The sequence below is a fragment of the Monodon monoceros genome, unplaced genomic scaffold (genome assembly GCF_005190385.1).
Source record: "Monodon monoceros isolate NGI ecotype Baffin Bay Population unplaced genomic scaffold, NGI_Narwhal_1 Super_Scaffold_20, whole genome shotgun sequence".
In the NCBI taxonomy this organism is placed as follows: Eukaryota; Metazoa; Chordata; class Mammalia; order Artiodactyla; family Monodontidae; genus Monodon; species Monodon monoceros.
Genome location: NW_021703777.1, coordinates 12949098 through 13021186, shown reverse-complemented (window position 1 = coordinate 13021186; position 72089 = coordinate 12949098). Strand labels below are relative to the sequence as shown.

Here is a 72089-nt window from a genome sequence, read left to right as displayed (position 1 = left end):
TAAAAACCACTTCCCTAGAAATATCCCTATATCCCCAGTTTACTGTGTCCTGTGCTTCAGTGAAAACCATGCATCCCAGATAGCAGCAACTTATCTCAGTTTCCTCATCTTAAAAGAAATAACTGTAAATTACCTTTTGAGGTTATCATGAGGAGTAGAGATAATATATATATAAAGCACGCTTGGCACTAAGTAGGCGTTAAATAAATTGTAGCCTCAAATGCAAAATAGATAGCTAGTGGGAAGCAGCCGCATAGCACAGGGAGATCAGCTCGGTGCTTTGTGTCCACCTAGAGGGGTGGGATAGGGAGGGCGGGAGGGAGACACAAGAGGGAGGAGGTATGGGGTTATATGTATATGTATAGCTGGTTCACTTTGTTATACAGCAGAAACTAATGCACCATTGTAAAGCAATTATACTCCAATAAAGATGTTAAAAAAAAAAAAAGGTAGCCGTATGAAACTTTCCTAACCAATTAGATTTATTTATGTATCACAAAAGACAAATAGAGAACTTTAGCATTTATTATGCAGGTACTATTTCTTGACTTATGTATATTATTTTATTCTTACAACCATATAAAGTAGGTATTTTTTTCCAAGGAAGAATCAGAAAGTTGGAGATTAAGAAATTTAACCAAGGGCACACAACTAAATAGTGATAGAAGTAGAGCCGAGGGTCTGACTCCAAAAACCATGCCCTTTTCATCTCAACACACTGCATCTCAGTAAATTCAGTAAGCCATCCAGCTTAAAGACGAGAGAAAGAAGGTGGAAAGCTATAGCAACTAACATTGTTGAGGGCCATAGAGGTGCAATCTGTAGCAAATTATAGAAATTAAATAAATGCTGAGTTACTTCTAAACAAGAGAAGACAAAACTCCTAAACCACTTTTGGTAGGGCATCTGCCTTAACTTGCTTTAGAATGAATTGACACTGAGCCATTCTGACTCCCCTACTCTGTCTCCCTCGTGACTAATATTTATGAAATGGTTGACCATGGTTTGAAGGTCAGTCTGTGACTACAGACTTGCAGGAAGATAACTGAACCATTGGGAAATCAGACCAATGTCCTTAACCTTATTAACACTATGTCCTAAGCAATGAGGCACTCACCACAAAGAAAACCATATTAGCATCACTTTATCAAAACAAGTGCACAAAAAGCTAAATTAGAGAAGAAAAGTAGATCAAAAGATTAACTAATTTAGCAGGAAGAGTTTTTAAGAATATTCTACCTAAACAGTATTTGCCTCCATGTATAACTGTTTGCTCCAACATTTTATTATCCAATGTATGACTCAGAATCCTCTTGCAGTACTTCAAAAATAACAGAAACTTTAAATTATAGGATGGCATGGCTGTGAGGAGCTTTTACAGTTGCACCCAATAAACTATAAAGTGCCAATCTTTAAGGAGTTCCTACATTACTCTAAGTCAATTTATCTTTTAAGTCCTAATCCTGAAAGATAAATAAACCACTCATAGTTGTGAGTATTTAACGTTTAATATCTGGAATGGAGAGGAAGTATTAACTATTTTAATACCTAAAGAAACATTTGGTAACCTAGGGAGAAAGGCATACTGTCATTCTAAAGCTTACTACCGACTCGTGGGAGAAGGGCCAGAGCTAAAACAGGCCCAGAGAGTGGAAAGAAATAAATGGATGAGAAAGAGTCTAAGAACAGATCCATGAAGCTTCGGTAACTGAGTAAATGTGTGCTTGAGGAAGAAGTTAAAAAGAAGTTTAAACTTGTTAAAACTAGCTTTCAAGTTTCAAGTCTGGGTTTGAGGGATGGCATTAATAACTGACTGATACTGAAGAAAGAGTGGCAAGTATTAAAATGAATATGCATTTCACTGGCAATTTCCAGTAAGCAAAAAAATCCAATTGGTAAGTGAGGGGTATCAATAAGAAGGGTAGATAGTAAAGACCCTGAAAAAAGTCCTTAGGAGCTCCAAGTTTGAGATTGCAGAAGGGGAGGAATGTTCCTCATGATAAGATCCAGGTTTAGCCAGTCTGATGTTTTGCTCAGATAAAATCATTTCTTTCAGGAGTCTGGGGGAGTTTGAAAGGATAGACCAATATATGATTTTGGAGATGAGATAGAAACAAAACATGTAGGTCAATCATTGAAAAAGCTGAAGAAAAATGTTATTTGAAGAAAGTCAAGAAAGTAAGAAATGGGCCTGGAGCATAACTTCCCTATTAGTTGGTACTACCAAGAAATCAATCTCCCTGGCCTGGGAGGCAAGACAGGCTGGAAAGAAACCTTATTCATTTTCCTATTTCCAATTTACCTTCACGTAAAAAGTTAAGAAGAAGTGTGTTAAGAAACCAAAAAGAGATAAATTTGAAAATTGTCAGCTTTCCATATATAACATCTTGCACATTTGTACTAAATGAGTTAAGGAAAATGTGAAGAAAGAAGGTTTAGAATGCACACTGTGAGAGTGCTCACTTAGAAAGATTTTACTTATAAAAGGTATTAGGTCATTTTTGGAGAATATACTGTGCCTACACCTCTATACAGTGTCCCTTTGTTAAGTCATTTTCAATTAAATACCTTTGAGGGTACCCTCTGTTCCCTCTCAGGATTCTGACTGGTAACGTTGCTGGTGATTCTTTTTATCATCACCACCCTGGATAAATCATTAAAATGCTATGCATGCTTACTTATTGAGCATTTACCATGTCCCATATTCTGTTCATATAAGTGATTTTAAAAGCAAACTCATTTGGGGGAAAATATTAGATTTTGCTTTTTGGGTTTTTTTAATGGATGACTTTATAGTAAGCATTTTCAGTTTTTTAGAAGTATTCCCATTATTAAAATGTTGTGTGATGACTCACTGTCACTTAAAATCTGGAAATAAATATTTTCTTTCTATATTGTCAATTTTCTAACTAAAAGAGCTAGTAAAAATTGCAATTATTTATCACAAATAAAATACTTCTTAAATCAAGATCTTGTCTATGTATATATAATAAAGTATATAGAGTGGTCATTTTTGGGAGATGGGATTATGAGGCTGTTACTTTTTTCCTTTATAATTTTCTAAATTTCAGATTTTTATAGAATATTTAATATATCTATAATGAGAATAAAGCAACACGTACTTGTTTTTTTAAAACTACATGAATTGACTAAATTCATCATAATAATATAAACTTATATTAGCCCCAAATTAATTTTAATTTAATTGGTGTTTAAATTTCTTTAAGTATGGTTTTGTCCCAAACCCACTGTTGTAATCTTTACTGATCCATTAGGTAGTTTTTCACATTGTCTGGGTTTAGAATTTCTCATGCTTTTCCATGTGTCTCTCCCATCAATGGTGGAGCTATGAGGACATAATTATTAACAAGACTAGTGTACAAATAAGGTCATTTAAGCAAGTGGTATTTTGGATTGGAAAGATCCTTGATGAAATCTAATCATAGCAATCTTTATTTACAGTAAAATCTCTCCACCCAAAAAATAGTACCTCTACTAAGTATTTTTAAAATCCATTTACATACTCTGGGAAAAGCAAAGAAACTAATATTTTCATTGGAAGGTGTCCACATGTGTAGTCATAGTGGAATGCATTAAAGCATGTCATTCCTAGCCAAAATGTAAGGGCTGCTGTACAAAGAATGATGAATCAATTCATCAAAAATCTGATTAAAGCATAGAATTTTTTTTTTTTTTTTTTGCGGTACTCGGGCCTCTCACTCCTGTGGCCTCTCCCGTTGCGGAGCACAGGCTCCGGACGCGCAGGCCCAGCGGCCATGGCTCACGGGCCCAGCCGCTCCGCGGCATGTGGGATCTTCCCGGACCGGGGCACGAACCCACGTACCCTGCATCGGCAGGCGGACCCTCAACCACTGCGCCACCAGGGAAACCCACATAGAATTATTTTTAAAATAAGGAATGATATGAAGGAATAAATATGGATCAATAACATAAACCAAAATTATACTTAATTCCACTGAAAATGGATTATACATCACATCAAATTCTGCCAGTATGTAATATGCACATAGTTATTGGCATTTAACTTCATAAAACTAATTCTAGGAAATTACTCAAAGCCATTTTCTGCCAGCTGTGAGAAGATTAACTAATGTAGAAAGTAAACAAGACATTTTTTAAAATCTATGAGATATGAAACTGGAATCTTTAACTATCTTCATAATCTGATTATTTCATACAACAATATATCTTTAAACTATTCTTTAGCCAAAGTTCGATGTCTGCTTTGTCTCAGAATTAAAAGCTTTAACAAAATAACTGTAGTTTTTGATATATAAATAGCAAAATTCATCCATTTTTGACTTAAATATTATTACTTTAGACATTTAGTCTTATGTTTTAAAAATTATAGGAAAGGTCTAGATATAAATGCTATCAGTGGTTGCCTCTGGGTAGTGAAACTTGGTGTAATTATATTTTACTTCTATTTGCTTTTTGTGCTTTTCAAATTTCCGCTGAAAACATTTTACTTTTCTAATAAACTGAAAATTAAGAGTAACATTTTTTGTATATATTAATACACATAACATTGTTATATACATTGGTATATACACATAACAAATATATTTGGAACAAATTAAAATTATGAACAATAACTCTTACTTATTAAATTCTAGTAGCTAGATACTCTTTTGAATCCTTTATATGTATTTCATCCTGATAGCAACCACAGGAGTTAGGTACTATTATTTTCAGATAAGGAAATGAAAGTACAGAGTTAATATAACTTACAGTCATACAGCTGGCTCGTATAGGCAGAGCTAGATTTTGAGACCAAAATATTTGACTATAGAGCACATGTAAAATAAGTGGGTGCTTTTACAGAGTATATTATGAACGTTTGTATCTCTGAAAATTTCTTTTCAAGCAAGTCTGATTCAGCCCAGTGTGGGTCTAATTCAGTTTGTAAACTTGATGATTTTTATGTCTTCGCATAACTATTAGGTGAATAAGTTACAATAAGATAAAAAGATTGATCATAATAAAAGTCATTTCAGCATTAAGAGAAAACTCTAAACTTGATCATAAGGAAATTTTTCTTCAAATATTTTAATCTGAAACCATTATTTCTATGAAGATTTATAGCTTTCCCTACAGAAAAAGGCCTCGAAATAATAACGTATCTTTCAATATGTGAAAAAGAGTTTTAAAAAAGCCAAATTAAAATCTCCACAGAACCTAAATGAATTTCTTCTAGGTGAGACAGGCTGGGACCCAGGACCCTTTGCTGCAGTGCTTGCACCTGGACACACCTCTTCTCGAGCTACAAAATACAAGGAAACTATATGGGAGTAAAAATAACTGCATGCATGCACAGTTAGGATAAATTCTGGACAAAAGACACAAAGAGGCCAAAAAACCCAACTGCCACTTTCGAAGAGCCTGGAGCAAAACAGGGTACTGTGCACGCCCCCTGCACACAACACGACCTAAGGGGTGGGCAAAACACCTAAGCTACTCCTCCCCGGGGAGAGCAAGCAAGGGAACCTGTTGTTTGTTGTCACTCCCAGCTGCTGCAGCAGGGGCCCCAGTAAAGCCTTGCCTGAATTTCTTATCTGGCCTCTGATCAATTTCTATTGATTGAGGAAGCCAAGAACCCTGGTCAGTAACATACTTTGTGGCGCCCAACATGGGACACTTGTCCCATTCTGGGGAGAGGATCCGGGCACCTCCGGGACCACCGAACGCAGCTTCCCTGTGGGTGACAAGCAGTGGCCTGAACCTCTTGTTTCAGCATCACCCCTTTTCGTTAAGTCCACCTTCCTAGCCCCTGCGGGGCCTCAGTACCCTCATTCAGGCAACACTTCCCCTCTCCCCTTTGTCCTTTTCCCCTCACCATTTTCCCTTTCCCCTTTGTCCCTTTCCCTCTCCTGAAATCTCTCTACTTCTCTGTTCTTTCCTCTCTCTGTCCTCTCTTACTTCTGTCTTGTCCTTCCGAGAGAGTGGACATCGGGCAGCTACAGCATCACTCCTCTCAGCTTGTGAGATCTGCTTCCTCTGGCCGGCAGCGGCTCACCTTGACAGGTGACAAGCAGAGGCGGGAGAGGCTTGCCTCACATGGTGCAGACCTTGGTCCAGTGGGCTCTTCCTGAGAGATTCATGAGAGCGATAGAGGTTCAAACCTCATGTCACGTAGTAGCTGGAAGGCCGATCATCCCAGTATTCTCACCTTTATTTTCCTGCCACCAAGAGAAGTCCCGTTGGGAACGGGCTGAAACAGCAGATTTCTGTATGCTGGTGTACCCGTGGGTGAGGGTCCCACCTGTTGCTTGGGGACCCACAGACAACGTACAACTGGCTGGTTTCTGGGCTTGATCACCCCGGTGGGCAGTGGACAGGGTGCCTTATCCTTCACTGGCCCTTTCTGGAAGCACGCAGGTTGGTGCCTGAGTAGACACCTGTAGGGGAGGGGTTGAAAAGGCAATCTCTCTCTTTCTGTCTCTTTCACTTTTTCAGTCTTTTCTGTCCCGCCTCCCTTTACCTCTCCCTTGGTCCTCGCACCTGCACTCCCATTCCCTTTATCCTGAAAATTTCTTGCGTGTGTCTTTAAGTTTTGTGATTAGCGTCTTTGTTTGTGTTGTAGTTCCGTCTGTCCCACTGCTCGTGCAAGCCTCTGCTGACATTTTGGTCATGGTGGAGCACTTCAGCCTTGAAATACAAATACAGCCCGCATTGCCTGAGACTCCAGCCTTGGGTTACTTAGTGGGATTTTAAAGAACAAAAAGAAAAGGCAGGAGCTTGCATTCTTCCTGCCTCTGCTCTTGCAATATAACTATTCTGCCTGAGCTGGAGGGGCTTGCATCTCTCTCCTCCACCTTTGCAATGTCACTATTCTGCCTGGGCTCTCAGGAACTACCTGATTCATCTGCAGTCCCCAGACTGAGGAAAAAACAAAACAAGAGGACCATTTTAAATTCAAGCGAGGGTGGGTGGGGGGAGGGCTTCCCTGGTGGCTCAGTGGTTAAGAATACGCCTGCCAATGCAAGGGACACGGGTTTGAGCCCTGGTCTGGGAAGATCCCACATGCTGTGGAGCAACTAAGCCTGTGCACCACAACTACTGAGCCTGCACTCTAGAGCCCGTGTGCCACAACTACTGAGCCCACGTGCCACAACTACTGAACCTGAGCTCTAGAGCCTGCAAGCCGTAACTACTGAGCCCGTGTGCCACAGCTACTGAAGCCCGTGCGCCTAGAGCCTGTGCTCCACAACAAGAGAAGCCACCGCAATGAGAAGCCCGTGCACCGCAACAAAGAGTAGACCCTGCTCACCACAACTAGAGAAAGCCCGCGCACAGTAATGAAGACCCAACGCAGCCAAAAATAAATTAATTAATTTAAAAAAGATTTTTAAATAAATAAATAAATTCAAGCGGGAAAACTATGAGATCTCTGGTTGTATAGAAATTAACTTGTCTAGCTTAAACTTGTGGATTTAATTAATACGGACCTGTCTTTAGGGTCATCAACATAAAGTACAATACTTTCATTGTACCTAGGGTTCCTGGAAGTCAATAAGTGCATATTGTTTCTGTTATAAGATCTGTCAACAGGGAAAAAAATCTGATATGATTACATTTTTAAGTAAATGTAACTGGGATAAGAACATTTTGGTAAACTCTATAGGAATAATTATGTTTTGGAAACATTCATCTAAACCAGTCTCTCCAAATTTTGGTAATTTGAAGCTAAATTAAGTCAAATGATAGGAATTAATTGAATATCCAGGCCATGTCAAATAAGGTAAAATGTTGGAACCTTAATTGCTAAACAGGTCAAAATTTACCTACTTTTGTCTTCTTGTGAGAGAGAAACTAAAACCGTTTGATGCTGCCTTGAGATGTTCTCTACCAGTTTACGGAACGCTAATGTAAAAGACAGTTCATGGTTGCTTAAGGAAAGTAGGACGTGTGTTTTCAAAAAAGAACGTATGAGGAACGGAAATACATTTTGTTAAGAGAAAAAGGGTGATTTTGTCCTAGAGCTGGCTGTTTCTGAGTGGGAAAAGAATAAGGGACAAAGTATGGCTACAGAAAGTTGTAGAAGGTGTGTGGAGGAGGAACATTGAGAAAAGAATTTTGTATGTGGTCAGGATTTTCTAGGGTTGGATTAAATTTAATTAGGTAAATGGATTTTATTACAAGTAGGCTGATGCAAGACTGGATTCGGTTTCTCTCTCGCATAAGAGAACAAAGTTGTCCTGGAATGCTGCTTTTGATAACAGATTGTGTGAGTTTCCGTGCCTTTTAGTGATCTCTTAACCTGGCAGGACATCATGGTTATTCTGGCCCACTGTTGCACCCTGGATGACAAGGAGCACATACTGAGAAAGGCCAGGGAACACCCAGATGACCTACTGGCTGCCAATCCACACCAGCAAATTTATCAGGTGGGTGGGGATGCTATCCCAGAACATGACCCACGCTGGGACTGTGAAAATATGTAGGCCAGGCTAGGATGAGACATTATATTACTTGTCTATCAGAAGGAATGAAAAGGTGTATAGTGAAGCCTGTAAATGATGATAAGGTCTGAGAGGTTACGCAGGGAAAAGATGAAAACCCAGCAGTCTTCCTGAGCCGGGTGACAGAGGCATTCAGGAACTACACCAATACAGACCCTGAGCCCACAGAAGGGAGGGCACAATTGGCCATGCATTTTATCACCCAGGCCACTCCTGATATCAGGAGAAAATCACAAAAGCTTGAGGTTGGGCCCCAGACTCCGTTGTCAACGTTGGTAGAGGAGGCCTTCAAGGTCGATAACGACCTGGACTTAACAGAGGCCAATAAGGATAAGAGACTAATAAAGAAAACAGTTTTTGGCTGCTTGGATTCACCCACCATCTTGAGGGCACCCTGGAGGGCCAAGAAGCCCGGACAGACCACCAAGAAGCCGCCTGAGCCCGAACCAGCCCGAACCTTTTGTCAGAAGGAGGGCCGCTGGAAGGGGGTATGTCCTGAGCGCCCTCCTGTGGGATGCCCAAGGCGCAGCCCCAACTGGCCCCAGTTCCTTGACAATCTCTCGGATGAGAGATTCCCCTACACTGACTGATGGGGCCCGATCGCCTGTTGGGCTTCAGATTCCACTCGATCCATCCTCATTACTCCAGTGGAGCCTTGGGGCACCCTCAATGTTGGAGGTAAGAGAACTGAATTTCTGATAGACACTGGAGCCGCCTGCTCTGCTCTGACTTGGCCAGCTGGCCCCCTCTCCAACCGGGACTGTGCTGTGACAGGAGTTGATGGACAGCCAAAGGTAAGGAGATTTACGTCTCCCCTTGCCTGCAGAATCAGGCCCCTTATTATTACTCCTTTTTGTATATGCCAGAACGCCCTGTCCCTCTCCTTAGGAGAGATTTGCTAAATAAGTTATGAGCTAGTATCTTCTTAGGACCGGGTGAAGTCCAAGGAGGTAAAGAATTGAAACAGAGAACGCCTCTCTTAGTAGCCCCAGATGACCCACCTGTTGGGCATCAGAATATTCCCCAAGACATCCCTCAAGAAATTAGAGAACAAGTAGATCCTGCAGTTTGGGATACCTCAGTGCTAGGAAGGGCAAAACGTGTTCCCCCAATAAAAACAAGGTTAAGGCCTGGGGAAAATACCCCTGGAAGAGACAATATCCTTTAAAGCCTGAGGCCCTAAGGGGAATCCAACCGCTGCTCAGCAAATTCCTAAAACACTGACTCATTAAGCCCTGCCAATCCCCTTGCACCACCCCGATCCTCTACATTCAGAAGCCTGATGGGGAGTATCGGTTTGTGCAAGCCTTATGAGCAGTGAATGAGACAGTCATCCCTATTCACCCACTGGTGCGAAACCCACACACGTCCTCGCCCAAGTGCCAGGGAGCACCCAGTAGTTCTCTGTTTTGACCCTCAGAGATGCATTTTTCTGTATTCCCCTATATCCAGGCTCTCAATACCTTTTTGCATTTGAATGGAGGGACCCTGACACCTTGGAGGCTACACAATATGCATGGACAGTGCTTCCGCAGGGTTTTCAGGACAGCACCCATCTTTTTGGAAGTGCATTAGCAAGGGAACTGAGGGAACTGAGCCTTGAGAACGGAACTCTGCTACAGTATGTTGATGATTTATTGATAATTAGTGAGACCACACAAGATTCAGATCAAAATACTTTAGGGTCCTAAATTTTCTGGCTAAAAGGAGATATAAAGCCTCTACTTCCAAGGCTCAGATCTCACAACAATGGGTTCAATATTTAGGATTTGTTTTGACCCCAGGGGCACGGGCCCTGGCCGTAGATAGGAAAACAGCAATTAGTGCATTACTATCTCCAACCACAAAGAGGCAACTCCAAGGCTTTCTTGGCATGGCTGCGTTCTGTCGTATCTGAATTCCAAATTATGGCCTTAGGGCAAACCCCTATATGAGGCTCTAAAGGGAGGAGAAAGGGAACCCCTTCAATGGAATAAGGACCGCCAGCAGGGCTTTGAGACTCTAAAGCTTGAGTTGAGTAGAGCACCAGTGCTGGGGCTTCCAAACTGGGACAAGCCCTTTACACTCTACGTTCACGAGAGGTGAGGGATAGAACAAGGGGTCCTGACCCAAAAGCTGGGACCGAATCAGAGATCAGTGGCTTACTTTTCAAAACAACTGGACTCAGTGGCCCTGGGATGGCCAAGCTGCCTGTGGGGAGTAGCAGCCACAGCCCTGTTTGTTAATGAGTCTTCTAAGCTCATTCTGGGACACTTAGATGTGTTAACCCTTCATCAGGTACAATCTGTGCTGGAGGTCAAAGGACATCTTTGGTTGACTGGAGGAAGGTTAACAAGATATCAGGCCCTCCTAATGGACAGTCCCGACATTACGTTAAAGGTATGCCAAACCCTGAACCCAGCGACTCTGCTTCTGGCGTTCGAGAGTGGAGACTTACTGCATCAGTGTATAGAGACCATAGAACAAACTTACTCCAGCAGGACTGATCTAGATGAGCCTCTGGACAGCCCTGAGGTCAAATGATTTACTGATGGGAGCAGTTTTGTAGAAATGGGAACCCAAAAGGCGGGGTATGCCAACAGTTAGTCTAGATGAAGTCATATAAGCCAAGGACCTGCCACCCCAGACATCAGCCCAGGAGGCTGAACTAGTTGCATTAATGAGAGCTTTGTAATTAGCAAAGGATGAGAAATTCAGTATTTTTACTGACTCTCAATATGGGTTCCATGTGCTACATGCTCATGCTGCCATTTGGAAAGAAAGAGGAATGTTAACCGCTAGAAATTCCCCCATAAAACATGAAGATTTGATTCTGACTCTTTTAGAAGCAGTGCAGCTTCTGACCCAGGTGGCAGCAATCCACTGTAGAGGCCATCAGAGGGATGGATCCTTTGTGAGCCAAGGGAACAGCAAAGCTGATCAAATTGCAAAACAGGCAGTTCGACTGCAGGAACCTGAACAAATTATGGCTCTAGTGAGTGGCCCCCCTGAACTCCCTAGCCTTTCCCAGTATTCCCCACAGGAATAAGAAAATGCTGAGAAATGGGGCTATGAGAAGGGAAGCACAGGCTGGTATAAAAAGGAGGATAAAGTTCTAATCCCTGAAGCCCAACAATGGAAACTCACTGAGAGTTACATGATGCCACCCACTATGGGAGGGATGCACTGCGGGACTTGATGCAAAAGGCTTTTTCAGGGAAGGGGATTAAAAGAACAGTAAAACAAGAAACGCTTGCCAGTGATTTATGTGCCCTTAATAACCCACAGACCCATCCAATCCCTCCTTCATTTCTCAGGCCAGTTCAACACCGACGGACATATCTGGGAGAAGACTGGCAGTTAGATTTCACCCAAATTCCCCCACAATCAGGTTATAAATATCTTCTGGTGTTTGTTGATTCTTTCACAGGATGGGTTGAAGCCTACCCGACCCAATCTGAAAAGGCTATGGAAGTCTGTAAGTCCCTCTTAAAAGAAATAATTCCTTGGTTTGGACTTGCAAAATCCCTGCAGAACCATAATGGGCCTTCTTTTATAGCCAAAATCACACAGGGGTTCACAGTGGCCCTAGGGATAGACTACAAGCTACACACCTCTTGGCCCGCCGAGTTTTCAGGGAAGGTAGAGAAAATGAACCATACTTTAAAGAAAACCTTAGCAAAGCTCTGCCAAGAAACTCATGCACCCTGGACCAACTTGCTTCCTATCACACCCTTCAGGGTCCGTGTAGCCCCCAGAAGTGGTCTGAGGCTTAGCCCATCTGAAATGACCTAAGGGAGCCTTTTCTTACTACGGACATTCTACTGGATGAGGAAGTGAACCAGGCCCTGAGATATATTCTTAATCTAGGACAAGTTCAGAAGGCCATCCAGGACTGTGCCCACAAGGCACTGCCAGCTCCCACTAAAAATACAGAGGAAGGAGTAGTTCCTTCACAAAGAAACCCCAGGGACCAAGTTCTTCTTAAAACCTGGAAAGAGCCCCCCTCCCGCCCAAGACCAACTATTGCCAAAATGGAAGGGCCCCTATAAAGTTATTTTAACCACCCCTACTGCCGTCAAAGTGCAAGGGGTATCTAGTTGGGTACATTTGTCCAGACTAAAGCTTTTACCTCCAGAAACCCCGCAGGTCACAACAGAAGAACAATACACCTCTGAGCCAGTGGAAGATCTGAGATACGTATTCAAAAGACAGGCACCATCAACAGATAAGTAATATGATGTAGTGGGTTGGTCCCTATTTGAAGCCCTAACGGGACTTGGGACTTCTCTTATTTTCTTGGCTGATGTGGTTCTTGACAATTGTCTGGCCCTTGAGTACCTTCCGGCAGAACAAGGTAGAGTTTGTGCGATAATTGATACTTCCTGCTGCACTTGGATCAATGGGACAGGACAGGTAAAAGTTAATATGAAGGAAATATATGCCTAGGCAGAGTGGTTTCTCAATTTTGGTGGGGCGATATCGCCTCCCCTGTCTGGTCAACAGTTAAGGAAGCCCAAAGTTAACCTGGTTCCTTCCCTTTCTGGCCCTTTAATGGCTATTGTTGTTCTCCTTCTTAGCCCTTGTTTGTTTAACCTTTTGGTTAAGTTTGTGTCTTTTAAGCTCCAACAGTTTGAAGGCTCACGATAGCCCAAGGAGTTCAGCCCATTCCAGTGGAAAGTGGCCCAGGTCCCTACAGGTCCTTGGAACAGTCAGCGAGGGACTTCTACAGCTCTAGGGTAGGCTAGGGTCTGCAGCCCCTGTCCAGTAGGAAGAAGTTTCAGAAGAGACCTTCGGCCCCTTACCCCTTAAGAATAAGTGTGTAGGGTCTCTTATAGGGTGATGAGACAGGCTGGGACCCGGGACCCTTTGCTGCAGTGCTGCAGTGCTTGTACCTGGACACACCTCTCCTCGAGCTACAAATACAAGGAAACTATATGGGACTAAAAATAACTGCATGCATGTGCGGTTAGGGCAAATTCTGGACAAAAGATACAAAGAGGCCAAAAAACCTAATGGCCACTTTGGAAGAGCCTGGAGCAAAGCAGGGTACTGCGCATGCCCCCTGCACACAACACGACCTCAGGGGTGGGCAAAACACCTAAGCCACTCCTCCAGCCGACTCCTGGACACACTATGTGGCTTCTTTTTTTTTCTTTTTTTTAATCTTTCAAATTTTGTTCTTTTATATTTATTTATTTATTTTGACTGTGCTGGGTCTTAGTTGCAGCACGTGGCATCTACGTTGTGGCATGCAGGCTTCTTTTGTTGCGGCATGTGGGCTTCTTAGTTGCAGCATGCATGCGGGATCTAGTTCCCTGACCAGGGATCAAACCCAGGCGCCCTGCACTGGGAGCGTGGAGTCTTACCCACTGGACCACCAGGGAAGTCCCTTGTCTGGCTTCTGATTAATTTCTATTGATTAAGGAGGCCAAGAACCCTGGTCGGTAACATAGGAAGAAAAATTTGAGAACGTGTATATGGTTGTTCCATCAATACAAAGTCAAACATCCAAATTAAATCTGAAAAATAAAATATTCACAAATTTGGTTTAGATAAAACCAAACTTTTAGATATTTTTAATATCTAATTTTATTTTATTTTTTAATTTAACCAAGGCACTTGGTATAGGTACACCTTAATCAATTTTAATAGAGCCATCTTAATCAAAGCTACATACAACATTAAAAGAAAATGTTGATAATTTTTTAAACAAACACATTCAACATACCACAGTATTAAAGTAATATGACAAAAAATACTGTGAAAAGCATAGGCAAAATGAATACCACAGTGAGATAAATGAGGCACATTTTCCAAATTAACATCTGTTGAACGTCTCCTTTAATGAAATTTATTAGGCTGATAAGTCGTTCTACGTAGGATTTAATCTTTAGGGGGAAAAAACAAGGCACCTCTAGTTTTCTGTCTGGTCAGATTTCTTGAAAACTGCTTGGAGCCTCGTTGTTATATTTAATATAATTTTATATTACTCATAAAGTATATTATTTATACTATTTATTCAATTTATACTATTTTGAATTTTATACTGAAATTATACAATATTATATAGTATAATATAATATGTGAATTGTACGTATAATAATTAAATTAGGGTCGTCATTTCCGAACTTAGCCTCTGAAACACTTAAGCGTTTCTGACCTAAAGACAAGAGCATATTTCAGTTTTGAATAAGAGATCCTGTTGGTGTACAAAGGGACAGAGACCTTAGAGTACAAGGAGAACATCTAGTTATTTTAAGAGAAAGCAGAAACACCCCTAGGAAAATCAAAATCCTATCTATTTCACAGATAGTTTATCTGTTTCACAGATAGCTCAATGTGATCCACAGGAGCAAACAAGTATGAACCCCTCCCGGAAGAGAAATGAGTTGGTTCATTCCACCTTGAGCCAAAGTATCACCTGTTACACACAAATCCAAATATAGTACCTCCTGGCAAAGAAAGAGCAGAGGCAAAGCTGGTGGACACCTGAGAGCACTGCCCCAGCAACTTGAGCTCAAGTTTTGCTTGTTATGGAGACGGATGCACTGAAAATCCAGGCAGTGAACAAATCATGTTACCTCAATTTTAGAGAGCTCTTTGAAGATGAATTTTAAATCTCCTGATATGTCTTTTTGTTTGTTTTTGTTTTACTTTTTATTGTAGAATATTCAAACATGCACAAAATAGAAAGAATAATATAAAAAACTCCCAGTGTATCCATTACCCGGCCTCAGTGGTTACCAACAATAATATAATTTTAAAGTTTTACATATAGTTTTAAACAAAAATAAGTTTCATACATGACAAGATTCCCCAAACTATTTTTCAGGTTCAGTGAAAGAATGTGAATTTTAGTTCCTCCATGTTACTCTTAAAGAGTTAGTATAAAAAAAAAAAGAAAACAATTGGCAGGTTTTTTCAGATTGCAACTCTCAGGGTAAATAAATCTTTGTGAGGCGGCCAACGATGAAACTGAGCATGTTCAGAACTCACATTTATTAGTCCACCTATGGAACGGACAGACTTTCAGGGACACATTAGTGCTAAAAGTAATCTCACTAGAAGCCGATGAAAAACCCAGAAGTTCAGTTTATTAATTTATAATAAAGGATACTTGTGAAGCAATCCGGAAGGTTCTGGTCATTTCACTTCTAGGAAAGTGTAATTGAGAAATAAAATTTAGGTTCGAAGTTTGCTCAACAAGAATAGAATCAGAGTAAAATGAGGTGAATGAAGTTAAGGAGAGCCTCACCCTATTGGGGCGATCAGACGGACTTTTCCCTGCTGGGGGCTACTTCAGTAGTCACTTACAATGCTCAGAACACACCTTCCCCAGTCCAGGGCGGGAGAACGCTAACAAGGGCTTTCTTTCAAACTTTTCCTAAAGCGGAAAGTTACTAATTTCCCCTTTTTTCCCATTACTAAAGCACTTCACTATGAAGATATCCAGTTTCTAAGTTTGTAGCTTACCTACCTGAGTAGCATTTGAAATGAATGTCTTCCAGTGGAAGGAAACTCCTAGCCCCGTTGCTGACGTTTAGGAAGCAATCTACTTAGAAACTATTGATTCCTGGGTGCGCCATCTACCATCCCTCAGGTCATTTAGACTGGACTACAGGCAAAACACATACAGATTTTTCCTGTTTTTCCAGCTTTCAGAGAAAGGACTCTGGCGGCTTTTTTCTGGGATTGTTAAAGAAAGACTAGCCTACAACTCAATCTCTATGGGATGGCTTCCCGAATAATCAAAGTTCTCACTTAGATTTTCAACTTGAACACCAAAAAAAATTTTTTTCTCATCTTTTTACAAGCTTATTGATTCTATTAATATTTGTTTCTCTATAACATTAATAAAACATACTCTTTGTTTCTCCTTTGTGCATGCACTTGCTACCAATTTGTTATTCCTATCTTAGCTTTTCCTTATCAAAGGCTTGAGAATTTAAACAATTTCAAAGAGCTCTCAGATAATAGGTTTAGAATTTCTGTTTCATTAGCTCTCTGTCTCTCACAGTAAGTAACAAATGAGACACTTTAGTTAACAGAGCCAGAGGTTTTGGACTTCTTTCATTTGTTCTAAGTGACTTCCTTTTTAACCCAACCCTAGCCAATCAATAAGAATTTGACTAGATCAAACAGCCTGTCCACTGACTTTTATTTATTTATTTTTTTGGCTGCGCCCCATGGCATGTGGGATTGTAGTTCCCCGACCAGAGAGTGAACCCGTGCCCCCTGCATTGGAAGCACTGAACCGCCAGGGAAGTTCCTGACATGAATTCTTAAAAATCAATTCCAACCCAAAGAATAATATTGGCGAGCACTCCATTGTACCCTTAAGGGTTGCCAACACATTCTGACTCTGGCATTTATAAAGAGCAGTTTCCTTCTCTGCTAGTCTGTTCCAAGATGGTTGGCTAGTAGACCATGTAGTAACAAATGGTAGAGATGCTGAGGAATTTCTTGGGCTATAGCATTATCAGTAAGAGCTCCAAAATAATGACATTTGGTTATCTTTATGCAAATATAATGTTGGATGTAAATAATTTCACCAAAAATAATTCACTTCTTAGTTTTGAAGATAAAAAATACCCTGGTGAGTTCCACAAAATCTAAGGCAATCTATTCTTTTTTTTCCTTCAGGTTTATTTACCTGTGTTTATTTTCTTATCTATATAACTATAACCACTATTTGGATTGGATTGACAAATAATTTCTTTGAAGACCCCACCTGCAAAATAACAATAACATTATCTGACAATACCAGAGCATAATATGTTTAGCTCAGACTGGCCTACACATTGAGCGTAAATGTAGTGCTTACTCTTCACATTTTTACCCCTTAAAAAACATTAAGTGCCACCTTGTGAGTAGGAGGATACTATCTTGCAAATGAAACCTTGCAAGTAGTACTGGGCAACATGAGGAATGACCTTTCAATGTTATTTGTTTGACAAGTTTGCTATTGTTCTATGTAGTTATAACAACTGATTATAACTGTTAAGGTTTTAATTGAAATGCATTTTTGCTTCAGGGAATTTTAATTAACGATTGTGTTTTTGTGGGATGAAGCAATAGAAAGCGGACAGTAGAAGGAACAGGGAAAAGAGTACGAGAGAGAAAGCAAAGAAAAAGGAGAAGAGACAAGGAAACTGGAAAAGAAAGTGTGGAATGGGGGAAAGCAGAAATTTGCTTAGGAAAAAGAGCAAGATGGAGAAAAAAACATTCTGAGAGAATAGGAGTAGTTTGGTTGGTTCTCATGGTAGTAAGATTATTTCTGGCAACAGGACCCCAAGCACGCTCAGAAGATAAAAGGCTGCCATGTAGCTGCAGTGATACATTTTCAATTCCCATCATATCCTCTTTACACTTGTTAACTTTTGCTCGTATTAATTTTTTCCATTGCTGCTACCCAAAGCTGCTGGTCTTTTCTTCTCTCTCACTTTCCTTTCAGTCTTAAGATAATGAGACACCTGATCCTGTACTGTCATAAAGCCAGAAAAGAGGAGAAAACAGATGTTTAGGTGAAAGAACAAGGTTTCAGGAACCTTCTGACCCTAATCTGGACCATCAGGTCATCTCCTAAGCTAACAGTACTGCTCTGCTAGGCTTCTGTCATGCAAGGCCTTTGTAAGTAATATCTCCAAGGAAGCAGTAGTTTAAATGCCTTGCCTATGGCTCCCCAGTGAGCAAATAAGTCAGAAATAGAACCCAGACCTCCTGACGTCAGATTCAATGTTCTTTCCACTTCACGATGCCTAAAAATACAAACAAATAAAAAACTTCCCAAAGCAAATAAAACCTTATCCACTTGCAAGTTGCACCTTAGGAGCCTGGCAAATAAAACCTTATCCACTTGCAAGTTGCACCTTAGAAGCCCGAAGTTTAGTAAGATTGATTTTCAAAATTCTAGCTTTTTAAATATAAGACACCTGACTTTGTAACAAACCAATCCATTTAAATGTATTTTCCTAAATAAAATGTTCTTAATATTCATGTTTAGTCTAATATGCTAGTAATACCCTATAATAATAGTTTCCAACTGTAAGGACCCTGAGGAAATTTTCTTCTATCACTTTTAAATAAAAATCTCTTCAGCTGAAATGAGATCTTTCTTGTGGCTTTATTTATACATTTGAATGACTTCACTATATTCTGTCAGTGCCACCCCTCCAAATCTGTCTTGTTGACTCTAGATCTCATTTTAAATCTCACTTTCCTGGGGCAGCATTCTCTGACTCTTCCGAGCAAGTTATCCACCTCCACACGCTGCATTTATTACTTCTAAAGCACCTGCACTTTCCATTCACAGCCCTTGTTATGATAGTAGTTACACAACGAGTAATTATTGTTTAATGTCACCCTTGCCTTCCAGACCATAAGCACCATGAGGGCAGAATTTGTCTTGTTCACCAATATATCCCTAGCGCCTATCAGAGTGATTGACACATAGTAGGTGTTCAATAAATATTTATATAATAAGTGAATTTCTCTTGTGGGATGGAGCAATAGAAAAGGGTAAGTGTGTTTCTCGGTATAACTGCATGAAGTTTTTGCCTACCTAGTTTAAGAAGAATAATAAATAATAGTCCTCTTTCTTCTGTGCCTACTGTTTACAATGCACTAGGTTAGATGTTTTGTGTGCATATTCTCACAACAACCCTAAGAGGCAGCAACAATTTTAAATCATACTTCTGATGAGGCCACAGATGTTCAGAAAGATTAAGTAACTTGTCCAAGGTTACCTAGCTAATGGTTGAAGTTTGGCTGATATACGAACTTAGGAAATAAAAATGCAAAGAAAACATTATGCCTTTTTTTTTTAAAGAGTAATCTCTTCTTCTGTTTTTGTTTTGTTTTGTTTTTTATTGAAGTATAGTTGATTTCTCTCCTGTATTTTCATTAACGTTATACCAACACTGGGGAGGTGGTGGGAAAAGGAAATGCCTACCTCCATTAATAATCATTCAATGTCAGATTTTTGCCCTTTGCTTCCTGTTTAACAGATTCCAAATTTGTCATTCCTACCTGCATGTATTACCTATATAACTATTCAAAATGGTATCTGAGGGAATTCCCTGGAAGTCCAGTGGTTAGGACTCAGCACTTTCACTGTCATGGCCTGGGTTCAATCCCTGGTCGGGGAGCTAAGATCCCGCAGGCCACTCAGGGCGGCCAAAAAAAGAAAAAAAGAAATGGTATCTGAAAGAAGATGTGGTACATATATACAATGGAATACTACTCAGCCATAAAGAAGAATGAAATAATGCCATTTGCAGCAACATGGACGGACCTAGAGATTATTATACTAAGTGAAGTAAGTCAGAAAGAGAAAGACAAATACCGTATGATATCACTTATATGTGGAATCTAAAATATGATACAAATAAACTTGTTTATGAAACAGAAAGAGACTCACAGACATAGAGGACAGATTTGTGGTTGCCCCAGGGGCTGGGGGAGGGAGGGATTGGAAGTTTGGGATGAGCAGATGCAAACTATTATATATAGGATGGATAAAGAACAAGGTCCTACTGCAGAGCATGGGGATCTACATTCAATATCCTGTAATAAACCATAATGGAAAAGAATATGAAAAATAATATATCTATGTATCTATATTTATATCTATATCTAAATCTATCAACCCCCAGACATGGGAGTGAAGGGGCTTCCAGATGATTCCAGTGTGCAGCCAACAAGCTTTCCCAGCTGAGGCAACAGACATGGTAGAGAAATGACAAGCCAACCCCACTGTGCCCTGTCTGAATTCCTAACTCACAGAATCTATGAGCATTACAAAATAGCTCTATGGTAAGTCACTAAGTTTTGAAGAGCTTGTTACACAACAATAACTAAAACAGATGGATTGCTAGATGGATAGAGGACTGGAGAAATGACCAGATATGTGATAAAGCAAGCATAGTAAAATATTAATTGTAGCATCTAGGTGGAACATGCGTGGGTGTTCACTGTACAATTTTTTCAATTTTTTCTGTATATTTGAAAATTTTTACAATAGAATATTGGTGAGGGAGAAAAGAATAGGAACCACTGCGAATAATAGCAAAACCACTAGCTAGCATTTATCATGTATTATGTGTGTGAGGACCTGTGCCACGCACTATCTCACTTAATTTTCTCAGCCCCATATTACTGCTTTCTGATGCTATTATTTCCTCCATCTTATAGACAATAAATCCGAGGCTCAGAGAGGTTAAGTCACTTTTCTGTTGTAACAATGCTTGTAAATAGTAGAGGTGGAATTCCAGTTTGGGTACCTGTGATTCCATAAATGATGCTCTTAACTCCCTCAGATTTAGAGCACTGTCATTCCAGTCTACCCTCCATCCATTTCTTTGATACAAAGATAAAGTTAAAACTACTCAAAACAAACAAACAAATAAAATGGTATCTGAATTTCTACAAAGAGATAAATACTTTTGTTGCTGTTTGTTTTTTCCTAAGAGTATGAAGAAAAATAGGGAAGGAATTAATAATAGTGAATGAGGTTATAGGGAGAACCAAGAAGGCGGTTAGGAACCAAGGAAAGTGTTGTGTATCTTTTAACAGTAATATACCAAATTATAACAATGGTGATTGGTTTATAAAATTAGTTTATAGTGTAATTACTTTTACTCACACGGAAGAAGAAGCATTTTCATATTTGCCCATAGGTGCCTAAATAAACAACAATAAATACAGTCATGAATAGACTAAACCAAACTTTTCTTTACCTTTCAGACTGATTCCTTTTTTTGAGGCCTGCCCAAGAATTCCAAGTCATCCCCACTACTTGATCTCTATAAACTGTGAGATCCCTTGAGATACGAAGAACAGTAAAACCTTGTTGAAAGAGAGGTAACGTGCTATATTGTGGAAAGTAGCTATTTATTTGGCCAAACGTGGGTGCTTTTCTGTATGGAATTACTTTTTATTTTTGGTTTGGAATGATTTTTATTCTTCAAAATAACATTGCCGAGCATCTCTTAAACTCTACCACTCCACTACTCACTGAGTAATTTTTCCTTTTATTTCCTTTGAAAGTTATAAACAAGTTCTTAATGAAAGCTATATATGCAGTAACAGATACTCAAGGATAAAAGCTTTTCTACATGTTCTCTTTATTTCATGGCCCTGTCTAGCAAATATAAGACAATACAATATAGAATCCAAACCTGAATACAAGCATCATTTCAGAAATTAGACAACACGGCATAAAAATGAAAGAAAATCAAATTTATTGAATGCCTATTGCATGCTTAGCTCAGGGAGAAGCCCTTAATTTTGTTACAGTTTCATCAAAACCCTAGAACATTTTCCTGTTTAAAGAACAGTCTACATAGGTCACTACCAGGGGAAAGATGATTAAAGAAGACATCCAAGCTGACCTCACTACAAATGAGAGGACTAAAGAAGTACAATAGAACTTAGCTTTAATAAGGCCTATTATTACATGGATCAATTGACAATTCCACAAATATAACAACTATATCTGGAAAGCAGTCTGGTATTTTTTTTTATTGACTTTTAAGGCGATTATGGGTAATCCCCATGGATTTTCAACCATGTCACCTTGTTTCCCATCAGTACCATCACAATCGCCACTTTAGACAGATTTCATTATATTTTAAACTCAAGATAAGTTTATAATCCAGTTTTTGGTAAGTCCATTCTTTCTGTTCTAGTCCCTTCCTATCTAAGGGTTTCAAATATTATGGATTTATGTCAATACCTGATTACTAGATTAAATTACTAGCCTATTTGAGACTTTATTATTTTCCTGATTAAATGAGGACCACTTAAGTGTGTGAAACCTACAAGCAACCTTCAAATCAAGACATCTTTTCATTAAGGCAGCCTTAGCAATATTTTAGACTAACATCCTAAATTTATTTTAACATCATCTGTATTTCACTGGAAACCATGAACAGAGTAAAATTTTCCCATTTAATTGGCTGTTTTACTTAATTACTAGATGCTCTCTTGCCAGATGTATGATGGGACCAGAGAAATGGATTAAATTGTTACATATGCTGGGGGAGCAAACTGAGTGTGCTTTGGATCTCATTTGTTTAAGTTGGGGGATGTAAAGAGTGATTCAAATTTTCCTTTTAGTTATGTTGTGTATTCTTGTAGATGTAAATAGATAGAAACCATCTATTAACAATGTTGTCCAAAGTTAAGAAAGATCATCATCTCAGTCATGAAGAACACAAACTCTCAGAGAATACAGTTCTACCCTGCAATTTTAAAAAAGCCTTTGAAGATGTCCCTAGCTTTGGCAGTATTCCAGAACCAGCTGGATCAGAGTGATCCAGCTTAATATAGAACACTGCAGCCCTGAAGACTTGTGAAAGCCAGTACAGTGTCTGGAGCAAATGAATGTGTGATTAATACTGATGAACCCAACCTTCACTGGGAGACATCTGTCAAGATTTCTTGAGGAATGAGATTGTGTGTCTAAAAAGAATAGATCAAATAGCCTCTGAAATACATAAACATTAACACTATTTTTAAATTTTTTTTCTTTACCTTGAGGCAAAGATCCTAAGACATAATTAATCACCAGTCTAGTGTGTTTGATTATTGATAATATATTAAAAACCAGCAATGGACTTAGTTCAGTTATTTTTGGTTAGCTCTTTTTTTGCATCTCAGATAGAGAAAAACAACAGATACTTCTAATTGATCTGTGCTTGGTGATCACAGTAATGATTATGTTTTAATGAAGTAGGAAGCATTTCATTAAACAATCTAGATAGCTAAAATGCTGAAGGTTCATTAATTCATTCAAAAAACATTTATTGAGTGTCTGTTCTATGACAGACACTGTTCCAGGAAGAGATGTAACTACTGTTAAAAGTAAACTGTTTCCTCATGGAGTTAACATTTCCTCATGGAGTTAAGTTAAAGATGGGCAATAAAACAGGTACATACAGTATTTCAAGTGGTGATAAATGCCATAGAGATTGATAAAGCAGATAAGGATAAGTGAGTAATGACATGATGGGATGGGGTAAGCGCTTTTGGAGGAGGTGACATTTAAGTAGACTGCTGAGTGATACAAAAGAGTGAGCCACACAAATATCTGAGGAAGAGAATTTCAGGTAGAATAAAAAGCGAAAAACAAACAAAAAAGATCTTGAGACGGAAATGCATTGAATTTGTTTTCAGAGCAGCAAGGGGGCAGGTTTTACTGGAGTGAGATGAGCTAGAAGGAGAGAAGTCTGATGTCAGATCAGGGAAGTAGCCAAAGACAAGATGACAGGCTCTGTAGCCCACAAAGAAGTCTGGCTTTCATTCCAGTATCCAGAAAGTCATTGGAAGGTTTCTAATATGGGTAGGACATAATTCCATAAGTTACCCAAACTTTAAAAGGTAAAAGTAGCATCAGGGAAACCAGTTAGGAGAAGATGGTGGCTTGAATCTAGGTGTGGTAATGGTAGATACAGTAGGAAGCTGTAGAATACTGCAATAATTTAGGAGTGGATCTGAAGTTATTTGCTTGTGGCTTAAATATGGAGTGTCATTTTTAAGATAAAGAGGAATCAAGAAGGATCCCAATATTTTTGCCTTAAGCATATGAGTGAGGATGCTGTTAACTGAGATGCAGAGGGGGTCAAGGTAAACAGAAGAGCAAAGGTTCTTAAGGAAAATCAGAGTGACGCTTGATGATATAAATATGTATAGCATGAGAAATAAGAAATCTCTAAATCTTAAGTGCCACAGCATAAAGATCACATTTATACAAAAATCCGGACACTTTAACATTACTTATGTTTCTAGAAGGGAATAGACATGGGTAATGGGAAGAGATGCTTTCATTTTCTAAAATACATTTCTGGGCATGTTCAAGGCTTTTTAAAAAATCTTGTTCATGTATTATTTTTATTAAAAATTTTTTAATATGTCAAAAATTAATAAGAATTAAGTAGTTAATGAGAGATTATATGGTAAACAGAATGAAAATTCAATTGCATTTACCTGCTTAGAGAGATTTTAAAGCTATCCAACCTCTAAACCCTTTAATGAGCCTTAGAAGCAGACAGGTGCATCTTTGGCTCTCCCTTCTAACTTGACATTTGGCATTAATGTCACATTGCTCCTTAGATTAAAGTTTGCTTTCTTTCCCCAGTTATGCCTTCTGCTGTTCCGCTTGTAGTATGATATGCCCTGCCTCAGGCTCTAAAATGGTTTATACACATCTATCTCAAAAGCATTTGTCATCTGTCCTAATCCAGTGCCTGCTTAAGACCAAAACCAGCTGGCCTTGATTAGTCAAATGAGGCTTGTTTGTTTGCTCTTTGGAGCTAGGTAGAAAATACAAGGGTATTCCAACTTGCCATATTACCTGATGCTTCTGACATGAAATCAGTTAGCATAGTAGCTGTTATGAAGTCACTCTTTCTGTTAAGATAAGAGAGTTGCCAAAGCTCTCAGGGACATTTTAGCAGATTTCTATAGAGAAGGGATTAGGGCCTCTATTAATATACTCAGTCCCGGGATTCCTGGAACATGGGTTATTTTGCTAATCTTTTCCACTCACATTCTTCCAATGAGTTACCCTTCTCTCCACAGTGGGGTCTTATTTCAAGGGCGTTCACTAGCTCACTTATAATGTCAACTTACTATTTTTAAAATGTGATTGTCAAATCATTAATTCACTTTAATGCCAGCTTTATGGAGGGGTAGCTTTAAAAGTACAATTCGAGAAGTCTTGACAAATATACGCAGTTGTGAAACCACCATCACGTTCAAGATACAGAACAATTCCAACACCCCCTAAAGGTTCCTCCACTGCCCCTTTGTAGTGAATCTTCTTCCTGACACTCCAGCTTCTGGCAACCACTGATCTGCTCTCTGTTGCTGTATTTTTGCCTTTTCTATAACTTCATATAAATGGAATCACATAGTGTGTAGTTTTTTCGTGGATGGCTTCTTTCCTTTAGCATAATATGTTGAGATTCATCCCTGTCTTTGCATGTTTAAGCAGTTTTTTCCTTTTTAGTGCTGTATTTCATCATATGCATATACCATATTCTATTCATTCATTCACCAGTTAATGAGTATTTGAGTTGTTTAGCTTTTATAAACTTATAAAAAGGTGCTTACAAATTTTTGTGTGGACATATGTTTCTGTTCATTTGGGTGGATACCAAGAGGTAGGATTGCTGAGTTGGATTTATATCTACTACTTTACTATTTGTTTTCTATTTGTCCCATTTGTTTCCAGCTCTTTCACCCCACCCTGTCCCCTGCCCCTTTCCTGAAGTCTTTTGGATTAATTATTTCTAGTATTCCATTTTGTCTCCACTATCAGTTTATTAGCCTAAGCTTTTTGTTTTATTTTCTCATGGTTTCTCAAAGGATCTACAATACGTTTTGGTTTTGTTTTTTTTGCGGTACGCGGGCCTCTCACTGTTGTGGCCTCTCCCGTTGCGGAGCACAGGCTCCGGACGCGCAGGCTCAGCGGCCATGGCTCACGTGCCCAGCCGCTCCGCGGCATGTGGGATCTTCCCGGACCGGGGCATGAACCCGCATCCCCTGCATTGGCAGGCGGACTCTCAACCACTGTGCCATCAGGGAAGCCCTACAATATGTTTTTAAACTTATCATGGTGTTCATTCAAATACTATTATACCACTTCACACGTAAGAAACTTAAAAACAGTATTCTTCCATTTCCCATCTTTCTTTGCGCTTTTTTTGTCGTATACCTGACTTCTACATATATTATACACTCTGCAATGCACTATTGTTATTTTTGCTTTAAACAGTCAATAGTCTTTTAAAGGGATTTAAAATAAAAGAAAAATACCTTTTATATTCCATCTTTTACCCATGTCTGGGCATCTTTACTTTTTGTGTGAATCCAAATTTCCATCTGGCCTCATTTTATTTTTGTTTTTCCTGTTACTTTTTTTTTGTAGTGTAGGTCTGCTGCTGATGAATTTTCAGTTTTTATTTGCCTGTATTTCACCTTCAATTTTAAAAAGATTTTCACTGAATTTCAATTCCAGGTTGGCAGGTTTTTGTTTTTTGTTTTTTTTTTCCATTTCAGTACTGTAAAGATATTGTTCCATGTCTTCTGGTTTGCATAGTTTCTGACAACAAGTTCCTGTTGTCTTTATTTTTGTTCCCCTATATTTTCTTGTTTTCTCTCTCTCAGGCTGCCTTTAAGATTTTTGTCTTCATCAGGACTTGTCAGCAATGCATTTATGATGTGCTTTGGTTTTCTTCATGTTTATTTTGCTTGGGTTTTGTTGATGTTCTTTGATCCATGGGTTTATATTTTTAATTAACTTTGGAAATTTCTCAGCCATTGCTTTTACAGTTTTATGTGCTTCTCTTCCCATTCTGAGACACAAATACATGTATGTCAGAACACCTGATACTGTCCTTTCTGTCATGATGCTCTCTCTGTTCATTATTTTTTGATCTTCTTTTCCTCCATGTTTGTCATTTTGGATACTTTCTATTGCTGTGTCTTCAAGTTCACAAATCTTTTCTGTGGTGTCGAATCTGCTTTTAATCACACCTAGTATAATTTCTATTCAGATATTATAATTTAATCTCTAGAAAGTTGATGTGGATCTTTAAAAATATTTTCCATTTCTCTCTGCATCATGTTCATGTTTTCTTTTACCTCCTTGAACATATAGAAAATATGTTTTGATGTTTTGATGATCTCCTAATTCCATCATCTCTGTCATTTCTGGGCCTATTTCTGTTGATTGAATTTTCTCCTGGTTATGGGTCATATTTTCCTGCTTCTTTGCATGCCTAGAAATTTTTGATCGAATGCTGAACTTTGAGAATTTTACACTGATGGGCGCTATATTTTGTTGTATTCTTTTATGTAGTATAGGAATTTGTTCTGAGACACAGTTAAATTACTGGGAATTAGTTTAATCCCTTCAAGCTTGCTTTTAAAGCTTTGTTAGGATGTGTCCAGAGCAGCCTTTAGTCTGAGTTCCAAGTTTTCTCACTCCTAAGGTAATATCTTTCCAATCACTCTATCCTATCTGTATATTAATAGATTTTTCTGCTCTGGCTGGTGGGAACACAAACTATTCTGAGCTCTGTCTGAATCCCAGGAATTATTTGGTTTGCTGATTTCTGATGGTTCTTTCCCAAGCTATGAGTAAGTAGTTTCTTCTCACACATGTGCAGATCAGTAGCCAGCCAAAAGTTCAGGAGAGCCTTCTGCATATCTCTGGAGCTCTCTCTTTCTCTGTGCAGCTGACTCCTGTCTTGTAAATTTAACTGCCTTGACCTCCCAGAACTCTGATCTCTGTTTCTTCAGTGCATTGAGAACTCTGGGCTCTCCTTTGGTTTCACTCCCTGTGCTATGGTGTGGAAAATGCCTCCAGACCTTAGGCTGGGGCAATTATAGGGTTCTTCTTGTTTGTTTTCTTCTATTGGGATGACAGTGTTACACAGCCAGTTGTCCAGTGTTGAAAGGCATTGTTTCATATAGACTGTCCATTTGTTAGTTAAGATGGAAAGTAAACTTGGTCCCTGTTACTCCATCATATCCAGAAGCCTAAATCCCATTCAAACTTTTATTGCTACAAAACAGGTCTTTATACTCTTTCTGAAACTCTGACAAACTCAAATATACAAGCCTGTGCACATATACACGGCCCTTGTGCATTTCATTATTTTGAAATTAGTTTGTGCCTCCCTCACAGTATCTAAAAAGCAAAAATTAAATGCTGCAAAAGAGGGGAACATTAACAAGAATAAGTAAAGAAAAGAGAATTAAAGATAATGGTGGCTTCACTTTGTTATACAGCAGAAACTAACACGCCATTGTAAAGCAATTATACTCCAATAAAGATGTTAAAAACAAACAAACAAAAGAGATAATGGTGGCTTAACTGTGCAAGTGGTTAATAGTTTTTCTTTACCAAATAGCTGATGTACTTCCAGAACACCAAGCCATAGCACCAAACTTGGTCTCTTTTCCTTTTTTCTGATCACACGTCTAGACTATTTCTCAGCCTCCCTTGGAGTTGTTACATGTAACAATGTGACTGAACATTTGCCAGTGAAAAATGAGGAGAAGAGATAAGTGCCACTACCAGGCCCAGGCCATGCAAACCTCCCATACACAACCCACTGTGTCTTTCCATTTGTTGGGGTGTCCCTGAAAGTCACATATGGAAGATGGCAAAGGCACAAGAAGGACGGAACCAAATTACCACTTGCAGTAAAGCTGTAAAGTTGTCCACTTATCAGAAATCCCTATTTTGACTTTATGTGAGCAAGAAAATTAAAACAAAACACCTCATATTAAAGACACTGATTTGGGGGAATTTACCTGGCTTAAAAAGTGTTCTGTTATACCTCAGATATGCCATCACTAAAGAGTACCTGTAGTTTAAAATTTTTTATTAATCATTTCTTCCTGAAGATATACCGGAATATTTTCTACACAGATTGTAACAGGGTTAAATTTTAGATGAATCATTAGTAACGTAAAGAAATAAAATCTCCTTTCCATAGAAGCCCCTAGGTATTATCAATTTTAAGATAAAGAGGAAAGTTCAGAAGTATTCATAATCCTGTGGTTTGCAATCTGACTTGTGGTTCAAGGCAGAGGATAACTTAAGCCCCCCAAAGCCCACCTAATCTTGTCAGAGAAGATATAACCAGAGTGAAGAAGTGTTTTTCTTCTGTGCCTTCACCTTTAAGTTATACTGCTACTAATGTGTCTTATCTTACAGATGGTCTGCTAAAGTGCCTAGTATTTAAGATTAAAGTCCTACGGGATGCTTGAAAACTCCAGATTAGAGTTAAGTGGTCCTAATATTTTTCTAAACTGTCTCTCCAATTGAGCTTTGTGTCTAGGCCTCTAGTCCCACATTTAAAAAAATGTTTTTTATTATCAAGCATATCACTCTGTTCCTATTAATCACATAGTAAAAGGCTCATTTCATTTCAATCCTGGACCCATTCCTCAGTGACTGGAGGAGGCATCAAATTCTAAGCTAATGAACTAGAGTAATTATTTAAGCCACTTTCTTACTTATGCTGAACACCACACAAAACAGCTTAGAAGGAAAATTACAGCCTTGTCCTTGGCACGCACGTACATGTACATAAGTGCTTTTAAATGCTGCTATAAAGTTTTTTTGTTGTTGTTTTTGCGGTACGCGGGCCTCTCACTGTTGTGGCCTCTCCTGCTGCGGAGCGCAGGCTCCGGACGCGCAGGCCCAGCGGCCATGGCTCACGGGCCCAGCCGCTCCGCGGCACGTGGGATCTTCCCGGACCGGGGCACGAACCCGTGTCCCCTGCATCAGCAGGTGGACTCTCAACCACTGCGCCACCAGGGAAGCCCTGCTATAAAGTTTTTATTTAACTATTCCTTGGGACTTACAAGTGAGAAACAACTTAGTTACCTAGGTTATAAAGTAAACAAATCACACCAGAAGGAAAATGCAGTTTTGAAAGGATACGCTCTGAAGATAAGGTTAAATTGAGGATGTGTCTTTTTCTTTTTGGGACCGTGGGAGGAAAGAGGTTGGAGGGAGAAAATAAGAGAGACTGTGAATGAATTATAAAGGAATCACATCATGAAAATATGTTACTGAAAGAAAATAAGAGCACACTGAAGATTGCATCCTTAATACTGAACACAAATTTCCTATAACTCCCGTATGGAGTGAATGAAATACTAAATTAATCAACTAGTAACAATGGAAAATTATGTAATTTGGATTCCTCTGTAGTACACAATAATTAGCAAGGCTGAATAAGATATCCTTACCCCCAAATAATTGGGGAATCATTCAGATAAATCAGCAGTTAAGTAGATTTTAAAATTTTAATATTACATTTTTATTGGACTGATCTCATTTATTTTCAACTATCAATTAAACAGTTATATATGTTTAAAATTTTATAAAGTAGTTCAGACACGTGAGTATAAGATTAAGAAAACTCACCAATCCAGGGTGGGCCAAACCAACTATGTAGAATGTTACTGTTTAGCAGCATAGAAACAGGATTTTATTTCTACCTTCTCAGACATTAAAGTAATTAAAACAATTCTGATGACTGATTCTAGTCGTTTTAACCTCTACTTTATAATGTCAAGCAATCCCTTTGCTTTGAACTCCTATTAGGAGGGGAGGAGAGAATCTAAATATTTCAAAATCTAAGAAAAAACTTTAATTTGATTTCATTTAAAAAAACACAAAGATGAGAGTAAACAGAGCTAATGAGGTTCCCAATTTATGAGTATTATTGTGTTAGAGGAATAAAAACTTTAGGAAACCATAAGTATATTATCTTATATTCTTGAAGAGTTTCATTTTTAGTGTTTTGATTGGGATTTGTCTAGTCTTCATGTTCCAAACAATTTTTAATACGCCATAAAGTAAAGGAAATAACTGGTCTTTTATCTAATTTGGACTTCAGAACGCTCACCGTGAAAGAACAAGTTCCATGTCAAAACTTGCTTATCAGTAGGAGGAACTGAGTACCTTGAAATAACTACAAAAGGAACTAAATCATAGGTTGTTGAAATTGGAGATGCTGTTTCAACCTGAGATTGTAATTTGATCAATTATCTGCATGAATGCACAACTCCCAAGTAAAAGATATCTAATTTGAAAAATTAACTACAAAAGCTCATGTGGCAATCAAACCTGGAAATAAAAACTGCAAAGTGAGTGGGAATAGCTGAGACTTGCTCAAGAAGAAAAAAACTGAGTGCAATATTTCCATTTGGGACAAAGAGCAAAGTCAAAATACAGACAAATAGATTAACTATTTTAGAGGAAGGACATAGTGAGTGAAAAAAGCACTTTTCCTTTTAAAATGGAGTGCTATACATTGATAGCTAAAAATCCTAAATGATGTCTACATTTTAGTAGACTTAAGTCACAACAGATCAGTACTAAAATTGGGTTTCTAGAGTGTTCATTATGTGACTCAATTGAAATATGAATATCCATTGCTCAGCTGCTCAGTGTTACATTTAAGTTGACCGCTTGAAAACTAAAGTTCAAAGTTATTGTTCTTGTGAACATTTAAGACCTTTCATCTCAAACAGTAAGTTATATCATAAGGTAACATAAATAATGTCTTTACATTTTAAGGGAATGATAATGAAAGAGTTTCCTCTTGAGAAAACCTAAGGATCTCAAAAAAGAACCTCATTTCTTCATGGAAGCACATAGATACAGCTTGTGTTAATCAGGGTTCTTCACAGAAACAAAACTAATAGGATGTGTGTGTGTGTGTGTGTATTTATTATAAGGAAGTGGTTCACATGATTATGGAGGCTAGTAAGTCCCAAGATCTGCAGGGTGAGTGAGCAAGCTGGTGACCCAGGAGAACTCATGGTGTAGTTCCAGTCCAGAAGCCAGCAGGCTGGAGGCTCAGGAAGAGCCAACGTCCCAGTTGAGACAGGAGGAACTCTCTCTTTCTCAGGGGCAGGGGCAGCCTTTTTGTTCTATTAGGCCCATCCATATCAGGTGGGGCAGTCTGCTTTACTCAGTCTATTTAAATGCTAATCTCATCCTAAAATACCCTCACAGAAACACCCAGAAAAATATTTGACCAAATATTTGGGCACCCTGTGGCCCAGTCAAGTAGAAACATAAAATTAAATCATCACAAGTATGACGATTGGAGTCATTGGTCACACTTTCTCCACTCAAGGGTCCTCTGCATTGAAGAGGTAGTGCGTGGGGGAGTTATAACATGGGCTAAGTGTCAAAGTGCCTGTGTTAGAATCCTGTTTCCATAACTTATTCCTTGTGTGACCTTGAACAAGCTAATGCTATGTGCTTCTGATTTTTGATTAGCAAATTAGGGATAATAAGAGTCCTTACTTCATACTGTTATTATTGTTGTAAAGATTAAATGAAATGAGATATCACATGTAAAGCACCTAGAAGAATAACTAGAACACAGTAGGAATTTGCCAATAATATAATACATTACACAAAATTCCTTGAAATAAAATTCTTCTTAAAAATCATTCCTTCATGTATTTTTCCTTTTCTACTTGACTTTTTCAGTTTCATACATAAACCCATGATTTTCACTTACTCCAACTGTTTTTCCTGTTAAGTGTTCAGTAGCACATATCATAAAACTTTGCTAAACATTTTGACACAATCATAACACAAGTATATCTTATATACATATTGATTAACCAGCATTGAATGGTTATTAACTGCCATCAAGAAAATACAAAGAAAAGTAAGAAGAGTAAGATATGTTCCTTTTTCTCAAAGAATCTTTAGCCCAGTTGAAATAAATTAATAAATGGGACTTGAAAAAAGATAAAAAACAATTCTAGATGTTATTATAGTACAATGGGGACAAGAATTCCCGTTGTGTTAGAGGGGAACAAGGATTCCCAGCCTTCTCTCTTCCTCTCCATCTCAGAAGAGCAAAACTGTTTGCAAAACTGAATTTTGGGTTTTGTTTATGTACAGTAAGGAGAATGAGTAAAGCAAACAGAAAACTTTAAAAAAAAAAAAAGGCAGACAAGTTGGTAGATCAACATAATAAAGAGGGAAAGGGACAAAGAAAGAAAGTGAGGAGAAACAAAATTCTTTGGGCTGAGTGTTCTGGGTGAGTGGGTAGTAGTGAGACAAGGTTTAGAGTTGCTATAAAGTGCAGGGTATTTATATGGATAGGCTGGCTATTCTTTTAAATTTCTTCCCATCTTTTCCTGCTTTTGGTTCACCCCTTGTTTCATCCTACTCTTTGATTTTGCCAAAGCCTGAGCTCAAGTTTTGAGACCTCGCTCTACTTGCATTTGTCCCCTCATTTCTTTGAGCAGGCTCCTGGCGGACTCCCTCCTGGCCCAGAACTGTCACTGATCTGTGTTATTGAGTGAACCATCTCTGCTGTGACCCCAGAAACAATCTTCTTCTTATGGCTCCTTCTCTAGGGCCAACAGCCTGGGCTGGGAGAGGAGTGCTCAGCCCTCACCTGCCAAGCCATGGCCTCAGGTCTGTGGAGTGTCAGAAAATAAGAACAAAAGTTAGTTGGTGCTAATTACTTAATACAATTGTACGAAATTTTCTTACGTATTACTATGAGGCAAGTAGCATTTAGGGTGATTAAAGGGGAGAGAAACCGAGGGGCAAGAGATTATAAGAGTCAACTGGCGAATTACAAAGGCTTGTAAAAATAACTGCTCTGAGTCAAAGAGATGCCTAAAAAGAGAACCAGCAAGCTCTGGTAACCACAAAGGTAAGGGAGGCAAAATATAATTGGGGCACTCACAGTGACTTTGAGATCTTATAATAGGATAATGGCAGGACAGTCATGAAACTGTCAAATGTGATGGTAGAGAGTGGTAGATTTGAGTGGTAGACACTGATACAACAGCTTTTGTGTTTGCCAAGGTCAGCTTGACTCAGAGATGGTAATATCTTGCTGAATTGGAGTTATGTTGGAGATGGGAAACAAGACAATTTTTCTGAGTATCTTCCTAAATGTTTGCTGAAACTATAGGATGAAAATTGCTCCCTTGGTAGAGAGAAAGTGAAAACAATTTAATCACATCAATGCAATGCCTCTAAAGGGACATCCAAACAACTCCTGATTTATGAAGACTTTTTTAAAAAGATATGATGGTTTCTACAACTCCCACAAAGGGAAGAAAGTAAAATTAACTCTAAGTTGACCTTTTTGCAGGTACTGTCACATAAATGTATTTCTGGACTTCTTAGTTGAAGGCAGTTTTCTTGTTTGTTTTTTGTTTTTTTTTATAAAGGAAATGATTGGCACTTACTGTGTGACTTAATATTTATTTTTTATCATATTTCAAGAATAAACTGCTCATGCCTACTAATGTCTCCTACAAAGTTCAATAATCTACGTTGGGGAAGGATCAATTTCACAAACTAAGTCAAAGTTTCTGCCAAGTCAGGACCAACTTTTCTGAAGTGCTGAAAATGATTCAGGGCATCACAGGACTGAGTAAACTGTGTGCTAATTAAGGTAAAAACTTCAAGAGTTTAAATCTTGTACTCGGGTTCCAGAGCAATGTGACAGTAGCAATTTTATTTTTTTTCTGTTTTTTTAACATATTTATTGGAGTATAATTGCTTTACAATGGTGTGCTAGTTTCTGCTTTATAACAAAGTGAATCAGCTATATGTATATATATATCCCCATATCTCCTCCCTCTTGCATCTCCCTCCCACCCTCCCTATCCCACCCCTCTAGGTGGCACAAAGCCCAAGCTGATCTCCCTGTGCTATGTGGCTGCTTCCCACTAGCTATCTATTTTACATTTGGTAGTGTATATATGCCCATGCCACCCTCTCACTTCGTCCCAGCTTACCCTTCCCCCTCCCCGTGTCCTCAAGTCCATTCTCTACATCTACGTCTTTATTCCTCTCCTGCCCCTAGGTTCATCAGAACCATTTTCTCTCCTTTTTTTTTGGATTCCATATATATGTGTTAGCATATGGTATTTGTTTTTCTCTTTCTGACTTACTTCCCTCTGTATGAAAGACTCTAGGTCCATCCACCTCACTACAAATAACTCAATTTCGTTTCTTTTTATGGCTGAGTAATATTCCATGGTATATATTTGCCACATCTTCTTTATCCATTCATCTGTCGATGGACACTTAAGTTGCTTCCATGTCCTGCCTATTGTAAACAGAGCTGCAATGAACGTTGTGGTACATGACTCTTTTTGAATTATGGTTTTCTCAGGGTATATGCCCCATAGTGGGAGTGCTGGGTCATATGGTAGTTCTATTTTTAGTTTTTTAAGGAACCTCCATACTGTTCTCCATAGTGGCTGTAACAATTTACATTCCCACCAACAGTGCAAGAGGGCTCCCTTTTCTCCACACCCTCTGCAGCATTTATTGTTTCTAGATTTTTTGATGATGGCCATTCTGACTGGTGTGATGTGATACCTCATTGTAGTTTTAATTTGCATTTCTCTAATGATTAGTGATGTTGACCATCCTTTCATGTGTTTGTTGGCAATCTGTATATCTTCTCCGGAAAAATGTCTATTTAGGTCTTCTGCTCATATTTAGATTGGGTTGTTTGGTTTTTTTTGCTACAGGGCTGCATTAGCTGCTTGTAAATTTTGGAGATGAATCCTTTGTCAGTTTCTTCATTTGCAAATATTTTCTCCCATTCTGAGGGTTGTCTTTTCATCTTGTTTATGGTTTCCTTTGCTGTGCAAAAGCTTTGAAGTTTCATTAGGTCCTATTTGTTTATTTTTGTTCTTATTTCCATTTCTCTAGGGGGTGGGTCAAAAAGGATCTTGCTGTGATTTATGTCCTAGTGTGTTCTGCCTATGTTTTCCTCTAAGAGTTTGACAGTGTCTGGCCTTATATTTAGGTCCTTAATCCATTTTGAGTTTATTTTTGTGTATGGTGTTAGGGAGTGTTCTAATTTCATTCTTTTACATGTAGCTGTCCAGTTTTCCCAGCACCACTTATTGAAGAGGCTGTCTTTTCTCCATTGTATATTCTTGCCTCCTTTATCAAAGATAAGGTGACCATATATGCATGGGTTTCTCTCTGGGCTTTCTATCCTGTTCCATTGATCTATATTTCTGTTTTTGTTCCAGTACCATACTGTCTTGATTACTGTAACCTTGTAGTATAGTCTGAAGTCAGGGAGCCTGATTCCTCCAGCTCCGTTTTTCTTTTGCAAGATTGCTTTGGCTCCTCAGGGTCTTTTGTGTTTCCATACAAATTGTGAAATTTTTTGTTCTAGTTCTGTGATAAATGCCATTGGTAGTTTGATAGAGAGTGCATTGAATCTGTAGATTGCTTTGGGTAGTATAGTCATTTTCAAATGTTGATTCTTCCAATCCAAGAACATGGTATATCTTTCCATATGTCTGTATTATTAATTTCTTTCATCAATGTCTTATAGCTTTCTGCATACAAGTCTTTTGTCTCCTTAGGTAGGTTTATTCCTAGGTATTTTATTATTTTTGTTGCAGTGGTAAATGGGTGTGTTTCCTTAATTTCTCTTTCAGACTTTTCATCATTAGTATATAGGAATGCAAGATATTTCTGTGCATTAATTTTGTATCCTGCTACTTTACCAAATTCATTGATTAGCTCTAGTAGTTTTCTGGTAGCATCTTTAGGATTCTCTATGTATAGTATCATGTCATCTGCAAACAGTGACCATTTTACTTCTTTTCCAACTTGGATTCCTTTTATTTCTTTTTTGTCTCTGATTGCTGTGGCTAGAACTTGCAAAACTATGTTGAATAATAGTGGTGAGAGTGGAAAACCTTGTCTCGTTCCCAGTCTTAGAGGAAATGGTTTCAGTTTTTCACCATTGAGAATGATGTTGGCTGTGCTTTGTCATATATGGCCTTTATTATGTTGAGGTAAATTCCCTCTATGCCTACGTTCTGAAGGGTTTTTATCATAAATTGGTGTTGAATTTTGTCGAAAGCTTTTTCTGAATCTATTGAGATGATCATATGGTTTTTCTCCTTCAATTTGCTAATGTGGTTTATCACACCAATTGATTTGCATATATTGAAGAATCCTTGCATTCCTGGGGTAAACCCTACTTGATCATGGTGTACAATCCTTTTAATGTGCTGTTGGATTCTGTTTGCTAGTATTTTGTTGAGGATATTTGCATCTATGTTCATCAGTGATATTGGCCTGTAGTTTTCTTTCTTTGTGACATCTTTGTCTGGTTTTGGTATCAGGGTGATGGTGGCCTCGTAGAATGAGTTTGGGAGTGTTCATCCCTCTGCTATATTTTGGAAGAGTTTGAGAAGGATAGGTGTTAGCTCTTCTCTAAATGTTTGATAGAATTCGCCTGTGAAGCCATCTGGTCCTGGGCTTTTGTTTGTTGGAAGATTTTTAATCACAGTCTCAATTTCAGTGCTTGTGATTAGTCTGTTCATATTTTCTCTTTCTTCCAGGTCCAGTCTCAGAAGATTGTGCTTTTCTAAGAATTTGTCAATTTCTTCCAGGTTTTCCATTTTATTGGCATATTGTTGCTTGTAGTAATCTCTCATGATCTTTTGTATTTCTGCAGTGTCAGTTGTTACTTCTCCTTTTTTATTTCTAATTCTATCGATTTGAGTCTTCTCCCTTTTTTTCTTGATGATTCTGGCAAATGGTTTATCAATTTTGTTTATCTTCTCAAAGAACCAGCTTTTAGTTTTCCTGATATTTTCTATTGTTTTCTTCATTTCTTTTTCATTTATGTCTGATCTGATCTTTATGATATTTTCCTTCTTCTAACTTTGGGGTTTTTTTGTTCTTCTTTCTCTAATTGCTTTAGTTGTAAGGTTAAGTTGTTTAATTTGATTTGTTTCTTGTTTTTTGAGGTAAGATTGTATTGCTATAAACTTCCCTCTTAGAACTGTTTTTGCTGCATCCCATAGGTTTTGGGTCATTGTGTTTTCATTGTCTTTTGTTTCTAGGTATTTTTTGATGTTGTCTTTGATTTCTTCTGTGATCTCTTGGTTATTTAGTACTGTATTTTTTAGCCTCCACATGTTTGTATTTTTTACGGATTTTCTTCCTGTAATTGATATCTAGTCTCATAGCATTGTAGTCAGAAAAGATACCTGATACAATTTCAATTTTCTTAAATTTACTGAGGCTTGATTTGTGACCCAAGGTATTATCTATCCTGGAGAAGGTTCCATGAGCACTTGAAAAGAAAGTGTATTTTGTTGTTTTTGGATGGAATGTCCTATAGATATCAATTAAGTTCATCTTTTTTAATGTTTCATTTAAAGCTTGTGTTTCCTTATTTATTTTCATTTTGGGTGATCTGTCCATTGGTGAAAGTGGGGTGTTAAAGTCCCCTACTATTATTGTGTTACTGTAGATTTCCCCTTTTATGGCTGTTAGCATGTGCCTTATGCATTGAGGTTCTCCTGTGTTGGGTGCATAAATATTTACAATTGTTATATCTTCTTCTTGGATTGATCCCTTGATCACTATGTAGTATCCTTCTTTGTGTCTTATAGTAGTCTTTATTTTAAAGTATTTTGTCTGAAATGAGAATTGCTACTCCAGCTTTCTTTTGATTTCCATTTGCATGGAATATCTTTCTCCATCCCCTCACTTTCAGTCTGTACGTGTCCCTAGGTCTGAAGTGGGTCTCTTGTAGACTGCATATGTATGGGCCTTGTTTTTGCATCCATTCAGCCAGTCTATGTCTTTTGGTTGGAGTATTTAGTCCACTTATATTTAAGGTAATTATCGACATGTATGTTCCTATTACCATTTTCTTAATTGTTTTGGGTTTGTTTTTGTAAGTCTTTTCCTTCTCTTGTGTTTCCTGCCTAGAGAAGTTCCTTTAGAATTTGTTGTAAAGCTGGTTCTGTGGTGCTGAATTCTGTTAACTTTTGCTTGTCTGTAAAGGTTTTAATTTCTCCACCAAATGTGAATGAGATCCTTGCTGGCTAGAGTAATCCTGGTTGTAGGTTTTTCCCTTTGATCACTTTTAATATGTTCTGCCACTCCCTTCTGGCTTGCAGAGTTTCTGCTAAAAGATCAGCTGTTAACCTTATGGAAATTCCCTTGTATGTTATTTGTTGTTTTTCCCTTGCTGTTTGTTTTTTTTTTTTTGCGGTACGCAGGCCTCTCACTGTTGTGGCCTCCCCCGTTGTGGAGCACAGGCTCCGGACGCACAGGCTCAGCGGCCATGGCTCACGGGCCCAGCCGCTCCGTGGCATGTGGGATCCTCCTGGACTGGGGCACGAACCCGTGTCCCCTGCATTGGCAGGTGGACTCCCAACCACTGCGCCACCAGGGAAGCCCTCCCTTGCTGCTTTTAATATTTTTTCTTTGTATTTAATTTTTGATAGTTTGATTAATATGTGTCTTGGCGTATTTCTCCTTGGATTTATCCTGTATGGGACTCTCTGTGCTTCCTGAGCTTGATTGACTATTTCCTTTCCCATATTAGGGAAGTTTTCAATTGTAATCTCTTCAAATATTTTCTCAGTCTCTTTCTTTTTCTCTTCTTTGTCTGGGACCCCTATAATTTGAATGTTGGTGTGTTTAATGTTGTCCCAGAGGTCTCTACGACTGTCCTCAAGTCTTTTCATTCTTTTTTCTTTATTCTGCTCTGCAGTAGTTATTTCCACTATTTTATCTTCCAGGTCACTTATGTGTTCTTTTATCTCAGTTATTCTGCTATTGATTCCTTTTAGAGAATATTTAATTTCATGTATTGTGTTGTTTATCATTGTTTGCTCTTTAGTTCTTCTAGGTCCTTGTTAAATGTTTCTTGTATTTTCTCCATTCTATTTCCAAGATTTTGGATCATCTTCACTATCATTACTCTGAATTCTTTTTCGGGTAGACTGCCTATTTCCTCTTCATTTGTTTGGTTTGGTGGGTTTTACCTTGCTCCTTCATCTGTTGTATGTTTCCCTGTCTTCTCATTTTCCTTATATTCCTTTGTTTGGGGTCTCCATTTCGCAGGCTGCAGGTTCGTAGTTCCCGTTGTTTTTGGTGTCTGCCCCCAGTGGCTAAGGTTGCTTCAGTGGCTTGTGTAGGCTTTCCATTGGAGGGGACTGGTGCCTGTGTTCTGGAGGATGAGGCTGAGTCTTGTCTTTCTGGTGGGCAGGACCGCATCCAGTGGTGTGTTTTGTGTGTCTGTGAACTTATTATGATTTTCGGCAGCCTCTCTCCTAATGGGTGGGGCTGTGTTCCTGTCTTACTAGTTGTTTGGCATAAGGTGTCCAGCACTGGAACTTGCTGGTCGTTTAGTAGAGCTGGGTTTTAGCGTTGAGACGGAGATCTCTGGGAGAGCTTTCGCCATTTGATATTATGTGGAGCTGGGAGGTCTCTGGTGGACCAATGTCCTGAACTTGGCTCTCCCACCTTAGAGGCACAGGCCTGACACCCAGCCAGAGCACCAAGACCCTGTCAGCCACACAGCTAGTTGGGCCCCAAAGTCTCCAGTCAGGACTCGGTGGCATGGCAGTAACTTCCACTCACTCCCCCACCCCACCTCCCTGCGGCAGCAGCGGGGGTGGCTCCTTGGTTCCTTTCAATTATGAGCAATTTTATAATGGAGAGTCCATTGCTGGGTTTAGCTTTGAGTTATTTCTTTTCATGATCTATGACATTCATAAAAGAATATCCATTTTAAAATATTTTCAAAATGACCTTTATTACATGTCCCTATGTGCAAAGCTTTGTTGGGTACTTTTGCTAAGGGGTGTTTTTTTAAATACCATTCTTTCACAGTGTAAACAGGAAATATTTGGAGTGGGTAGATTAGTCAGAGGATGGAACTGGAGAAAGTATTTGGGGATGGAGGCTTATCATGGAAGTATAAAGTGAGAGAAATGACATTTCTTGGCTCAGTTCCCAGTATTGTTTGCCAGACACGTTTTGCCTGTGAAACCAGCAGCATTCACACCCGATAGTACCACTTTCTAATCAACTGGTAGTGAATTTAAGTTTATAAGTGACAGTGTTTTGGAAATTAAAATTCCAAAGGATTAAGTAAAGTTAACCTTTGATACACTTGCCAAAGGCAAACATAAAGAACAGAAGCAACACTGAGGAGCCTCACTAGTTTCGCTCCTGTCATTGTATAAAATGAATAAGCTTTGCCAAAAGCAAAGTTGTCCTTACTCTGTTTTGAAGACTAGCACAGCTCAGTCTAAGACAGTGAATGTGTCCCAAAATAACTGGCAGTGAGTTGTGAAATGGTCTTCTTCAACAGGGTAAGGGTCATTCGGGCAGTGTTGCCAAATCATAAGGCTCGTTTTCCATGTCCCTAAACCTCAATCTTTTAAAGTTAGGCTACAGAAGAAAAAAAAAATGTGGGAAATAAATTAAATCCAGCTGTGATCATTCTGCATACCTCTACATAACCCTAGTGGTGTTTAAGAGGCTCCCGGATTTCAAGGAACATGTTATGAAAATCACTGCAAACTCTTTCTTGTTTACGTTGAAATTCCCAGGAAGAATTTGAAACTTCAGTAACTCTGAGGAAAACAGGAAAAGGGGCCTTTGGTCAACACTTAACCTCAGTTGTAGCTTTCAGTGGTAGAGTATCAGAAGAAATGACACGGGTCATCTGTTGGAAGAATTTGGGGAAGGATGTTTTTATATTAAAATTTAACATATTCTCTAAAATTGCTAGCTAAGAGGACCTCTATTGTAGTAACTAGTAAAGAGCTGTGAGAGTGGGGGACGTAGACATTGGAATGTAAGAGAGAATCGGCAAGTTTAATAAGTTAAAAATTATGTTAGTGAGGACAAGAAGGTACACTTTTAGACATGGGAAAATACTGTCTGTGTCTAAAGAAAATCTACATGAGGTAGCTTTTAAAAATCAAAAGACTAGGAAGCTTGTTCACATTAAGCCCTGATCCTGATTCTGAGCTCCAGCCCTGTTTCTGTTCCTTGTTTCATTCCCAAGCCAAGGCATAAATGAGGGGTTAAAGTGATTCTTCTAAATTCTTCACAGGAGGGAGTTGAAACAGCTAAGACTTTGATTTAAGAAACTTTCTAATTTTTAAACTTATAACCAGTTAGGTAACTGTCCAATTAATTGGTTTTTCATATATATAAATATTTATCATTTTTAATAAGTTAGAAGTCACCATGAATCAGACTGTTTTTCTGAAATGTTGTCGGAAATGTTTAACATGTTTCCTTTTCCCTTTTTCTCAAGCTGACATGGGAGAAGGCTATCAGAGGGAGGTTCCAAAGTTTTCCCCTCACTCTCAGGGCTGCTACTGAATGAGGAGGAGCTGCCTTGACCAAGGACCGTATTCCTTACATGGACTTGAACAGCGTGCTCTTCAAAGATCTGTGATTGCTTGTGTCGTGCCAGCTCAGCACTGGCTGTTCTCAAGGGAAAAAGTTGTGAAACTTCACAAACCTGAGTTAGGATTAGAGATCATGGCAGCCAAGTCATAGTTCATGGTCGAGTGCCGACAGCTGACACTCAAGGAAGTCAGGATGGAGGGCATCTTATTGCTATGGATTGCCAGTGTAAGAAAGGAGAAGTTCTCCCTCCCAACTCACCACACCCATTTAAAAAGAAATTGATTGGCACTGAAGATTTGAAATGCAGAAGAGAAAGTTGCTGGGATAAGGTTTAAAAAAAAATCCACACTTTGGAACAGAAAAGAAATAAAACAGTTAAATCAGTGATGAATAAAAATAAAGTTGGGGGGCTTCCCTGGTGGTGCTGTGGTTAAGAATCCGCCTGCCAATGCAGGGGACACAGGTTCGATCCCTGGTCCGGGAAGATACCACATGCCGCGGAGCAACTAAGTCCGTGCGCCACAACTACTGAGACTGTGCTCTAGAGCCCGCGAGCCACAGCTACTGAGCCCGCGTGCTGCAACTACTGAAGTCTGCGTGCTTAGAGCCCGTGCTCCACAACAAGAGAAGCCACCGCAATGAGAAGCCCATGCACCGCAACGAAGAGTAGCCCCCACTCACCGCAACTAGAGAAAGCCTGCACACAGCAACGAAGAACCAACGCAGCCAAAAATAAATAAATAAAAATTTATAAATAAATAAGTAAATAAAATTGGGGAAGAAGAAAATCATATGATGTGAAAATGGAGGAAAAAATTAGAAAAATACAATATAAGAGACAAGGTAATACTACAAACTTAAAAACTGCAATAATTCAGTTTCTTACTATGTTTGCCTTTTAAGTATTAACTAAATTTGAAATATTTCTAATGATGGTCAATTTAATATTTTTACTGGCAACTTAAGTTCTTGGCTAAACTTCCTAGAGCTATTTATAGACAATTTTCCCTCGCCTGCCTATAAAAATACATCACTGTAGTATTTTTAACAGCAAAGCCTGTATGAGACAATTTACTTTCATGACCTGTCAGATTCTTGTGGCTGCTTCTAAGTAGCCTCATTTGGAAACCCTTGTTTGTGGATTTTTTCTGGTCCCAAATTGATGTCATTTTTTACTAAAAAAAAAAAATGTAGTAGTGTATTCATTAAGCATTCACTACATACAGCTACAACTTCATTTTATATAATTTCACACCACTGCAGGTATTTTGGTTACTTCCAGAAATAATTTTTAGATCTAGGTGACCCTGAAGAAGGATCTGCTTTCTCTTTAATACAAACCAAAGCTGCTGCTATGTTATTTTTCTTTAAGCTTCCACATGGTTTATAAGTAACAAGAAGTAGGGGGCAAAAAAAGAAATACGTTTTTTATAAAATGAGCTATAGGGAGGGGGTGTTTTTGAGAGGTTGTAAAATACCATTCTTTACCTCCAGCCAGGAATATACTCACATCATATAGATCAGATATGGCAACTAAGTTTCCTTGCATGTGCCAATCAGTTGTCACTGATCACTTGCTAGTTGCTGCTCGGAGAATCATATGGAGAAGGGTTTAGAAGTTTAGTTCAGGCTCAGCAAGAGAAAGTGATGTGATTTTGAAATCTTCAAGAATTTTTTCAAAAATGTTAATGAGCTTAGAGGAATTATGGTTATTTTTGGCAAGAAGAAACTTTCTTGTCAGTAAGCAGCACAGAGATGCTTACCTCCACCCACTACTACTACTAGAATACTACTAGTATTCTTCTGGATGAATAAACTAATTTTTAAAAAATTAAAGATCTCCAAGGCATTTGGAAGAGCTGTTATATTAGTTACTCATAACTTAGCGGTAATTAATTAAATAATCTAACCCCTAGGTGAGGTCAGTTGAGCTGTGGGAATGAAATGGAACTTGATTATGGGAGAAGAGGAGTGATAATTTGTGGGCAGGAGACATCAGAAGGCTTCCTAAAATGTAAAATATTTTTGAGAGATTTTGGCTCTCTCGGTTGCCAATGTCTTATCTAGGTCACTGATGAAAATGTCAGATAGAGCCTGGCCTTGGTTTGACACCTGCTAAACATTATTTATGTCTTAAGACCACATCAAACCATTTGTAACCATTCTATTTATAAGTTTCCTGAGCACCCTTCTGAGTTTCCAGATATAAACTATAGCAGTGTTCTTGGCACTTAGCTGATAGATTTGCCTGAAAATACAGTTCTCTGATTTAGCGTTAAGAATCTTCTTTTCATGGTTTTACTTTCCTCTGTAATTCTGGGATGGTGGAAATTGTATGTGACAAAGTTTGAAAAGACTTGTATTTTAGCTCTAGAGTTCTAGCTCTAGTTAATTGTGTAATTTTGTACAAACTGGTTAATCTCTTTGGACCTCATAAATGAACGTTAGCCCAGATCAGCATTTCCCAACTGATGGGCCTCAAATTCCAGAATGTCCTATCTATTGACAAGGGCCTGCAAGTAATTATGCAGCCCAGAATTGTCTGACTTAGTACCGCTACCACATGTGAAAGGTTGTGGAGTTACTGTCTCCAAAGAAGACTTTTGAAAAGGGTGGAAAACACCGCCATAGGTTATGAACAAGCTTCTCTCTCTCTCTCTTAGCTTTTAACTCATGGACCCCTCCTCTATATTCGACAAGGATAAGAATAATCACTTCTATTTTATAGTAAAATAACCTTGAGGCATAGAAAAGTATAATCAATTAAGTTCTCCCATATTATATGATGGCTTTTTCATTGATGTAGGAATTGAATGCTGTATTTTGAGTATGTTTGTTTTCCTCAGCTAAGTGCCACATATGATCTTTATTATATTTGGCTCCTTTCTCTGATAATAATTAAACAAGCATGGATTTGTGATTACGTACTTGATTTAATTAAAATGTCCTCTGGGTGATAGATTCCAATGAGAAGCAGAAGCAGAGTATGCAATGAGTTATTTTCGTAAAAGATGCAATTTGACTTTTGCCAGAATTGACTGGTGGAGTCTCACTGTCAGCTAACATGAGCTATGGAAACTTGGCTCTCTGCAGAGCTAGCCGCATGGTGCCAGATGCTCTTTTCACAGTGCCAGGAGATATCTATGATGTCAAAACCCACAGGATAGTTGAGTTCAGAATGTAGGCTATGTACTCAGCAGGGTACCAAAGAAAGTTGCTTGCGTCATACAGACAAACTGTATTTGGAATTGACGTCTTTGAGAGATCAAACTTCCACTGATATTTTAAAAACTTTAAGCTTCACAAGCCCTCACAGGGAGAACACATGTCGGGAGCTACAGACACACTTATGTCGGGTGTCTTAATTGATGACTGCCTGGAATTGTGGCATTTCTTAATTGTATGTAGAAAGATACACATTTTCCACTTCCAAGAGTTGGTGAGGTTAAAAACAAAATCTAACCCAAAAATATGATGTTTCCATCTTAAAAGTGGAGGTTTAGTGGGATAACACGTAAATTCAATGATTCTCTTCTTTCAGACCCCAGACCTTATGCTACAGGTAAGGAGTACACTGTGTGTTTACTTCAAGGGATTCATGAACTTGCTTAGGCAAAGAGCCTTAACTGTTGGTTGATTAAATAATATATTTTGTCTATTTGTACTGCTATGTACACTACGGTGGCTAATACAATATTAATTCATTAAAAGGTATTACTGACATTATGTCTTTTTACAGTATTGTTTTTATGTTTATATGCGTGTGTGCATATATATATTTATTTAATCTACTGATCTTAAGAGTTCAAGAGTTATCACATGGGGGTCTGTGATATTTTGCTTGTCAAGGGCCCTCACTTTGAAAAGGTTGGGATCCACTGTTTTAATGGATTTCAGGTAGAGTGACAGCTGATGGAGAGGTATTTTTGGCAAAGGGGCTCTCTGGCTGTAGCTGCCTGTATGCTAGGATAAAGGGCAAAACGTGTCTTGAGAAGAAGCAACCTTAACTAGTATTCTACAGGCCACAGACTAAATTTTACTTGTAAGAATAACGCTTAGTGTGAGAAGTGATTTCTCTCCCAAATCCAAGGTGTCACCTTATTTCTAAGTTATGGGACCAAAATAACAATAAAAACAACAGATTCTAAATGTTTTATTCGATCTCATGATCCCAGGTATTATCCATCTAAATCACTGGTATTTTAAAGTTAGTTCAACTACATAACAGATATTTGCTCTAAGAGGAAGAAAATGATAAAGTATTAGTTAGAAGAAATATTAAACTGCTATAGGTATAGCGGTTATGCTTGAGTGAAGCTAGTTATGGCAAATGAGATGGCTGCCGCCCTCTAGTGGTTAGTGGTTCTCTCTCTCCCTCTCTTTCCCGATGTCTCTCTCTCACCTCAAGTGCCGGGACATTTCCCTGAGAAGTTTCCTGTTTCCTCTTATTCAATCAAAGCACCATAAAAAAAAAAAAAGAAAAAGAAACAAAAAAGAGTTTGCAGTCTATTGCCACTCTCATCTTCAAATCCCAAGAGATTTTATCCCCCTGGCTTAAAGGCACACTCATATATATTCATATATATACATATATATATATATGTATATATATGTGGGTTTTGCTTGTTGCTATCATGGATTTTTACATTTAACCAAAAATATTTGTTGAATATCTACTATGAAACTACCTGTATGCGGCTATTCACAGAAAAAGTATGAGATAATTCTTACCCTGAAGAAACTTTTAATATAGGAGAGGATATGAACAAACATGAAATTTTTTTTTACCATGAAGGCCAAAGAGTTTTATTTACTAGAAAAACAATTCTTTGGTTTTACATGCTTGACTCACTGGTCATTGAGATAAGATGATTTTCAGGGTTTAGCAAAATTTTAAAAAAGAAAATTATAGTGCTAGAGAATGCCCATGTTACAAAAATTGGCATAGGTGTGTGTGATGGGGGAGGATGAGGACACAGTCCTAGCTGTGTCCCTTATTTACACCTCTTCTTAAACTGTCATATTTATTCGTTGCCTTGCTTGTAAGAAGACGAAAGACTGGTAAGACATCGCCGATAATTTTCATTCCTTTTCCAGGTCAATAAAGGACATTATAGGACTAATTGTCACCCTAATGCCGTACTTAGATGTGAGCACATTGTCTTGTGCATGAGTATCCAGAAAATGTCTAGCCTCCCAGTGCATTTATACCTCATGATTTCAGATTCCTTGCTCTCTAGGGATAGTTGTATGTTAAGAACAGAAATGGAGGTCTTATAAATGTTTCTATAAGTATGTTCAGTAAATTCTTATCATGCAAGTAAAAGAATATAATTTGTACTAAACATTGCATTTGATTGTGGACCCACACATTATAGGACTATGTAATGGCAGTCAGATAATACTGATAAAAGGTATTCTTAGAGATTTAAAATTATTCCTAAAGAGTTTTAAAAGTTTGCCCATGTGTAGAATGAGTCTCTTTTAAATTTTAATAGGCTTAAAAAGTTTTCTTTTTAAAACTAAGACTATTTGGGGGGGCATACATCTAAAAATATTTGAAAAAAATTGATTTAGAAGATAACCTGACTTGGAATGCCCTCATGTAAGATTTCTGAGGAACTTAGTTGATTTTATAGTATAAATATGAACAGATCATATGATATCACAGGAAAAATATCTAATGAAGACATCAATTGCATTAATATAAGTATGATATTCAGATCAGTGCTGTTCTCTGTCCTGGGCAGGTACATGTGAGATACTGTGTTCTATTCTGGGTATCAGAGTTTAATGATATCAACTAATCACAGAGTTTTCAGAAGCAGGAAATTTTGGAAGTTGTATGGAGAACAGCTAAACAAACTGGGGCAAAACACTAAAGATGATATTTTAGCTCGTTTTAAAGATATGTAAGACTGGGCTTCCCTGGTGGCGCAGTGGTTGAGAGTCCGCCTGCCGATGCAGGGGACACGGGTTCGTGCCCGGGTCCGGGAAGATCCCACATGCCGCAGAGCGGCTGGGCCATGGCCGCTGAGCCTGCGCGTCCGGAGCCTGTGCTCCGCAATGGGAGATGCCACAACAGTGAGAGGTTCGCGTACCACAAAAAAAAAAAAAAAAAATATATATGTAAGACTATGCTGTAAAAGGAAAGAAAATGAAAGAGGAAACAGATATTGAGTCTAAACCTATAGTTAAAAAATTCCACTTTTTTCTATATAAAATATGTATCAAATTCATACATTTCTTTCTTCTCACTTAATATGTCTCCTAGATTTGGCCCAGTCTCTTTATTCTCAATGTCATGACTTTAATTTGGATTATTGTAATAAATGTGTATCTGGTTTTTACAGCTCACCCCTGACCTCATCCATCTTAATGCTGTTACTAAATGATTTCTCTTAAAATATTGTTGGTGTCATGGAACTACAATTCTAAACTATGGCTGACCTTTAAACGGCCCCATTCATAGTTTATGCTGATTTCACCCTGATCTTATTTTCTATTATTTCTGATGGGCCATCTACTCAACTTAAGTTTGTTCCTCCACTATCCCACATATATGTCATGTTCTTTGTCAGTTCCATAACTGACAAAGTTATATCTTTCATTTACCCACTCCAAACCCTCTGTCCATAAATTTCTCCCTATGCATCCAATTCTTATCTATTCTTTGAGAGCCATTACATGTCATTCTTTTCTTGAGGTCTTCTTAAACTATTCTAACCATAATAATTTTGCATCATAATTCCCATAGTGTATTTTGACTGACATTTAATACTTTTAAAATAAGGCATAGTTACAAAATAATACTTATTCCGTGATATTGCTCATCATTTCACTCTAGTCAAATTTTATACCGTCGAGATACATTTTTTCAGTGATGACCCTGATTCATCCATGCCTCCTTGTACCTGTGGCCTTGGAGAGACTCCAAATGGATTTGGCCATTTGACATTTGGCCAAAGAGGCAATAAGCAAGTGCAATGTAAAAAGAGACTTGAAAAATGTTGTGCCCTGGAGCTTGCCTTCTCTTGCTGCTCTTTGGCACCCTGAGACCAACCATGTGAAGGAACTTAGGCTACCTTGATGGAGACATGTGGCCCGGTCAACCTTGCTCCCTAATCCAGGGTCAGTACCAACTAAACGCCAATATCAACTGCCAGACATATGAGTGTGGCTGCCCTAGAGCCACTAGCCCCCAACCAACCCAGCCAACATACTGCAGCTGCGTGACTGAGCCCAAGCAAGACCAACAGAAGAACCGGCCAGTAGGCATTGCCAACTCATAGCATTGCTAGGTAAAGAAAAAAAAAGATTGTTGTCCTAAGTCACTACTTTTAAGGGTGGCTTGCTTTGCAGCAAAAGCTGCTGGATATATAATAATAGTTCTTTATCAGTCAATTTTTACTTGGGTTCTAGATCTGCCTCAGCACCTAAACTATGAGTTATCTGAGAGCAAGAACCATGAAATCTTTTCTGAAATCTTCAGGATTTTAGCTAATTGACAATGTATAGACAATTTGATTAAAATTTTCCTCTAATAATTATAATTTTTTTTTGCATTGTAAGGATGAAATTACCAATCTTTACACACAATGACATCACCTGCTTTTTCTAATTTTAGGTAGGATAAAATTGTTTTAAAATATAAAATTCATGATAAGTATAACCTTGGATTAGACCTTAGATTTTTAAAAAATTTCTATAAAGAATGATACTGAGACAATTAGCAAAATCTGAATACGGACTGTATATTAGATAATAGTAATTTATCAGTGTAAAATTTCCTTGATTTTATAATTACATTATGGTTATATAAGAGAATGATTCAGTAAAAATAGTAGTACAAAATTTACTATTATTAAATAAGTATATATGGAGAGAGGAACAAGAAGGGGGATGAGACAGAGAGATGGAGAAAACCGTTTGGCAAAATGCCAAGAATCTGGTGAGTCTTAGGTGAAGGGTACAATGGGATTCATTATACTATTCTTGTATCTTTTTGATATATTTGGAATTTTTATTCAAAAAAAGAGGTAAGAGCCACTGCTCACCAAGTAATTTAAACATTTTAACTTATAAAAGGTATAGGTCACTGCTGTTTAAAATGGAAAGTCTGTTGGACACTAAGAATAAGCTGACAGTTACTCCATCAACTCCACTGTCATCACTCATTATCCTAAGGAATTTGTTCTTTAGTCCGTGATGAAGGATTGGAGAAGGAACAGCAGACCGTGTGCAATGAATGCTGTACACTGAGTGGCTAGAAATAAGCTTGGGGATCTTCAGGCTTACCAGATCTTGTAATATATGCAAAAGTTACCAGTAGATTCTAAAAACAAATGCTTTCCAACATTATTTCTAGAAATAGTGTAGCACTGACCTACTATTCTACTCTAAGAGCATGTCCCACTGCAGTGAAGAGCTGCTTACTTTGCAATTAATAAATGATAAAAGAGGAGGGAGATTACACTGCAATTTTTTTTCCTTTGGGTAGGAGATACAGAATTGAAACTTACACCATTTAATGATTTCCTAAATGTTCAGAGTCCTTTTCTCTGTAGACTGAGCTATGGGATCATCAGGAATTTAACACAATGACCCCAGTTAAAATTTATCTGAAATTCCTTGACTTCTTTACTATTGTATATATGTATAAATAATAAAAACCTTCATTTGCTGGAAAAACTCTGGAATGCTACCGACTAATTTGATATGTTTACTATTTCAGGAAAATTTTGTTGTTGTTTTTATTTTTTATTTTTTTTGCGGTACGAGGGCCTCTCACTGTTGCGGCCTCTCCCGTTGCGGAGCAACAGGCTCCGGACGCGCAGGCTCAGCGGCCATGGCTCACGGGCCCAGCCGCTCCGCGGCATGTGGGATCTTCCCGGACCGGGGCACGAACCCGTGTCCCCTGCATCGGCAGGTGGACTCTAAACCACTGAGCCACCAGGGAAGCCCAATTTCAGGAAAATTTTTTACGATAGGAACTTTAATCTTTAATTACAAGATGTTATAGATACTGTTTTATTGAAATACACAATGAAAACAAGCAAAACAGTCTGAAATTAAACTCCAAATGTTTAATTCCAAATGCTGTTAAGAGGGTAAATATTTCCTTTAGGCATTTTAGGCATTGATTTAAACATCTTTTGCAAAGTATTGATTTTAGTAAGAAGTATATTTTAAAAATCTGAACTAATTTTATGTTTATGTTAGATTGGACTCAATTAAAAATAATGGCCTTTTTCCTAGATATTCTTAGATGAAAGCATTGAATTAAAACAAAGGGATGTTGGGACTTCCCTGGTGGTCCAATGGTAAAGAATCTGCCTCCCAATGCAGGGGATGCGGGTTCGATCCCTGGTCGGGGAACTAATATCCCACATGCCGTGGTGCAACTCAGCCCACACACCACAACTACTGAGCTCATGCACCTCAACTAGAGAGCCCGCTGCCACAAACTGCAGAGCCCATGCCCTCTGGAGCCCGCGCCACAACTAGAAAGAGAGAACCCGCATGCCATAACTAGAAAGAAGCTGCAATGAAGAGCCCATGCACTGCAACAAGCACCGCAACAAGCACCACAACAAGAGATCCTGCATGCTGCAATGAAGACCTGATGCAGTCAAATAAATAAATAAATATTAAAAAAACAAAGGAATGTTAAGCTTTGCTGCAATTGACACTATTTGGGAATAAGAGATAAATACATAGGCCAGTAGCCAAAGTATGGGTTAAGTAAGGATCAAAGAGAGAAGATTGTGGTTAAAATAGAACTTTCTTTAAAAGCATGCTATGCTTTTCATTATCGATGGAAAATAAGTTCACAGCCAAGATAAAATCTCCCTGTTCGTTATCATCTACACAGTGTGCTAAGTTCAAAGGCAAATGGCCCTAAAAGTGCTGGAATCATCACTTGGCATCCATTAACAAAATCATGATCAAGACATACTGGCATGAGAACCCCTTTAACATAGACAAGTCCAAAATACGTAGCTCTAGTAAGAATAACAAAGAATTAGTGTACAAAGAGTAAAGCTCCCTTAAGAAAAAAATAAAATTTCCCACTTAGATTGTAAAAATATTTACCCTATAACTTGAACTGGGGTAGAGGCAAAAAAAATATTTCTCTTGAAATGCTCAAAAATCCAATTTCTTGTATGGTTTTGTGATATTTTTCCCCTTGCATAAATGAGATAACTGGGCCATAATGCTTAATTTAAAATACATTTTACCTTTTCTAACTGAGCCCAGATTCCACATACTTAACTATCCCTGGTTCAACTCCATTCTTTAGCACTCCATCTTGTCACTGGTTGGAAGTGATGAGGTATGCCCTGGTTTCTTCCTATTTATAGAGCAGAGGCAATGAACTGAAATGACAGATGTGGCTCATGTTAGTTAGGGCTTAAGTGAAAGTCTTATGCTCTAGGCTTGTGTGTGAACCTAAAGAATGAGGAGTGGGCTCTTCGCTAACTTCTCTTCTCCTTTGTTTATCAATTTTGATTAATCAACCATATATATACTTAGGAACTGGCAAAGGTAAATTATCTTCTCTTACTTACTAAATAAGAACTTCTAAATAATTGTAAACCTCTAAATAAATGAAGCTTAGCACATCCTTGTATCTGTTATTCACGAGCTTTTTTCCTCCATGCAGCCTGAATCATTAATTGTTCAGTTTTTTTTAAAATTAATTAATTAATTATTTATTTATGGCTGCATTGGGTCTTTGTTGCTGCACGCGGGCTTTTTCTAGTTGCGGTGAGTGGGGGCTACTCTTCGTTGTGGTGTGCGGGCTTCTCACTGCGGTGGCTTCTCTTGTTGTGGAGCACAGTCTCTAGGTGCGCGGGCTTCAGTAGTTGTGGCACGTGGGCTTCAGTAGTTGTGGCTCGCGGGCTGTAGAGCACAGGCTCAGTAGTTGTGGTGCATGGGCTTAGGTGCTCAGCAACATGTGGGATCTTCCCGGACCAGGGCTCGAACCTGCATCCCCTGTATTAACCACTGCGCCACCAGGGAAATCCCAATTGTTCAGTTTTAATATTTTATATTTACTTAAGAAGAAATGGTGACCTATTATCCCCTTTAAATTTGTTCATATCCTACTGGGCTTAGAATACCATCCTTTAAATGAAAAAATATGGGTTCTATTCATCTCAATTGATTATAAATCTTAAAAAGGTCAAGTTGGTCTCTGGATTATGCTATTCATTCATTCATACAACAGATATTTCTTGAGTATGTGCCACATGCCAGGTATTTACTAGCACAGCATAGAATACATAGTAAAGAATACACATTCCTCACTCCTATGGGTTTGATATCTTATGCAGGATAAAACCAAGTGTGTAGACAATTATGATACAGCACTATAAAGAAGTATAAGTTCTAGGATGAGGTTAAGTTACAAGGTGCTATGAAAGCATACAGAAAAGCGATACAACTCAACATTTGACACTGGGAAATTTCCCAGAGAAAGTAATACCTGAAATAAAAACTGAAAGACAAGTAGGAGTAAGGATCTGAAGACCAAATATGAAGGAGGGGAGGGGCAATAGAAAGATGGAAAAGCATTTCAATGAGAGGTACCAGCATGAGCAAGGCCCCAAAGGTTAGAGATAGCATGATGTGAGCCTAGACACTGGGATGGAATGAGAAGAGATGAGGTTGGCGATGTCAAATATTGAAGATAATTTCCATCCTTGTTAGGATTTCAAGCTTTGCCATGAAAGCAATGAGCAGCCATTGTCGACTTTTAAAGTAGGAAACAGACAATATAAAAATCACACTGTCTGCAATTGGAAATGGATCAGAACTGGGAAATACTGTTAAGAATATGATTAGGAAGATGTTGCAATGATCTCAGCAAGAATGATGGAGATTTAAATCAAGGGATGGAGAGAAGTTGATAGATTTGGGGGAGATTTAGAAAGTGGACTTTAAAAGACTTGGTAATTAACTGGTGAGAGATAGGGAGAGAGAAAGACAGAGAGAATTAAAAAATAATATGCACAATTCTTGTCAGGGCAACTGATGGATGGTAGAGATATTAATAGTTATAAATGTGATATGGAGCACAGGAGAGAAATTCACCTTCCAGATTAAGATTTGGAAGTCACCAGCATATAGACTATAATTAAAACCGTGAGCTATGCATATAACCATGTGGGGTATGTCTAGGTGAAAAGAAGAGGAGGCCTGAAACATAACCATGAAGGAGACCAACATTAAAGGAATCAGTTGAGTGAGATGAACCTGCAAAACAAACTGAGATGGATAACCCAAAGAGACATGAGGAAAATCTAGGTCTATGGTGTCAAGGAAATCAAAAGAAGCCAGTGTCACCAATGCCAATATCATATGGAATTAAGTCATATGAATGCCAAAGATTATCTTTATGCTTATTAATGGCCCATACCTTGAAGATATTGCTTCCCCAGCCTTTCCCTTTGACTACCTACTTGGCCACATCTTAAAAGAAATATTGGAAGCTAAAAACTATGTATTCTATTAGTGAGTATATTAATGATGTCACTGTAATATGTGTATTGTAAGTTTAAAAAAATTGTAGTACTAAAAATAGAGCTACCATATGACCCAGCAATCCCACTCCTAGGCATATATCCAGAGAAAAGCATAATTCGAAAGGATGCATGCACCCTGATGTTCATTGCAGCACTATTTACAATAGCCAGGACATGGAAGCAACCTAAATGTCTATCAACAGAGGAATGGATAAAGAAGATGTGGTACATATATACAATGGAATATTAGTCAGTCATAAAAAGGAACGAAATTGTGCCATTTGCAGAAACGTGGATGGACCTAGAGACTGTCATACAGAGTGAAGTAAGTCAGAAAGAGAAAAACAAATATCATATAATATCGCTTATATGTGGAATCTATAAAAATGATACAGATGAACTTATTTGAAAACAGAAATACAGACACAGATGTTGAGAACAAACGTATGGATACCAAGGGGGGAGAGGTAGTGGGATGAATGGAGAGATTGGGATTGACATAAATACACTATTATGTATAAAACAGATAACTAATGAGAAACTACTATTTAGTATAGGGAACGCTACTCAATGATCTGTGCTGACCTAAATGGGAAGGAAATCTAAAAAAGAGTAGATATATGTATACATATAACTAATTCACTTTTCTGTACAGCAGAAACTAACACAACATTGTAAAGCAACTCTACTCCAATAAAAATTAATTTTAAAAATAGTAGTAATCATTTAAATCTCAGCAACATATTTTCCTTCCCTTTCCAGATCTAAAGTTGTCATCAGGGGTGCATAATATATTAAATTTTTAGTTAGGAATTAATTTGGTTATGAAACAGAGGGGAAAATCCTTGTGTGGAGCAATAGACTTATTAGGCTAATTATTTAGAACTCAAATTTTGGACTCAAAGAGAGGTGGGTTTGAATATATTGCTACACATTTAGTAGTTATGTGACACTGGATAAACATCTTAAGTTCTCCAGCCTCAGTTTCCTCACCTGAAAATTGGAGATAATAGCAGTATGTATCTTTAAGTGTTTTTGTAAATACTAAACGTGATAATTTATGTAACATGATTAATACATTAATTAAATAGTTATTTCTTAGTAACATCATTGGCCTTATTAACAGATTATAACTGATTGAGCTAAATATCAAATACTCTGGTGATTTTTGCTCTGGTGTTTGTGTTTCATAAAAATTACAAAAACATTTGTATGAAAATCAGTGAGGAAACAGCAGACTTGTACCAAATATAGATCAGATATGATCGGGCGTGTTCAGGGTGGTATGGCCATAGACAACAATATAAATCAAAGGACCTAACAGACATATTCAGAACAGTCCAACAGCAGCGGAGTACACATTCTTTTCAAGTGCACATGGAACATTCACCAGGATAGAACATGTCAGGCGGCAAAACAAGTCTTAACAAACTTAGGAAGACCGAAGTCATATCAAGTATCTTTTCTGACCACAATGGTATGAAACTAGACATCAGTAATAGGAAGAAAATTGGAAAATTCATAGATATATGGAAATTAAAAACCCACTCTAAACAACCAATAGGTCAAAAAAGAAATCAAAAGGGAAATCAAAAATATCTTGAGACAAATGAAAATGGAAACACAATATACCAAAATTCATGGGGTGCACCAAAAGCAGGTCTAAGAGGGAAGTTCATAGCAATAAATGCCTACATTAAGAAAAAAGACGATCTTAAATAAACAAACTAACTTTACACCTCATCGAAATAGAAGAAGAAGAATAAACTAAACCCAAAGTTAACAAAAGGAAGGAAATAATAAAGATCAGAGTAGAAAGAAATGAAATGAGCCTAGAAAAACAATAGAAAAGATTAATGAAACTAAGAGTTGGTTTTTTGAAAAGATAAACAAAGTTGACAAACTTCAGTTGGACTAACAGAGAAAGAAAAAGGGAAGACTCAAATAAATAAAATTATAAATGAAAGAGGAGACATTACAGCCAACACCACAGAAATACAGAGGATCATAAGAGACTATTTTAAACAATTATATGCCAACAAATAGAAGAAATGGATAAATTCCTAGAAACATAAGACCTACAAAGACTGAATCATGAAGAAATAAAAGATCTAAATAGACCAATGATGAATAAGGAGTTTGAATCAGTATTCAAAAATCTCACCAAAAATAAAATCCCAGGACCTGATGGCATCACTGGTGAATTCTACCAAATATTTAAAGAAAAATTAATACCAACCCTTCTCAAACTCATCCAAAAAACTGAAGAGAACACTTCCAATATCGTTTTACAAGACCAGACTTAGTCTGATACCAAAACCAGACAAGGACACTACAAGAAAACAAAATTACAGGCCAATATCCCTCATGAACATAGATGCAAAAGTCTTCAATAATGTACTAACAAACTGAATTCAACAGCACAGTAAAAGGATTATACACCATAATCAAATGGGATTTGCTCCAGGGATGCAAGGATGGATCAACATACATAAATCAATAAATGTACTGTACCACATTAAAAGAATGAAGGATTAAAAATCATACGATCATCTCAATAGATACAGGACAATCATTTGACAAAATTCAACAGCCTTTCATGATAAAAAACTCTTAGCAAGACAGAGGACCTTCAAGATGGCTGAGAAGTAAGAAGTAGAGATCACCTTCCTCCCCACAAATAAATGAAAAATACATCTACATGTGGAACAACTCCTACAGAACACCTACTGAATGCTGGCAGAAGACCCCAGACTTCCCAAACAGAAAGGAACTCCCCATGTACCTGTCCATGTGGCTGACAGGGTCTTGGTGCTCTGGCCGGGTGTCAGGCCTGAGCCTCTGAGGTGGGAGAGCCATGTTCAGGACACTGGACCACCAGAGACCTCCCAGCCCCATGTAATATCAATCAGCAAGAGCTCTCCCAGAGATCTCCATCTCAACACGAAGACCCAGCTCCAATGAATGACCAGCAAGCTCCACTGCTGGACACCGCATGCCAAACAACTAAAAGAGAGGAACACAACCCCACCCATTAGCAGAGAGTCTGCCTAAAATCATACTAAGTTCACAGACACCCCAAAACACACCACCAGACATGGTCCTGCCCACCAGAAAGATCCAGCCTCATCCACCAGAACAAAGGCACCAGTCTCCTCCACCAGGAAGTCTACACAACCTATTGAAGCAACCTTACCTACTAGGGGAAGTCATCAAAAACAACGGGAACTATGAACTGGCAGCTTGTGAAAAGGAGACCCCAAACACAGTAAGTTAAGCAAAATGAGAAGACAGAGAAATACACAGAAGATGAAGGAGCAAGGTAAAAACCCACCAGACCAAACAAATGAAGAGGAAATTGGCAGTCTACCTGAAAAAGAATTCAGAGTAATGATAGTAAAGATGATCTAAAATCTTGGAAATAGAATGCAGAAAATACAAGAAATGATTAACAGAGACCTAGAAGACCTAAAGAGCAAACAAACAATGATGAACAACACAATAAATGAAATTAAAAATTCTCTAGAAGGAATCAATAGCAGAATAACTGAGGCAGAAGAATGGATAAGTGACCTGTAAGACAGAATGGTAGAATTCACTGCCACAGAACAGAATAAAGAAAAAAGAATGAAAAGAATTCAGGACAGTCTCAGAGACCTCTGGGACAACATCAAATGCACCAACATTCGAATTACAGGGGTCCCAGAAGAAGAAGAGAAAAAGAAAGGGACTGAGAAAATATTTGAAGAGATTATAGTTGAAAACTTCCCTAATATGGGTAAGGAAATAGTCAATCAAGTCCAGAAAGCACAAAGAGTCCAATACAGGATAAATTCAAGGAGAAACACCCCAAGAAACATATTAATCAAACTATCAAAAATTAAATACAAAGAAAAAATATTAAAAGCAGCAAGGGAAAAGCAACACATAACATACTAGGGAATCCCCATAAGATTAACAGCTGATCTTTCAGCAGAAACTCTGCAAGCCAGAAGGGAGTGGCAGAACATATTTAAAGTGATGAAAGGGAAAACCTACAACAAAAACTACTCTACCCAGCAAGAGTCTCATTCAGATTTCACAGAGAAATTAAAACCTTTACAGACAGGCCAAAGCTAAGAGAATTCAGCACCACCAAACCAGCTTTACAACAAATTCTAAAGGAACTTCTCTATGCAGGAAACACAAGAGAAGGAAAAGACTTACAAAAACAAACCCAAAACAATTAAGAAAATGGTCATAGGAACATACATACCGATAATTACCTTAAATGTAAATGGTTTAAATGCTCCAACCAAAAGACATAGATTGGCTGAATGGATACAAAAACGAGACCCATATATATGCTGTCTACAAGAGACCCACTTCAGATGTAGGGACACATACAGACTGTAAGTGAGGGGATAGAAAAAGATATTCAATGCACATGGAAATCAAAAGAAAGCTGGAGTAGCAATTCTCATATCAGACAAAATAGACTTTAAAATAAAGACTATTAGAAGAGACAAAGAAGGACACTACATAATGATCAAGGGATCAATCCAAGAAGAAGATATAACAATTGAAAATATTTATACACTCAGCATAGGAGCACCTCAATACATAAGGCAAATGCTAACAGCCATAAAAGGGGAAATCGACAGTAACATAATCATAGTAGGGGACTTTAACAACCCACTTTCACCAATGGACAGATCATCCAAAATGAAAATAAATAAGGAAACACAAGCTTTAAATGATACATTAAACAAGATGGACTTAATTGATATTTATAGGACATTCCATCCAAAAACAACAGAATACATTTTCTTCTCAAGTGCTCATGGAACATTCTCCAGGATAGATCATATCTTGGGTTACAAATCAAGCGTTGGTAAATTTAAGAAAATTGAAATTGTATCAATTATCTTTTCCAACCACAATGCTATGAGACTAGATATATCAATTAGAGGGAAAAAAACTGTAAAAAATAAAAAAACATGGAGGCTAAAAAATATTCTATTAAATAAGCAGAGATCACTGAAGAAATCAAACAGGAAATCAAAAAACACCTAGAAACAAATGACAATGAAAACACAATGGCCCAAAACCTATGGGATGCAACAAAAGCTGTACTAAGAGGGAAGTTTATAACAATAAAATCCTACCTCAAGAAACAAGAAAAATCACAAATAAACAACCTAACCTTACACTTAAATCAATTAGAGAAAGAAGAACAAATCCCCCCCCAAAGTTAGCAGAAGGAAAGAAATCATAAAGATCAGAACAGAAATAAATGCAAAAGAATTGAAGGAAACAATAGCAAAGATCAAGAAAACTAAAAGCTGGTTCTTTGAGAAGATAAACAAAATTGATAAACCATTTGCCGGACTCATCAAGGAAAAAAGGAAGAAGACTCAAGTTAATAGAATTAGAAATGAAAAAGGAGAAGTATCAACTGACCCTGCAGAAATAAAAAGGATCATGAGAGATTACTACAAGCAACTATATGCCAATAAAATGGACAAACAGGAAGAAATGGACAAATTCTTAGAAAAGCACAACCTTCCTGGACTGAACCAGGAAGAAATAGAAAATATAACCAGACCAATCACAAGCACTGAAATTGAAACCGTGTTTTAAAATCTTCCAACAAACAAAAGACCAGGACCAATGGCTTCACAGGCAAATTCTCTCAAACACTTAGAGAAGAGCTAACACCTATACTTCTCAAACTCTTTCAAGATATAGCAGAGGGAGGAACACTCCCAAACTCATTCTATGAGGCACCATCACCCTGATACCAAAACCAGACAAAGATGCCATAAAAAAAGAAAACTACATACCAATATCACTGATGAATATAGGTGCAAAAATCCTCAAAAAAATACCAGGAAACAGGGCTTCCCTGGTGGCGCAGCGGTTGAGAGTCTGCCTGCCAATACAGGGAACACGGGTTCAAGCCCTGGTCTGGGAAGATACCACATGCCGCGGAACACCTAGGCCTGTGAGCCACAACTACTGAGCCTGTGCATCTGGAGCTTGTGCTCCGCAACAAGAGAGGCTGCAACAGTGAGAGGCCCACGCACCACGATGAAGAGTGGTCCCCACTCGCCGCAACTAGAGAAAGCCCACTCACAGAAACAAAGACCCACACAGCCAAAAAAAAAAAAAAAACTAGGAAACAAAATCCAACAGCACATTAAAAGGATCATACACCATGATAAAGTGGGGTTTATCCCAGAATGCAAGGATTCTTCAATTTACGCAAATCAATCAATGTGATAAACCATATTAACAAACTGAAGGAGAAAAACCATACGATCATTGCAATAGATGCAGAGAAAGCTTTTGACAAAATTCAACAACAAAATTTTTATTTATGATAAAACTCTCCAGAAAGTAGACATAGAGGGAACTTACCTGAACATAATAAAGGCCATATATGACAAACCCACAGCCAACATCATTCTCAATGGTGAAAAACTGAAACCATTTCCTCTAAGATCAGGAACAAGACAAGGTTGCCCACTCTCACCACTATTATTTAACACAGTTTTGGAAGTTTTAGCCACAGCAATCAGAGAAGAAAAAGAAATAAAAGGAATCCAAATTGGAAAAGAAGAAGCAAAACTGTCACTGTTTGCAGATGACATGATGCTATACATAGAGAATCCAAAAGATGCTACTAGAAAACTACTAGAGCTAATCAATGAATTTGGTAAAGTAGCAGGATACAAAATTAATGCACAGAAATCTCTTGCATTCTTATACACTAATGATGAAAAATCTGAAAGAGAAATTAAGGAAACACTCCCATTTACCATTGCAACAAAAAGAATAAAATATTTAGGAATAAACCTACCTAAGGAGAAAAAAGACCTGTATGCAGAAAACTATAAGGCACTGATGAGAGAAATTAAAGATGATACAAACAGATGGAGAGGTACATCATGTTCTTGGATTGGAAGAATCAACATGGTGAAAATGACTATACTACCCAAAGCAATCTACAGATTCAATGCAATGCCTATCAAACTACCAATGGTATTTATCACAGAACTAGAATAAAAAATTTCACAATTTGTATGGAAACACAAAACACCCCGAATAGCCAAAGCAATCTTCAAAAAGAAAAATGGAGATGGAGGAATCAAGTGCCTGAACTTCAGACTATACTACAAAGCTACAGTAATCAAGACAGTATGGTACTGGCACAAAAACAGAAATATAGATCAATGGAACAAGATAGAAAGCCCAGAGATAAACCCACACACATATGGTCACCTTATTTTTGATAAAGAAGGCAAGAATATACAATGGAGAAAAGACAGGCTCTTCAATAAGTGGTGCTGGGAAAACTGGACAGCTACATGTAAAAGAATGACATTAGAACACTTCCTAACACCGTACACAAAAATAAAGTCAAAATGGATTAAAGACCTAAATGTAAGGCCAGACACTATAAAACTCTTAGAGGAAGACATAGGCAGAATACTCTATGACATAAATCATAGCAAGATCCTTTTTGACCTACCTCCTAGAGAAATGGAAATAAAAACAAAAGTAAACAAATGGGACTTAATGAAACTTAAAAGCTTTTGCATAGCAAAGGAAACAAACAAGATGAAAAGACAACACTCAAAATGGGAGAAAATATTTGCAAATGAATCAACTGACATATGATTAATCTCCAAAATATACAAGCAGCTCATGTAGCTCAATATCAAAAAACAAACAACCCAATCCAATGGCAGGAATCTAAATAGACATCTCTGCAAAGAAAATATACAGATGGCCAACAAACATGTGAAAGGATCCTCAACATCACTAATCATTAGAGAAATGTAAGTCAAAACTACAGTGAGGTATCACCTCACACCAGTTAGAATGGCCATCATCAAAAAGTCTAGGAACAATAAATGCTGGAGAGGGTGTGGAGAAAAGGGAACCCTTGCACTCTTGGTGGGAATGTAAACTGATACAGCCACTATGGAGAACAGTATGGAAGTTTCTTAAAAAACTAAAAATAGAATTACCGTATGACCCAGCAATCCCACTACTGGGCATATACCTTGAGAAAACCATACTTCAAAAAGACTCATGTACCACAATGTTCATTGCAGCACTATTTACAATAGCCAGGACATGGAAGCAACCTAAGTGTCCACCAACAGATGAATGGATAAAAAAGATGTGGCACATATATACAATGGAATATTACTCAGCCATAAAAAGAAATGAAACTGAGTTATTAGTAGTGAGGTGGATGGACATAGAGTCTGTCATACAGAGTGAAGTAAGTCAGAAGGAGAAAGACAAATACCGCATGCTAACACATATATATGGAATCAAAAAAAAAAAAAGAAAGGTTCTGATGAACCTAGGGGCAGGACAGGAATAAATATTCAGATGTAGAGAATGAACTTGAGGACATAGGGAGGGGGAAGGGTAAGCTGGGACAAAGTGAGAGAGTGGCATGGACATATATACACTACCAAATGTAGAATAGATAGCTAGTGGGAAGCAGCTGCATAGCACAGGGAGATCAGCTCGGTGCTTTGTGACCACCTAGAGGGGTGGGATAGGGAGGGTGGGAGGGAAACACAAGAGGGAAGGGATATGGGGATATATGTATACATGTAGCTGATTCACTTTGTTATACAGCAGAAGCGAACACAAAAATGTAAAGCAATTATACTCCAATAAAGATGGTTTAAAAAAAAAACTCTTAACAAATTAGGTATAAAAGGAATGTACATCAACATAATAAAGGCCATGTATGACAAGCCCAACACTAACATCATACTCAATGGTGAAAAGCTGAAAGCTTTTCCTGTAAGATCAGGAACAAAACAAGGATGCCCAGTCTTGCCATTTTTTTAATTCAATATAGTGGTGGAAGTCTTAGAGCAATTAGGCAAGAACAAGAATAAAAAGCATTCAAATTAGAAAGGAAAAAGTAAAAATGTCACTATTTGCAGATGACATAATATTATATATAGAAAACTCTAAAGCATCCATAAAAACTGTTAGAACTAGTAAAAAATTCAGTAAAGTTGCAGGATACAAAATCAGCATATATAAGTCAGTTGCATTTCTATACAGTAAGCATGATATATCAGAAAGAGAAATTAAGAAAATAATCGCAGTTACAATAGCATAAAAAAATACCTAGGAATAAATTTAATCAAGGATAGGAGATATCTGTACACTGAAAACTGTAAAATACTGATGAAAGAAATTGAAGATACAAATAAATGGAAAGATATCTCATGTTCATGGATTGAAAAAATTAATATTGTGAAAATACCCATACTACCCAAAGCAATCTAGATTCAATCAAATCCTATTAAAATTCCAATGACGTTTTCCACAGAAATAGAAGAAAATTCTAAAATTCTTATGAACCACAAAGACCACAACTAGCCAAAGTAATCTTGAGCAAGAAGAACAAAGTTGAAGGCATCACACTTCCTGGTTTCAAAATATTCTACAAAAAAAGCTATAGTAATAAAAACAGCATGATACTGGCATAAAATCAGATATATAGACAAATGAAACAGAATAGAGAGCCCAGAAAGAAATCTACTCACTTATGGTCAACAGATTTTCAACAAAGGTGTCAAGAACTTACAATGGGGAAAGGACAGACTTTGCAATAAGTGCTGTGAGAAAACTAGTTTTCTACATGCAGAAGATTGAAATTGGACCCTTATCTCACTCCATATGTAGTTAGAAACTTAAATATAAGACCTGAAACTATAAAACTATTAGAAGAAAACGCAGGGGAAAAGCTTCTTGACATTCGTCTGGGCAATGTGTTTTTTTTTTTGTATATGACCTCAAAACTGCAGGCAACAATAATAGACAAACGGGATTGCATCAAATTTAAAAGCTAGCTTCTTCACAACCAAGGAAACAACAGAGTGAAGAAACAACGTATGGATCGTGAGAAAATATTTGCAAACCATACATTTGTTAAGGGGTTAATATCCAAAATATGTAAAGAACTCAAACAACTCAATAGCAAGAAGACAAATAACTTGATTAAAAAATGGGCAACAGACCTAGATAGACACTTCTCAAAGGAAGACACACAAATGGCCAAGAGATATATGAAAAGGTGCTCAACATCTCTAATCATCAGAAAACACAAATCAAAACTACAATGAGATATCACCTCACTTCTGTTAGGATGTCTAGTATCAAAAAGACAAGAGATAGCAAATGCTGGCAAGGATGTAAAGAAAAGGGAATCCTTGTATACTGTCGGTGGAAATGTAAATTGGTACAGTCATTATGGAAAACAGTATAGAGACTGCTGAAAAAATTAAAACAAGAACTGCCATATGACCCAGCGATCTCGCTTCTGGGTATATAACCAAAGGAAATGAAATCATGATCTTGAAGAGATATCTGTATTCCTATGTTCATTGCAGCATTATTCACACTAGCCAAGATATAGAAAAAACCCAAGTGTCCGTTGATGGGTGAATGGATAAAGAAGATGTGGTATATAAATACAATGGCATATTATTCAGCTATTAGAAAGAAGGAAATCCTGCCTTCTGTGAAAATATGTATAAACCTGGAGGACATTATGCTAAGTGAAATAAGCCAGACAGAGAAAAGCAAATACTGTATAATCTCACTCATATATGGAATGTAAAAAAAAAAATGTTGAACTCATAGAAGCAGAGAGTCAAATGGTGGTTGCCAGGGTCTGGCAGGGAGGGGGAGAGATGGGGGAAGTGGGAAGATGTTGGTCAAAGGGTACAAAGTTGCAGTTACGTTGGATGAATAAGTCTAGACATTAATGTACAGGCATGATGACTAAACTTAATAATACTGTATTGAACACTGGAAATATGCTAAGAGAGTAGATTTTAGGCGAACTCATCTCACACAAAAATGGTAACTATGTAAGGAGATGATATGTTAATTAACTTGACTGTAGTAATCATTTCACCATGTATTTGTACATCAAATCATCCTGTTGTACAGCTTAACTATATATGGTTATTTTATATTTGTTTTCTTTTTCTAATTTAATTTCTGTTGGAGTATCGTTGATTTACAATGTTGTATTAGTTTCAGGTGTACAGCAAAGTGAGTCAGTTATACATATACATATATCCACTGTTTTTTTAGATTCTTTTCCCATATAGGCCATAACAGAGTATTGAGTAGAGTTCCCTGTGCTATACAGTAGGTCTTTATTAGTCATCTATTTTATATATAGTAGTGTATATGTGTCAATCCCAATCTCCCAATTTATCCCTCCCTCCCTTTCCCTCTGGTAACCATAAGTTTGTTTTCTACATCTGTAACTCTATTTCTGTTTTATAGATAAGTTCATTTGCACCCTTTTTTAGCTTCCATATATATGGAAGCTGTTTAATATATTTTCCAGACTAAATCTTAGTTAACATACAGATAGCATTTTGATATTTAGATATCATAAAGGAATTTTTTAAAACCTAAGTTTAAGAATGGAAGGTTTTAATGTCTAAACCTTCATAATGAAGTATAACTGGGAACTCATAACACTGAAGACATGTTATTTGATGCTAACTCTAAGCATCACAACGGGATCCAAAAGCTGTAAGTGCAGGAGTCTAAGAATGATTTATATTTATCTTGTTACTAACCACAAACTACAGGACCGAATAACTAATGTAATGCGTTGAACAAAGACATTTTATGGTTTTACGAAGATTAAGATTTGGACCCCATGCAGCCACACTGTTGTAATATGTTTCTTTAACAATGTCTATATAAAACGTTTGTTTGTAGGTATGACAGGCAAACTACAAATCACTGGGGTTTCAAATAGTAGCTGCATAAATATTTGTTGCATGAATGTAAGTCCTAAGTAGGTAGGTATGTAGATAGATATAATTGAAACAATTTCTAGTATTTTAGGTCTGTTTATATTTTCTTGATTTCTTCATTCCAGTTTATGTTGTTCATTACAGTGAATTTATGTTTCATCTTTTTCTGCTAGTGAAGTAACTTTTAACATCCTAAAGACAAGTGCTTTTGAAAATGCATTATTAGCACTGCTTTTCCTCCTAATGCCTTTTATTTATGTTTCATATCAGAGCTTGCAAATTATTTTTTGTGCTTTGATTTTAACAACTCTATTGATAAAAGTAAGCAATATATTGTAAGTTCCATTTTATAGATAAGGAGACAGATTCAGAAATATTAAGTGAGACAAATTTTCATTAGAACCAAAATCTTCTGATTCTCAGACAAGTTTTTTCCTAATAACAATCTAGGTCAGCATTTCTATAAACTCAATTGTGGTGATGCTTCCATTGGGTCAGCCAAAAAGTTTGTTCAGGTTTTTGTAACATCTTACAGAAAAACCTGAATGAACTTTTTTGGCCAACCCAATATATATGCCTGTAAGATTTTCTAGGTAGCCATAAGAGTGCATAATTTGGATGAAAACCAGTAGATTTTTATATACAATAATTTTATGTGTAATTAGAAAGCAGCAAAGATATTTATGCAGGCCTTTTCTTAAACCAGGAATAAAAAGTCTTTAACCACTTCTATTTCTTTTTTTAAGATTAATTTATTTTTGGCTGCGTTGGGTCTTCGTTGCTGTGTGCGGGCTTCCTCTAGGTGCGGTGAGCAGGGGTTACTCTTCGTTGCGGTGCACGGGCTTCTCATTGCGGTGGCTTCTCTTTGTTGGGGAGCACGGGCTCTAGGCACGCGGGCTGCAGTAGTTGTGGCTCGTGGGCTCTAGAGCACAGGCTCAGTAGTTGTGGCGCACGGGCTTAGTTGCTCCGCGGCATGTGGGATTTTCCCAGACCAGGGCTTGAACCCGTGTCCCCTGCATTGGCAGGCGGATTCTTAACCACATACGTCGTCTTCTCCACCAGCCGCCCGTCCTCACAGAAGTCGTCTGTGCCTTTGCCCAGGAGGCCGTGTACTGTGTAATCCTTGGTGAGGTGAGCGTTGTACATGTCGGTGAGGAGCCTTCGTCGACGTCCCATGCCGAGCACAAGCACCCCAGGCGCCTGGGCAGCCAGTCGGTGCCCCATGCCAATCTTCAGGCTGGTGAATGCTGGTCCACGTACCAGCGGACGGTCGATGAGGGTGGGCACACTGGTGGCTGTGAGGGTCAGCTCCTTCTCTTCACTGCCTTCCACGGGGCCCAGCAGGAAGCGAACACGATGTTCAGAGGCAGGACGCTTCCCAGCACTGAGACCTTTCAAAAGCTGCAGCTCCACAGTATCGCGCAGATGCTTCCACTTTAGCCCCGGGGGCTTGTAGGCGGCGAAGAGCCTATGCAGCCGCGCCAGGCCGGCTAACCCCATGCCTGAAGCCGCCACCCGCGCTCTCGGAAGAGCTGAACCCGAAACCACTTTTATTTCTTTAAAACTTAAAATTCACTTATTTACTATATCGAGCTCCTCCTTCCTCTGTGCTAGACAGCATGCTACAATGTACACACATACACACACAACAATGAGCACGCACACACACAGACACACCAATGTATCATACAGTTGCCCCGCTCTCTTACTTCAGAAGCTGGTCTGTTACCACATCAGAAAGAGGCAGATGGGTGGGTGCTGAACTGAGCATCAAAGGAATCTGATTAAGAAAATGGTAATGGCGGGCTTCCCTGGTGGCGCAGTGGTTGAGAGTCCGCTTGCTGATGCAGGGGACGTGGGTTCGTGCCCGAGTCCGGGAGGATCCCACATGCCGCGGAGCGGCTGGGCACGTGAGCCATAGCCGCCGAGCCTGCGCGTCTGGAGCCTGTGCTCCGCAACGGGAGAGGCCACAACAGTGAGAGGCCCGCCTACCAAAAAAAAAAAAGTACTGGAAAAGGAGATGTAATATCATAAGCCAGTCTGCTCTCCTGGCGTGGTATAATTTCTGCTCAGGCAAACAGTCAACAACAGCAGACAATTCAGGTTGAAGTGACAGGACAGCAGAGAGATAGAGAATCAGCTGTAGGCAATATTCATGTGATCCCTGCAGGCATTCACTAGAGGACTAAACGAGATTATATATGTAATGGGATTTGGGAAGGATACGGCCTAGTTTTAAATAACAACGAGTTTTTTAAAAAATTTAAATCCCATATGAGGAATTGTTTAACTTCTGTGTTGTGGGCTTCTTTCTCCCTGAATCCACACCCCCTAATTCTTTTACATATATTTTTCTTCTCAAAGTTAAAGAGTTATTTTTATAAAAAAGCTAAAAATCATTTGCTCACAATTGAAGAAAGCTACTCCAAAGGCTTGAGTTCCATAAACAAGGTATTTCTCTCTTTTTTTTTTTTTTTTTCCCCTTTTGTGGTACGCGGGCCTCTCACCGCTGTGGCCTCTCCCGTTGCGGAGCACAGGCTCCGACGCGCAGGCCCAGCGGCCATGGCTCACGGGCCCAGCCGCTCCGCGGCACTTGGGATCCTCCCGGACCAGGGCAGAAAGCTGCGTCCCCTGCATCGGCAGGCGGACTCTCAACTACTGCGCCACCAGGGAAGCCCCAAGGTACGTCTCTTTATCTGGTGGCAGCAACTTGATTTCTAGGCATAAATTCTCATATAATGGTAACACAATATACAAAAGTTTTACTGTTATGGCATTGATTGTTGGGATATTGTTTAAAATTCTAACTACATGAGAATTCTGCTTAATGAGATCCTGTGAGAGAGATTTTAATCCCCAGTGCTAGGAAAAGATGTACTTGAACTAATCAACCAGAATATTTAAATCTCATAGACACGGAATTTTTTTTTTAATGGCCATCAACACACCTTTAATATACAACTCTCACAAAACAAATAGCACTAAAGTACAGTATAGACTGATCTGGGCTAGGTGGTGTCCCCGGCTTCTCTGGTAGTAATAATGTAAGTGGAATGGAGCCTTCCAGGCACTATTTAACACTTTTGCAGCTCATCTGCACCATTCATGGACACTGAATTTTGAATTCATCATATCTAGTTCTAGGAGATCAAGGAATTTTGTGGCTAAACTCCAGCATTTGAGTAAGAACCTAAGATTTCCAGTAATTAACTTCATCCTTGCCCTCATCTTACTATCCTACTTTTTCTTGCCCTGATTTTTTCTATTCATTTTCTATTCCATTGTATGCATTATTTCTGCAAACAGTGTCAATTATTTTTAATGATATTGTATGTGTGTGTGTGCATATATACAAAATTAAATTCCATTGCAAATCTGTGGGATAATAATTATGTTCATTTTATAATAAGGAAACTGAAGTCCAGACTTGCTGTATGTTTCATATGAACTAACTAGTTTCTAGAGAGCAATACATTCTTATTTCAGCAACAGTAAATGTTTAATAGAAATAGCCTCAACTTAGTTCTTCAGTGTGAGAAACTCCTTCAGGAAAGATGAGAACACTAAACAGACTATTGGTGGTAAATTATTTGCCCTCCATTCCATCCCCACCTCCCACCTCTCCAATCATGCAGCCCTGAAACTGCTGCTCTATCATCGACACAAACTACTCTTCTCCAAGCATTGCCTCCACCTGACTTATTGCAGCTCTGATGCTCCCTAGCAGCCCAGCAGAGCCGTGGGTTTGATTCTTCCAAACCTTATAAACTTTACTCTCTAGAGGCCAGATTTGAAGTCTTTCTGCTCCTCATTATATCTCCCAGATCATTACTGTATCCACCCACTGTCTCACAGAAACCCTACTCCTTTGAGGCTTTATGCCATTTGCCCTCTATGACCAGCTCACTTTCTTTGTCAGTGTCATCTATCACTTGACCACTCTCCGTTGTTCATCAAACACCGTGGCACCAGACTCAGAGTCCTCTCTCTGTTCCAATTCCTGCCATCACTGTAGATGGCTTCAATATCCACAGTGTTCTTTCAGTACTCTGGTTCTTCATTTCCTTACCCCCCTCATCTCGATGGCCTTTTCTACTCCACCTCAGCCACCTCTTCCCATGGTCACACTCTGGATTTTTTAATCAACAAAATCACTGATATTCCAAATCAATGACTTAGACGTTGAGCAATCGCAGCCCTATCTCTCACCTTTCTGGCTTGCTTTTGCAACTATTCCCACCTTGGTAATCCGTTGACCTCTTTGGACTCTCCAATAAAGGACCAATCCCCATATCTATATCTTTCCCTCTAGGTTTAATTTTCTTCCTATTCAGTTTATTTTCCATGGTCGATAATTTTAAGAACAATTTTGTCAATGCCACAAATTCTTGTTGCTCTGTCTTATCTCTTCCATCTGGCTAAAACCCTGCCAGTGTAATCCAACTCTTTACTTTTTCTGTATATTTATATGTACAACAGAACAACTGGGAAAAATTCACAAGACAGCACATATCAGTACCACCAGAAATATATGATCACCAGCTTCAACTGGGCTCTCAGCATGGCCCTGAAATCCTAGTGTGTTTTCCTAGGCAACTTGCTTTCTTGTTTGCTTAACTATTTCTCATTTCTCAGTCTCCTAAATGCCTGTTATCCCATCTACCCTTTCAGCTCAGGTAATATCAAAACGATCACCACCCTGTTACCTCCCAACCCTCACCTCTCCCTCAGCATTCTTACCTGATGCATCGGAAGAGAGTCCCCTTTTCTCATCTTGGCCAGTTTTCCGTGCCCAAGAATCCTTCTCTTGCCTTTCAACAATCTTACAGAATGGATTCTCCCTCTTCACCTGTGTCTCCAACCGCTACTCTTAATGAGGATTTCTCATCAACATTTCAATTGGATCTACTCAGCTTAAAAGAAAATACCCTTTCCTCAACTACATGGCACATTTTAATATTAACATTTTCAGTATCATTAACAGTATTACTATCAGTACAATCTATAAAACTTTTTGAGGTACAGCCTCATCAACTTTCCTTTTCCTGTGCGCTGGAATCGAATTGCATTGTAAAATAGTTTCAAGGTTACCTAGCACCCTACTGCCAGCAGGCGGCTCTGTGTCAAAAAGGGAAAAAGGAAACAAAACTACGAATTGTGAGAGTATAATCTAAGATTTGGACCCAGGTTCCTGTCATTACTACTTATTCTAGTTGTATCTTAATAGTTACCACCTGAAAGCTTTCTGTCATTTCTACTTATTTTGTTTATACCTCAGTAGTTACCACCTGAAAACTGTTTACTATCCAGTGAAGAAGAGGATATCCATGAAGGAACAAACAACTAAAACACTAAAATAAGTCAACAGTTCTTTCAAGGATATTTCAAATGTGCCCCAGATCTATAAGGAGATGTTGGCTTGGGCTTGAAAAAATTTTTTTGTATTTTTTTAAAATTTAATTTTATTTATTTATTAATATAGTCAAAAAGGTAAGAGGGGAAGAAAATGGCAAGTACATTAAAA

General features: G+C 38.3%; 1 pseudogene; it reads right to left on the bottom strand.

The window, feature by feature from the left end:
* Positions 1-42046: 42046 nt before the first annotated feature.
* On the bottom strand, positions 42047-68065 carry LOC114903059 (annotated as a pseudogene).
* Positions 68066-72089: the final 4024 nt, after the last annotated feature.